General features: G+C 46.2%; 2 protein-coding genes across 2 annotated transcripts; one reads left to right on the forward strand and one right to left on the reverse strand.

Moving 5' to 3' along the window:
* Positions 1 to 4,285: 4,285 nt before the first annotated feature.
* Positions 4,286 to 49,968, forward strand: beat-IIa (beaten path IIa). Its single transcript, XM_002137255.3, has 7 exons — positions 4,286 to 4,617; positions 22,833 to 23,598; positions 36,028 to 36,242; positions 37,355 to 37,490; positions 40,688 to 40,821; positions 48,445 to 48,733; positions 48,865 to 49,968. The coding sequence occupies exons 2-7, from the start codon at positions 23,418 to 23,420 to the stop codon at positions 49,221 to 49,223; spliced, it is 1,314 nt and encodes a 437-aa protein (XP_002137291.1). The 5' UTR covers positions 4,286 to 4,617; positions 22,833 to 23,417; the 3' UTR covers positions 49,224 to 49,968.
* On the reverse strand, positions 44,001 to 46,576 carry LOC6897108 (anaphase-promoting complex subunit 4-like). The gene is made up of 2 exons (XM_002137256.3): positions 46,500 to 46,576; positions 44,001 to 46,431 (listed from the first exon to the last, which is right to left on the reverse strand). Exon 2 carries the CDS (start codon positions 46,404 to 46,406, stop codon positions 44,076 to 44,078), a length of 2,331 nt encoding a protein of 776 aa, XP_002137292.2. The 5' UTR covers positions 46,407 to 46,431; positions 46,500 to 46,576; the 3' UTR covers positions 44,001 to 44,075.
* Positions 49,969 to 72,089: the final 22,121 nt, after the last annotated feature.

Raw genomic sequence — 72,089 nt, forward strand, 5'->3', positions numbered from 1 at the left:
CAGCCCCAGCCCCAGCAGCAGACCCCTGACCGACCGTACCGAAGGCATCAAAATGGACGCTAATTAGCGTGCAAAGTTAAATAAAAATCAGCGAAAATTCAGCTTTCAATGCAGCATGGCATATGGTAAGATAATTAATTAATACTCACTCGCCTGATTGGTGAAAAACGATAGTCGGGGCCGAGGCAATTAGCCAAGTTCTGGGCCCAGGCCAAAAGCAAACAATGAGGAGAACCCTTTGCAGCTGCCTTGCCTCTGTCTCTGGCTCTTGGCTTGCCGGAGCTGCTGCCCCACACAACAAATGATGGGAGTGGGAGTGGGTTTAGTATACCCTTGAGAAGGGCATTATAATTCTGATCTACAGCTGGAATTGTAAGGAAAAATGAGATTTAGCTATTGAAGAATACTTTATGGAGAGTAAGGTCAAGTATTTTCCATACTTTTCTTAGTAGTAGAAAGTTTAGAGATGCCATTCTCGGAACACGCCATCGAAATCAAGTCTATAAATTGAATCCATCAAATGATCTTCCCCTCATTCATACTTCTTCTTATATCGCATCTACCAAAGGAGTTATCTGCTTGCAAGGGTATCAAAAGCCTCGTTCTCATAATCCATCCTTATTTTTCGTACTTACGAGTATTTTATGTTGTTGTTTTTGCTTTGTGTGCAAAACGTTTTTGCTTTGGCTTTTTATTTGCCCTGCGTGGTACTTGCTACTTGCTGCCTTTGCACTATGCTCTCGTGCGGCCTGCTACTGAGCTTGTTTCTTGAAAAATAATGGCTGCACATTAAGGGCGCGTCTTCACAGAGATAGAGAGAGGAGAGCCACTCATTCGCACACTCGCACACTGACATGCTCAGACGACGAGGCAAGTAAAATGTCAACAAATGACAACAGAAATATGATGCAAATGGCTCATGTAAGTGGTTCTTGCCGCTAACATTTATAAAACAGGACAACTTACAATGCACGAACAGCAACAACATCGAGCACGGGTGGCACGGGGAAAAGGAGTTCGAGCAGACGCCCATGTCTGTCCATTGCAAACAGAAGGAGTCTGAGCTTCTATTTTACTTGGCAATTTTTCATTTCCCATTTCAGTCCGCCCTTCACTTATAATTCCATGTGCTTAGAAGCAGCGTGGGGTGGCATTTGCTTAATGCAGAATTAGCTTTCATTTAAGCATCGCGCATACGCCGCATTGGTCCCGCATCAGAGTCAGAGTCAGAGTCAGGGACGCGGACGCGGATGAGGCACAGGCACAGGCGCTGGCACAGGCAGCAGGGGACAGCAGAGCGTTCCATTGAAATGCCTTTGGAGACTCTCGACTGCAATTAAAAGCGCATTTAATATAAATTGTTTGAGTGCAATCGCATGCCAAGGACGATCCGAGTACAAAGCCCTGAAATGTTGTTCATACCTTTCCTGGCGGCTTCAGTGGATGGTTTGAATGCCTCTCTGTCGCATTGCCTCAATGCCCTGACAAATTGCTGGCGAATCTCTGCGGGCTGGCTTCAATTAAGTCTTAAAGGCTAAGGTCGGACAGCAAATGCGTATATGTACGTATTCCTGGACGACGGCTAATCAGCGTTATGTGCGTTAAGTCAACAGCAGCATCAACATTATCATCATTATTTGTACAAAATGAAGGCGGCCAAAGCCGCACATGCTCCCTTCCTCACACACACACGCACATACTCGTATACGATTTGGCAATTTGTGGCAAACAGCGGTCAACAAAAAGCTGACTGACTGACAGACTGACGAACTGAGAGCCCGACCATCCTGACCAGCCTGACAGTCAGTCAGTTAGTTGGCCTGGCTCTTACTGGCCCGTCCTGGCCTGTGCCTGTCATGGCCTGGCTGCTCATCCACTCGACCACATTGATATTCCACGCTCGATGCCCGCTGCTGTTGCCATTGGTCATTGAAGCTCGACCGCCGCTGTCCTCCCACCCGCCCGCTCTTCTCCCGGCCACTAACGATAGATGTCCTTAAGCCAACACACACACACACACACACACACTCACTCATACACTCTTATAGCTATAAAAAAATATTTATCTATATAGCGAAATATAGCCTGACTCCCTTCTATCAGGGCAACTTTGTCCAAAAAATGTTGCCAGCACCGAGCGGAGCAGAGCACTGCTTTGTTAACTTTTTCAGTTTAATGAAATCAATTCACAAGTCACGTTGTTGCTGGACAATAAATACATCAGAGTCCATTTAATAAAATCATGATGTGCACTTTGGGATGATACCCATATACAGAGCCGACAGACACACTTGCACACACTCCTCATGCGATACATACTCGTATATCATCTATGGGTGGCCGTTCTCGTATCGATTCTTATATTGCAAATAACTTTTCGTCTCTCATTGGAATGCCGCATATGGCCTGGCCATACGCCACACGCCATACTCCACACTCCTTCAATCATCAATTCTCTACTCAACTTCTCTGTGTGGTCCATATCTATCCCTTGGAGCGCTCAATTGCTCGATAAGTGCGCGGCTGTGCTAAAACTTAAATCAAAATCCACATCAAAAGCCACTGCAGCGGGGACCGAACTCCGGACTCCGGACTCCAGATTCCGGACTGGCAATTTGTTGCGGCTTTCGGCTTACGTTTTCGGTTCATTATATTGATCTGTGACTTGGCCCGTTTAGGGCTGCCGCTTGGTTTGTGTCTTTCGCACACTCATTCCTGTGTGGGGGCCCGGAAATTTTGTTTTGATAAACATTGCGGTCCCGGAACAGAAGTGCGAACGGGTGTGTTGTTGACGGCCCATAAAACAATTTCATAAAGTCATCAATTACAAATAGATTACTGGAGTATGTGATAGGTTGAGAGATTAAAACTCAGCATTGTTTAATTCTTACGTGTAAGGTCTTTTCTCAAATTTCCATTAGGAAACTATCAAATTAGTGACATTAACACTGATCTCTATTCTCCCAGGTGATTTTGTGGATATATCTTGTAATTCAATCAGAACACTTATATGGAAATTTTTACATGGCTATGCACCACACAGTGGGAAGAGTTTTTGACCGTATACCGTATACAGGACTACGAGTATATAAAGGACTATAATATGGACCCAGGGCTATAAGTATATAATCTTCTGGATGATGAGCTGAGTCGATATAAGTAGTATATGAGTGTTTATTTTTATTTATTTATAGTCTTTCATTTTTAAAGCTTGATATATTATGAGATAGGAACGAAAGATGTGAGAGAAGCTGTTTCCATTTGAAGATAGCCCCAACAAACGTTGATATAAACCAAATCTAACCTTTACTATCAGATTTAGATTTACTTTTAGATTTATAGTAATGTATAGAAATGTTATGGATGAAAACCATTGTCTAACTCAAAGCCGAGACATGGTAACACAAAGAGCATATATCACGAATATCAACAACCTCTCTATTAAAGTTATCGGGACTTTTTATTATATTGTCCTGTTATATTCCTCGACTGTCGTCATTCTACGAGAGCCTCAAAAGAGGTTCGTCTGTATTGCAGAACTTCCTTCAATGCGATCATTGCCTGTCTCAATTTGTTCATCAGGCTGCCATGCAATACCTAAAAGATATATTAAGCAAAAAAAAAAAAAATGTAATTGAATAGCGTGCACTCATAAAAATCAAAATAAAACAAAAATAAATTCAAGAAGCATCAATCTATTACAATAAAACCCTTTAAAATGGTTTAATAGGTAATTCATCTCAAAGACGAATCAGTTTCGCATCCTTGCAATCCATTCATTAAATTCCACCTAAACTTTATTTACAAAATTTGCTTAGTTTCGAGTGGCGTAGTTGCACTTATCACAATTACGTTGGAGTGAACTGTTCCCACTTGCAGTACCAGTATTCTTCAAAACATGTTTACTGCTTCTGCGCACTGGCGTGTGAAACAGCTGTTTAACTTAAATAGTACCCATTATTATCCATTACTTCTGCGATTCGCAACAGGAACATATACTACTCTCTTGCACTGAGATCTCTTTTCAACTGAATTTCTAAAACTGTTCTACCCTCAGCTGTTTCCGCTGTGCTCTTTTGTGGCCACGCTCTCTTAGCCCTGACCATAGCCAACTTTGGATAGCTTGCCACCCACGCGGCGAATTGGTGAGACCACCTCTCTCTCTCTCGAATTACGAGTGGAAACGAGAGCTGGAGCAGGCGAATCGGGACGAGGCAAGGCGAGAGCCAGACCCGAATAGGACTCCGACGATGGCTTGGGTGCGTGCACAGCCTCCGTGCATATCTGATGGCCAGCGAGCGAATCCGTCAGATGCGTGGCGAACGTTGAATTTAACGGTCGGTTTGGCAGTGAAAGTGGAAAGAAAGCGGTGCACCGCATTGAGCTAACGAATCGTTTTGTGCGCAAAATTGAAAACAGAAAAAAACAAAAAAAAAAGTTAATACAAAACAAATTAAAGTGAAATAATCCTAAAGATATAAACAACTTTACCAGGAATATAAATACAAAGAAAATTGTGCAAGCTGTGACACTCCAATTAACTAAATGTAATCCGCAGTTAAACTATAAGCATACATTAAGTTCGAGTTGGATTCTTGGGAGTCTTCAAGTTTTCTGGTAAATTATTCAAGCAAGTTTCCATTTTGCTCCTTTTTGTTTGTCTTTTTGGGTGTTTTGGCTGCCTCCTATCCTGTATCCTGTATTCTGTATCCTGTACCGCCATAAAGTTATACAAATTGTAGCCATTCCCGATGCTTTTTTGTTGCTTTAAAACTTTCGGTTCACGCAGCGTTCGCATTAAATTTCTTATTTTGTTGTGGGCTGCCGCTTTTTATTTCCTTTTCTCCTATTCGCGTGGCACATGCGGCGTATACGCAATGTATCCACTTCCATTGTGTGTTCTGTGTGTATAACCTACATTTCTGTCAGTTTCTCTGACAGACAAAAAGTACTCAGTACTGGGACTGGGACTGGGTCTGGCTCTGGTTTTGAGCCTCTGCCTGAGCCTGGAAGCGAAACTGAAACTGGAGACTGACTTTGGTGCTGACGCTGCCAGCTGCTGTCACATCTGCGGCGAGTTAATTTTATGGATTTGAGTTGCTTGTTTACTTGGCTTAAATGCTGAAAGATCCACAAGTTAGCTGCAAAGTCCAGGGGGGCGGCCCACAGCAGACAGCAGGCAGCTTGTTGTTTGGCCATTTTTATTAATTTTTGTTGTATTATTATGGCCAAATAGTTGGACTGGCCAACTTGGTCCGTATACATACGTATTACGTATACATAACGTTTGTCTTCATCAACTTGGGCTAACTTTTACCAAGTGATTGTTGATTTTGTTTGATTTGTTGTAGCGTTTGCCGTTGCCGTTGCTGTTATTTGATTTTAGTACTTTGGCAAAGTCAACATTCGTTAGCAAAAATTTCGCTCACGTTCCATTCGACCGAGTTCTCGATTTCATGAGCTTTGGATGCTGTTTGCTGGTCCTGGTTGCTTTTATTTGCTCCTCCGTTCCGCCGCTTAGCCAGCGCACTGTCCCCCGTCCTTGCCCCAGTCACAAGGACAGTCTCTGTCCCAATCCCAGTCGCAGTTCCTGTCCCCGAATCTCTTAATGTTTGCTTTTCTCGCCTCTTGCACCATGCATACTGTCCATGTATAGATACATATAAATATATGTACGAGTATACAAATCTATATATATTTAGCTGTTTGGTCGTGCCAGTGCAGAGGAGTTCGGTGGGTGGGAAGGCTAAGCTTGGCTGTCCTTAAGATTATTTATGCGGTGATTAGCTGCGCTGAATTATTGCTGAAATTATCAAGTGTGCTATAAAATTTCACTGCCATTTATTTGCACAACTTTTAGCGGGGCTCACGTACTAACCGAGCACCCCAGTAAAGTCCGCACTCACCGAGGCTCCCCTGGACCCATTCGACATCCACCCCCTCCGCTTGATGGCGTCTCATGTGTATCGTTGTCTCGGTTTCGGTGTCGGTTTCGGGTGCGTGCGGTACGACTACCCGAGTACGAGTGAGTGTAACAAATTGCCAGAGTTTGATTTTTAAGTGTGAAATATGGTACAAGGAAATTGGATTAATTACACTGGGGTTCGCTTAGATTGGGCTTGATTTACTCTTAAAGCCAACTGCCATCTGACGTGAAAGCTCTTCATTCGTTGAATTTGCTAGATTTAATCATTCAATTCTGTAAGATTAAATTGCTATGGCAATTACTAATATTCCGAGAGCTTACGGGGACTAATAATAATAATCGATAATAATGTTATAAGCTGATACATTTCTGATTGTTGGTCAAGATCTTTTTCCACTGCGCATATCTTACCGAGAATATTATTGTCCGCTGTTTCTTTTTCCAAGAATGTGCCAAGAGACAAATTATTTTCTTACCAATCTTATTACCTGGAATCTGTCTTAGCTCTGTGCTTTCATTCCTGCTTTAATGTTTTGCTGTTGCTTAATATTGTTTCCATTTGAATGCATTACTCTTTCAAAAACAAGTTTAATTGCTGTGCATTATAATTAGGTGAAAGGTCCTTTGCAGTCGTGTATTTCTGGATGTTTAAAACATTTATTGTATCTTATTCAGCTTCTAGGAAATTTTCGAAAGATGTTTATTTACTGAGCTCGATTATTAATTAAGCTGCTTTAGTAAGTTTACTCTAGCCACAATGGACAGAGTATCCTTAGTCTGTAATGGCAAACAGGGATTATCATTGGAGTTGCAAAGTGTGGGAAATAAGATTTTCCATCATCTGCTTGCCCCTCAGAGACAGTCTTGCCCCGGGGCTCTTCTTGAGCTCACTCCCAACTAATTGCCTAAGCCCTAACCGCAGAGTGAACCTGAGTTCAGGGGAGCAAAGTTCTGTTTCTGTTTCTCTGCAGATTAATTACATTTAAATAAACACGAATAGCAGCAAACATGACCAATGCCACAACAGTTACATGAACAATTCCACAATGCAGACAACAACAACAACAGGCAGACAGCTCAATTCAATTGAACTCAATTCCACTTTGGTCTCGGCGGCTATTTTACTATAAGCTGATTACAGCAGTGGGGAAAATATTCAGAGTTCCAGAGGAAGCCTCAACCGAATAGAGTTATAATTTTCAATGAGTTTGCTTTGCCACACACACACACACAAAAACAAAATCATTAACTTTGTTGCAAAACCAGCAAATTCTGTTTTCCACTTTGCCGTTTGCTGTGAAAGGAAATGTTGTACATTTGATGTGGGTAGAACACCGAACCCCATCCAGACCAGACTGGGAAGGATGGTGGGGAAATTCGTATTATATCTTTAGTAAATGAAAGTCAAAGCCGGATTTAATGCTGGGATTAGTGATAACACCAATGAAGATGGCACAGTGGACAGGCAGAGAGGCAGAAGGACAAGACAGACAGCGAGGCCGAGTCCAGACCGTTTGCATATGGGAAATGCCTAATGATTTATGACTGGGTTGGAGTTGGAGTCGGCCAAGTTCTGTCCACTCGGAATTGGTGGTGAAAAGCGTGAAAAACTGTCTGCCACATGGAAAATCACAGGATCTTGGTGTGAGCAAGAGGGAGAGGTGGGTAATGTGTGCGGCAAAAGTAAATTCAATTTTACGTTTCACAACTCAGCATGATTTCTATCAAAGCTGGGGACTCCTCTGTATCCTACCTCTGGCCCACATTGTGTACCGCAAACTGATTGCTTTTGGTGGTCCCTCGTCTGTCCCAGTCCTTGGCACCGCCCCTGTCCCTGTCTGCCTTTGGGTGTGTGTGTGTGCGGGTCTGTAGAGCACCCTAAAAGCAGGCTACATACAAAAAATCACTAAAAACTTGCAAAAGCATCAAAGCGCACTTTCTGAGCTCTGAGCCAAAGTTGGGCTTGTTCGAGCTATTAAGGTTGTTGGTGTTGTTGCTGTTGTTGTTCTTCGTTTTGTTGAAAGTTAAAAACTTTTCAAGTGAGTTTTGCGGCTTGGTTTAGGGCATCATCGGACTATTGGCAAAATTGCTTTCAGATACTTGGCCAAGTCTCGGCTCGACTCCTCGAATTTATGCAGTTTTAATGAGAGTCGCTTGTGGAAATGTTGCTACTAATACAGGAAATTAATAAGTTAAGTAGCCATTAGGTGCTTGAGTGCAAAGTTCAATCGTTGAACTTTCACGAATTTTGCCAGCAGATCGAGCATACGCCCCTTAGACAGACGCACACGAGTGTCTCAGGGAATCCCCCCTGAGGGAGCTCTCTCTCTGATTTTTTGGCTGCTCCTTCTGCTGCCTGGTGCCTAAGCCGCGTTTTATTTTCGCTCGGAGCGAGTGCAGTCATCTGTGAAAATATTGGCAAGACTCAAACAGCGCCAGCATTTGACATAAATCCTTATTATCCTTTTGTGCACAAATTGACATTGCACTTGTAAGGCGATTGCTGAATCAGTCCCAATCCCGCCGCCCTCACAGCTGCCCTGCCCCTCAGCTGGCTTTCAACTTTCAACATTTGTCTGTGGCTTTGTTTTCCAGACATCCAGCAATTGTTGGCTGCTCTGGAGTAGCTGTAGCTGGAGACACTGCAGCAGCATTAGCAGGAGCCGACAAATGCAGGAGGACCTGCCAGGTCTGTCCCTGTCCTTGGCACGTCTTGCCACTTAATTGACACAGACACGGCTTATGTGGCCTCCGCCATAAAGTACACGAAATTAAAATTCATAATGTTGACTTTAATGGAGCTAATGCTGAAATATCAAAGCTGCTGGCTTAGGTGCCAGCTCGCACATCTCATAGATTAGCCTGGCTGCCATGTACTCACTGGCATGCCGGGCCAAGTCATGCCGAACCGGGCCCAAAAAGCGTCTTCTTCCTGTCAGCCAGCCAGCCAGCCAGCCTGCTGCCTTGAATTTTATTATGCGACACGCAGCCTCCTTGGCCACCTATCTGGTGGGGGAGATGGAGAGGGAGAGACGCACAACTTTGACGTTATTAAATTATGCGGAGATTTGCGCACTTTTTTTCTTAGATTTTTTTGGAAGGGAAAGCCTCTTGACATTTTTAATGATGAGCCGGAGAGTCCTCCGGGTACTGCTTCGCTCCCCTAGGCAGACTCCCCCTTCCGCCACGGACTCTGACTAGGCCAAAATTAAATTATTTTATTGCCGGAAATTCATTAAATCATGCTTTTATGCAATTTCTCGACTACATTTTTGGCATACTCAAGTGGGAATCTGTCAATTCCTCGCCCTGTTGGCCTTGACGGACACAAAGACAGCCTGTCGGAATTTTTCGTCGAGCTGCCGCCCACAGGCCTGCCTTTGATTAGTACGTGCCGTTGTTAACATTTCTATTATGCCTATAATAATATTTATTTCATTGTTTACTCGGCCACAGCCACTGCCAGGGCTTGGGCTCGGGCAAAATCGATTGAATTCTGATCTATTTCCAGACACATGCTCTCTAAGCACAAAAGTCCCTGACAACGCGACGGGGTCCCGAAACAATGCAAATCTGACATTGCCAGAGGAGCGAAATTTTATTTATGTTTTCACTGGGGAAAAAGCGGGAATCTGAGCCGAAAGCCAAGGCTCGAAAAAAAAGCAGCTCAGAAAGACGGAAAACCCAAACAATCATCAAAACAGAATCATAAAAACAGTTAGCGACGATCATAAATTTGGCAGAAAGGCATAAAAACTGTGTCACGTGGCATAAAAATGGCTCTTCCTTCTGCATTCTGCAACCGAACCAACCTCTCCAAACCATTTACATGCATACGAATAGGAATAGGAACAGCAATACATATAGCTAGATATATGGCCTCGACATTTGTTGCCCGAGTAATCCCTGCAAATCAGCAGTTTTCCCCGTTGCTGGGACACATACATTTCGTCTAATAAATCTCGCAACAATAAAAGGAAATTTACATTTTTATAGGAACAGCAGCCGAAAGAAATTCAGCCGTTAGTCAATACAATCAATAGAGGGTCATAGGACGGACACCAGACGCGGCCACAATTTAATATTGGATTTCATCGTGGGCTTACCTTGTGTACTATTTGTACGGGTAATGCCCATGAAATTGCACGAAAGGCTTGGCCTGCTAATACAATATTCATATAATATCGTCTGGAAAATACATCATTAAAATGCTAATGGAATTTATTTGTCTATTAAATAGGGAGCATATCGTTAGGGTGAGATTTTATTTATAGAGAAATATGTACATAGATAGAGTCGCAGAGGGACCCCAGCGAAATAAATCATAAAAGTTTTCGAAAAAAATACCAAAAATAATATTGAGCGGACCACACCACTCCCACACACTTACACTAATTCCTGTAATTTGCTACACACCCACACACACAGACACGCACCGACATAACCACTCCCTCCATATTACATGAATAAAACAAAATATAACAAAAATTGCGTTAATTTTTTAGCATGTTGCATGACCAACAATTTTTCTATTTCCACAAAGCTCTACGGCTCCCCGGTGATTCGTGCAACAACAGCGCCAGAGACAGAAATAGAAACAGAGGCAGGGGCAACAATTTTAAGTACTTGACATGAACATTTTCAACAAACCTCAAACCTACGGCAACAACAACAACAAAAACAACAAAAACAACCACAGCAATGGCCATCTGTAAAATTAAACTTGTGGCGCAACGCACGCGAAAATTTGTGCTCCACTGGCCAACAAAAGGGAGCCACCCATGCCACCCAAGCCACCCAACCACCCGTCCCAGCCCTTGATGCTGCAGTGTGGCTGCCTGCTGATGTTTATCATAACCGCCTACAAGAGCCACAATGACAAGAACCACAGCAAGGGAAGCACCACCAGCAGCAACAATATGGTTTGGCCATCGCCGCATCCAGCCAAATAATTTGCTGGCAGGCGTAGCTAATGACCAACTCGTGTAAGTGCGCTGGATAGATGGATGGATGGTTGGCTGTGACTAGGGGGGGGGGGGGGACTAGGATGAAAAATCAGGACAGCCCGGCTCAGTGTACCACCACAACCGAAAAAAGAACAACAGACAAAAAAAAAAAACAACAGCAACAATCACAAGTTTGGTTACAAGCAAAATGATGGGCATGAATTCATCATGGGAGTGCTTGTGGAGCCATCAGCTTGGACTGGTGGGACTCTGTCCCAGAAATTCCCGGCTGCCCGCCCTTTCCATTAGGTCTTTGTCGAGGGGGAAATTTAAAATAAAGTAACGAAACATAGTCTTCATACACTCGCAAAAAACATACGTATGTTAGATAATATTTGCTGCAGAACAGATCCTTCAAGATGAAAGATCATAATCCAGACTAGAGGGCAAGAGCTCTGCGCAACCCCCGGCTCGCTCCGATATGAGTTAAATATCGGGGCACGACGGACGACCCAAGACTTGTTTTATAGGTCACTGACTGGAGCAAATCGTCAAGACGCATTGTTTCTCCGAGTGTAGCTGTAGGAAGATGCAGAGAGGGTGAGTCAGGGACTCGCTGTGAGATTGAGTGAGGCAGAGGAGAGGCGACATCGTTCGCTAATTTTATGCTCTTTTGTGATTTTTGTGCTGGACACCCCCTGTGGGCATGTTTAGTGTCCTTTCACTTTCCCAGTAAATGCAAACTTTGCGCGCTTTTGTCATTAGCGTTGATAGCTGTAACGTGAACAGGAAGCCAGCAAAGGGACCAGGAAAGGGGAGTGGGTGAAGCAGTGGCAACAGAGACTGAGACAAACAGGCACTCTGGAGGAGAGAGTGCCACAGGGAGACCTGAAAGCTCCTTGCCGGCTGCCTTTTTGGCCGCGTTTCATGTGTTGTTGGCGCCAGTTTCCCCCCTATTCTTCTTGTCGTTGTCATTGGGTTTGTGGTCCCCAACAGTTTGGTTACTTTTAATGAGCGGGGCGTGGCTCGTGGCATGAAACATTTCGCTGTGGCGGTGGGCGGAGGGCGGTGGGGGTGGGAGTGCTCTCATTAAGTTGCGGTCGTACAGTTTTATTCCGCTCCGCTCGCACTCATTTTTCGCCTAATGAAAGTGAATTATTAAATGAGAGCCTGCTGAATGTAGAATCCCAGAGCCAGCTACTCGTCATAAGTATCTGGCAGCCACTTCCAAGCACTCGAAACTTACTTTGGCACAAAAATAATCCGAATACCACCTTCTTATGTTCAGATCTGACAGCGTGACAGCGGCAGCCTCATACAAAAAAAAGGGTTCCATTGACCCCTGACTCGCTCCCAGCCAAAGCCCGAACTTTTGGTCCCAACATCAAAGGCATTCCTCCAGGACAAAAGTGGGTAACCCACTTAAAAAAAGCTGAAACAAAATTAAATTGGGCCTTGCCCTCTGCGGCGTTGCTTATTAAAGTGCCGGCGTCTAGCCGCACAGGCAGACACATGTGTGGCATGCTTCTGCATATCAAATTTGTATGTAAATGACAAGTTTTTCAAGAAGTTCCCTAACAATCTATGAATTTGGGGGCGTTCCTGGGATTTTACCCCCGTTTACCCTTTCCACTTTGCCAAGCAACTACAATTTTTTGTACAATATCCAATTTGCAGTCGGAACACCGTGACAGCTATATTAAAAAATGTTTTTACATTTATTAAATCTTGGTTTGGTTGTTTCTATGGGAGCTACTTTTTTTGAAGTCAATATCTATGGACTATATGGAATATCTATGGAATATGGACTAGATAATTATAGAGAGAATCAGGCAGATAGGCAGCCATAGGCAGTCTCCGTACTATATATAAAGCTTTTGGGTCGTCGTCGTCGTCCGATACTCGTATCGTCGCGAGCGAGTGAGCTGGGGGTAGGCGCACAGTTGTTCTTGTCCGTCGATAGGACCCTTTTCAAGAGTATACTTTAACAAGTATACAAAAATTTGCTTAATTACGCAAACAGAAAGTGACAAGTGCCTGGCACACGACATTCTGCACAGAAGGAGCTCAGTGTATTGCAGTATATATGTACGGGAAAATCATGAATTTTTGACTCGCTTTTAAATTATGTCCAAGATAAAAGCAACAGCTTAGCCCCTTGCTCCTAACGCCGGGCAACAGGGAGCGGCTGTTGCAGGGATTTTGGAAAATTAAATATGTTATAAATAAATCAACTGGCGAAGGCATAAATAAATAATTGAAGATGTCAACTGGCGATGTCTGTAGAGCCGGCTCTTAATCTTGGTGTGGTTAGGTTTCCTTTGGTATTGTTTAATTTCATTTCGGCTTTTTTCTGTTGTGCTGTGCAACAAACAACTGTGCAAACATTTGCAGCAGCCACAAGGCGTCGTTGTGCTTTGCGAAGCAAAACAAATTACTTTTAGTTATTGCTTTAAATAGTTTGTGCAGCAATTTATGCAAATGTTTGAACAATCGTTGAGGCAGATTGGTTCTACTCGTATACGTATACGAATACGTATGCGTTCCGTGTTCGGCTTTGTCTCCCTCTAGCTGCAGCCCGGCGTTCTGTGGTGGAGTTTTCTTTAATTAGTGCACCAAACAGTGGCACAGACGGGAACTGTGGCGTGGCGTGGAGTGGGCGCTGTCTCTGTGTGTGTGCGGTTGTGTAGGTGTAATGGTATTTCCAGCATAATTGCAACGGCAGGCGTCTCATTTGAAAGTTTTGGAAGCGTCAGCCGCAGCCGCAGCAAAAGCAAAAGCAAACCTAGCAACATCAGCAGCAACAGTAACTAAACACACACACACACACTCACACACACGCATAATAAATGAATATATACGAGTGTGTGCCTGCCATGTTAGAGGCACTCTCCCACACACATAGATACTCGTTGGTGGAATAACTTGGCGGCTTGCTTTCGCAAATTTGCAAATATTTCACTTGCAGTGCCTCAAGTTATGCTACACTAATTTGCAAGTCGTTGTTTTTGTAGCTGCTACTAATTAGTGTCTAATGCAGCAGCTTCGCCAGCGGAAACCGCAGCGCCAGCGAAAGTGCTGTAATAATAAACCAAGTTCTGTCCCCTAGAGCTCTTGAATCGATTGAGCTATTGCCATAGAAAGTTCCCTGATTCCTGATCAAAACGCTACAACGGTGGGCGGGCCCATAAAAATCACATCAAAGCCGAGGCGAGACATAAAAAAGAACTCTTGCTAAACGGCCATGCATACTCGTAAAACTTGACAATTTGTTGGTCAAAACTTCTCACTCCCAGCCCCGGACGAGGCCGAGAGGCGGAGAGAGACGAAAGCTGGTCAAGTACGAGTATTTTGCAAAACAATACGCCATTTAACTGCTTCAATTTGAGTTTGGTTGTAAAACTTTTTCGCTACTCTCGAGATTCTTCTCCCTTTTTGTACCCCACCCAATATATACCCCACGTATATATGTAGCATACTCGTTGTAGAAGTATTTGGGTGTGTGCGTGCGTAACCTTTGCAACAGCGAAACAAAGGAGGGAAAAAAATGGTTGCCAAGTTTATTAAAAGTTGCGGCAAGCTGCAGACACAGTGCGAACTCTGGCCCGCAGGACGAAGACGCTGAGAGCCAAGGAAGTGAGCGCTGACAGCCAGCAACTGACAAATGCCAACGCTAACTCACTCAACTCCACGCAAAATGAAATAAAAATAAGAAGAAAAAAAATGCTCAGAATGGCAAGAAGAAAGATTTCAAGTTTCCTCTTTACCATTTTCCTTTGTTTTTCTTCTTGTTGTACCCTTGTGAGTGTGTGTGTGTGCGTGTTTCTTTTTCGCTGATTTTTTCTTTTGCATCTTGCCTTTTGGCAGCATCTTTGAGCGGTTTTTTATTATTATTATCTTTGACCTGGACCTGCCCTCCGGTCCTCCGTTCCTCGCCTTTTCCATGTTTCTCAATTTTTATTTATGGAGAAAGTTTTTGGCGCTTTCTTATGCATTTTCTGCGTGCGCTTCGCTTATGTGTGTGTGTGTGTTTGTGTGTTTGTGTGTTTCTGGGTCAGTGGGTAGTACTATATTGTAATATGGCACCCTAATGGTACTTTGACCATTAAAGTGGGGGGTACTGATGCACTTTAAGATGATACGAGATCCATTATTTGCGGGCTTTTTACCGATGGTCGAATTTTGTATTTTCGTTCTTTGAGAATTGCAATATTGAAATGTTTCCATCTTCTGATCTATTCTGTGTATTATTTTAAATATTATTTATTATAGTTTAATCTGCTTACATTCATCATTAAGACGATATTTTCTATCAAAAGCTGCTGCTATTACTCTGGTTGGTCAGCTCTTTCTCAGGGCTACAGGATATCCTTGCAATATCTATCAAACATCTCTCTGAAGATTGCACAGCAAACAATGTGCAGTGGCAAAATGTTTGGCCAACAGAAGTCTCAGAATCAACTGTCAGCCTCACAGTCCACCGGGCTCTAGCTCGGGCTCGAACAACTATTAGGGCTTCTATTTCTCAGGGCTTCTCCCTTGGATGCCTTCGCACCACTTGAGCCTTGAGAGCTGACGGTGACGATGATTCGATGCTGCTATCGATTTAGGTTGATACTTGTCTGGGCTTTGGCAAAACGGTTCTGATTGAACACAACAATTTTGAAATTGCTAAACACACATGAACACAAAAACAGAGCCAGTGCTCTGCAGAGCCAGACAGACACTAGTGGGAGTGGTGCACAACTACACGTTCGTATTACGTGCTGGTGACATTACTGCTGACAACGAGCCAGTTTCAAATTTAAACAGTTCCTTGTGTTCCCTGTGTTCCCTGTGTTCTGTGCGCCCAGCATGTCCTGGCGCCGAGTCAATCAATTGGCAGAAATTCGCATCTGTTCGGATGTTTGCCCCTGTTTGACTGTGCCTGTCTGTGCCCGTCTGTGTCTGTGTCTGTGTGTTCGGGGATGTCTCGCATTTCCGGCACATTGCCGTTAAATGATTTTTAGCAAAAATCGTGCGGACATGACACACTCAAGTGGCTACCGATGCCACCACTCCTCCCAACACCCCACTCCACACCAGTCCAGTCCACCGCCCAATCCGTTTCCCACTCTCCGTCATCCTTTGCATCTTCAGAGAGCACGTGATTGCTCAGCTCTTGGCATCTGCCTATCGATGGATGTACTGGGCCGTGTCAAGTAGCGGAGTACGACAGAGGAGGAGGAATCTCAAGTAATTTCCATTAAGTAAGTGTTTTGGCACTTAAACTTCGAATGCATTGGCATTGGCTGTGATTGCATTAGGCGACAAGTGGGTGCCGGAGAGGACATTTCGCAGGGCAGGACATTCTTAAAGCCGCTTAAGCGTCTTTGTCGCAATTTCCGGGATGCTTAAAGACGACTCCATGCTCCTTGGTGGGGCCACCTACTGTTTCTGGCTTCTGTTGTTTGCCAACATCGTTCTACCTGAGCTAAAAATTATACAAACAACAGCTGGCTGGGGTGGACGGACACTGTCCTGAGATACTGCTGCAAAGTAGGGCCGGCGAGGCTAGGCAGCGGCAGCTGGCCGCTCTCATCGCCATCATCATCATGGTCGTTATATCAATGTATGGCTTTGGATGGGTGGATGGGGCCGGCACGAAGTCTTCGTTTTGAAAATGCCATTTCCGACCATTTCCCGGAAACGTAACATCCGCCCCACCCAGAGGGGGGCTGCGAAGGCAAGGTGCCATGGAGAGGGGCAAGATGATGCTAATGGCGCCATTGTTGTTGTGTGTTTGTGTGTGCTGAAGATGGAGAAAGACCCATAAAGTCATAAGATTGGCGGCTTGACGCTCATTAGGCATTGGACCAGGGACTCAGGTCTCAAGGTCTCAGGTTTGGCTACTTAGAGGAGTCCCTCCTCGTGGTCCAAGAACCCAAAACCAAACAACGTATAAGCGAAAATGAAGCAGCATCCCAGTTTAGATTATTTCCAACTGGAACTGGGATGATTTCAGTTGGGGCCAAACAGAAGCAGGTTCCAAGAAATCCAAGGAAGTTGATTGAAGTACTGAGCCTGGCATTCACTCGTATTCGGTTTTCTAGGAATATGGTCTCCGTGGAAATCGAGTAGGAATATGCAAACGTTAATATTTACCTGGTAATTGAGTATACGCGCAGTCAGCTGTGACTGTGCATCTTTTATTTGGTTATCGATTCGAGTTCATTTGCATTACCTTCTTGACTGCTTTCTAAGGAAGTTGTTATACCAACTTAAACAATTGCCTTTAAGCCGGCAACGTACACTCTGATTGCTGATGCTGCCCTGCTTGAAGTGGCTTTCTTTTTGCGCTCTGCCTTCTGCCACAACCAGAGCTGCCTGAGGCTGCCTATTGGGTCAAGCCCGGTCCTGGGACAACAATTGTTTTATGCCTCTGTTGTGCCAACCAAGCGGCAGGCAGGCTATGAACTGCCTTAGCCTTCACAGTGTCAGGCACTGTTGGTTGGTTGTACACTAAAAAATCAAGTTCATTTTTGTGCAGTCTGCCGTGAGGCTGTAGACGAAGCCGAGAAGGTGGCTTTGTGCTTTTCTTTGCTCGGCTTGAATAAAGAGCACCTCTCGGCCACTTGGAGACTGGTCCGAGCTCCGAGCTCCGAGCTGTGACAACAGCAACAGCCGCAGTGACAGGCCAATAAAGTGTATAACATGTAAAAGGTAGGGAACAAGATTTTGGGTGGTGCCAAATAGGGTCTAATAGCTTCAACTTCTGTTTGATATACCTTGCAGTGGGGCTGCGGCAGCTTCGGCCACAATAGGTACTCATTTGTAGTGAAATGTTGGTCAACAAGACGTGACCTTGCTCTGCTTTTCTTTGCTTTTTCTTGCCTGCTGGGTCTGTGTGTATGTGTGAGAAAATTGCTTTTATGTTTCTTGAAGCTCGGCGTTCAGGCTTTCTTCTGGCTGATGCTGCCTCCTGCCCCATGTGTCATTATGTGGCATACACATTGTTGCAGCAACAGCAGCACTGCCGGCTGTGTCTTACACTTCCGTCATGGCAGCTGCAGACACGCCCACCCTCTCACCAGTCCCACCTCCTGCCTCCCTCTTTGGGCAACCTTTTTGGGGTCAGTTCAGTTTGGTCTTCGCACGCAGCTCCTTGGCTGATGTTGAGTTCTTGTCTTGTCATTGTTTGTTTAATTTTGTATGCCGGATATCCCGGCGTGTTTTTCCCATTGTCCTGCTGTCAACGAAATGCTAACAGCAACAACAATAACTATAAGAGTGGGTGTGGCCACAGCAATAGTCACAGGCACAGCCACAGCCACAGCTTCCTCTTCTTGCCCACTCCGCCAGCGTACCTACGCGTATCTCTCTTTCATCAATGTTTATGCCGCTGACAACAAAAGAAATTAAATTGCCAACACTGAAATTCAATTGTATCTCGCTGCCACTCTCTCTCTTTCTCCCTCTTTCTTTCTTCCTTTTGCCACACTCAAAATTCTTGAAGCTGCCGGCAGACGCCGGTCCGTTCTGGGGCGTGGCATGACGACATCTTGAATGGTTATTGCCGCTGACTTATTGGGGCATGGCATTGATTTTTTCCCTTTGTTGCCCTGCCCGCCTTTGTGGGGCACAGTTGTAGGAAGTAAACATTTTCGGTGCTTTCAATTTATTAAAAGGCGCGTCAGGCAGCCATAAAAAGGTCAATGATTATTATGTTTTCCATGCAAAATACCAGGAGTGCTCCCACTCCCAGCCACCCAGCAGACAGTGGCCAAAAATAGAGACAGCTTCATGCTACATGGAGTACGGAGTACGGAACCATCATCCACGGGACATGGCAATTTGTTTGGATTGGCATTGAGGCGGCTCTGAAGTGGCTGTGTCGTCTCGTCTCGTCTCGTTTTTGATGGCATTTTTGTGGTGCTTCGTTCAGGTTCAAAGCGACCCCGTGCCCGTTGCTATAGACTGCACTGATTGGCCCTAATAGTTAGCATCGAGAAGCAGAAATTTAAACTTCTGTCCGGCTCTGTTGGGCCTTGGTCTGTTGGCAGTTTAATTCACATTCCGAATTGGTTGCCGTTTGCCTCTCGTTCGCCTTTCCTGCCATAAATCAACATTTAACACAGCCTGAATATCCGCTCTTGTTTGCCCACCATTTTCCATTTCCATTTTTCCATTTTTGCATTTTCCTTTTTGCTCCATGTTTCGCCAAAAGCCTACTTTGTAGCGCTTAAACTGCAATTAAAAACATTAAATGTGCGCATAATTAAAAACGTTGCCCTCTTTATGACACATTAACATATTTGCATATAGTATTTTTAAAACTATAACCGCCGCCATTATATCCCCTTCTTATCCGATCTCCTTTTTGATGTATTTAATAATGCCCGACAATAGCAGGCGATTAACCAGGGAGCCCGCACCCCTGCTACCCTGCGCCCCTGGCACGGCAGCAAGCATTTGCTCTTTTGGGGCCCATGTCCAAAAGGCCAACGGCCAACATGATGACCATGTTACATTTGCATTCCAAAGGCTACGGCTGGGCAACCCCTCCCAGGGTTTCGTTGTCCAACTGCCATCTAATTCGGATTTCGAATTGTGCATTGTTGCAGCAGGCGGCTGGGGCTGGGGCTGGGGCTGGGTTTAGATACGGGTATGATATCCGAGAGATGCATTCATTAGACGCATTCGCTTTCGCATTCGGTGCATTCGATTACAGCATGCGTATAATTGTCCAACCCCAATCAAAGCGAAATCGTGCCCCAGCCAGCGGCCAAATCGATTAACATGCCAAGGCATTGTCTGAGATACATTCGCACGGGGACGCTTCGTCGTTACACATTATGGCCATTATCCCTGCCGCAAATGCCTGACCCATTGGCCTGGCAGGCAACTAATCATCCCAGGGTTATACTTGGGGCACATTCTGGTACGCGTATCCATAATCATTGATTGGAAAAAGCGTCGAAAGGTTTCATTTACATGGCAATGTCTACGAGTTTGTACATTAAGCGAAAAAACCTTAATCCAACCGTTTCTTCCTCCCAAAATTTCAAATAAGAGTTGTTATTTATTTCAAAATGGATCTAGAGAAAGCAGTCTATATCTATTTCTGGTTCTTAAAACGTTTGTTTTCCCAGTGTAGTCGTGGCGGGGCACAAATTAAATTGCATTAGAAATGTCTTTAATTGACACCAAGGTAACGCATAAATTTCAATTGGGGCTCCTCCATGTGTGACAAAGATACAGAAGCACCCAGAGAAAGAGAGAGAAAGATAGCTGGATGGAAAGAGTGGGACTGCCTACGAGAAGCCGGAAATTGTGAGTGTTCTATGGAGGGGGGTGACACGAGGGAAGTGCAGATACGGCCGCACTCGGCATGTGCGAGAGAATTATTATCTTGTACTTGGCCATGTCAAAGAAAATTTGCATTTTTCGGTCTGACAAAGGGGGACAAACAGCAGCCGGGGCAACCAAGGCGTCGGAGAAGCAGGAGAGAGGTGTGGCAGTAGCCGACATGGCTCTCTGCGGTGCAATGTCAACGTGTTCGTCGTGCTCGGCGCTACCAATACCAAATTGTCTGCCACAATAGACTGACAAGGTGCTAGATTGCAAGCCCGTCCTTATGGGCATGGGTGTCCTTCTGGAGGCTCTGTGTGTTCTAAAATAGAGCAACAATGTGCATTGACAATGAGATGAGAGCTGCCAGCAAATGTGACACAGATACAAACTTTTAAATGCACAGGGAATAGCAATTGCAGGCCAATGAGTTAGTGTGGCATTTAGGCTGTAACCAGGGCTATGCAGAGTGTAATAATTTCTATTATATCTGTCTAATTAATACATATTACACCGCCTAATCCCAATACACTCCTTTCTCGGGAAACTCATTAGTTGAGCGGTCTAAGCGCTAGTCCCTGAGGATAATTTAGCGTTTAGCCCAGGAATATGGCCTTGAATCAACCGTAAACGCAGAATTTCATTCATTTATAGCTCTCAGGCGCAACAACATAACAACATGCCACACCCATTCCATTCCACTCCACTCCCGTGTTACCTCAGCCGCCAATCCTCACATATAATTGTGCGGTTTCTCAGCCATTTTTATGTGTTTTAATTTTCATTGGAGCACTAAAAACATGTCAGCGTCGTCAATGTCAGTCAGACCCCATCTGGTCTCCCTCTTCAAGGGGGAAGTAAGCAATCCGGAGCAACACGGAGAGGTGGGGAGCACCAACAAGAGTCTGAAGAGGCTAATAAACACTTATATAAAATTCTCGAATCGCACGTGTTGCGTTTGTCAAGGGGTTGCTGCTGTGGCTGCTTCTGCTTCTCCTGCTGCTGCTGCCACGACATGGAGACATACAATACAATAAAACTGCTAAGTGCATGGGCATGTTGTGCCATATAGCTCCATCTAGCTTCTGTATGCATTAATCGAGGTGTGCTGCATGCTGGCCATAAAATCCAAGTGGAGAAGTGTGTGGAGGATCAGGGAAAAGGGCAGTGGCAGTGGCAGTGGCAGTGGCAGTGGCATCGATAAGCTGCCAGAAACAGTGCAACGCGTGTGCCACATAAAAATGGCATTTTGACATGGCCACCGAGTGGTCCCGTAAAGAGGGTGAGGGCCAGCGAAGCTAATGAGCATTATGAATGCTTTCCCTGATGTCATTGCACTTGAGTTGATCTACTTACTCGGTACTGGGAGGGCTAAAGGGTATATTGTATTCGTTTATTGTATGTAACATACATAAAACTGAGGCTAGCCTTCAGAAGTCGAGGATATAATATGACTATGAGAGTTTAGTTTGAAGGAACTCCATTTGGATCGTTTGCTATTTATACTATCAACTACTACAGTGGACTATATCGTCTATATCCTGTGCCTCATGCAGTCCACTTAATGGACAGCGGCCTTCAGACCTCACACCCTGCTCCTGCCCAGCCGGGAATCCTTACAAAACGCTGCAATGAAAGGCAAGAAAATGGGCTGTGTGTTGCTTGAACGCCTGCCAATCCAGGGGTAGCAAAAAGTAATTGAAACTTAAATAAACAGAATGCTGGAGCAGCGACCGCAGGGCCGAGTGCAAACAGTTGCAAAAAACAGAAACAGAAACAGTAACGGAACGGGTTAAGTGGCCGCATCCTCAACTCCGGCTTCACAGCCGGCCGGGAGTTGCATGCAGCATGAATGAGGCCACATACACACGGAGCAGAGCAGAGCGGAGCGGAGCGGAGATCGACATGCTCATTCAGGCTCAAGTGCCTGCCACTTGTGCACAGCCTCATTAGCACAAACAAAAAATTTGCACTCACAAAGAGCCCGTTTTGTTCTTGTCATTATTATTATGCTCGTATTTTTTTGTGCTTGTATTTCTGCTACTCCTTTTTTTTTGCAACTGTTTTTGATGATTTGATATTGTTTATCATATTTGCTTTGGTTTTGTATAGGATAGGGCTGCACTTCCTGTCGACAGCAGCAGGCTGGCAACATTGTCCATAGGGCGGTCGTTGGCAGCATGTTGCCAGGCTTCCCAAACATGTTGCTTCCAGAACATTTTCCAGCGCGCTAATTTTGGAAATTCGTTCTCGTTCCCGGTCCCGTTCTCGTGTCTTGTTTTCGGGGTGGGTGTGTTCTTGCGGCTGTCCTCCACTGTCGAGCCTTGATGAGTTTTCATTCGTTTGTCAACTTTTCGTAGGCACGGATTGTTCTCCGCTGTAGGGTCCCGTCTTTGTCTTTGTCTCTTCTCTCCGGTTCGGTTCGGTTCGTTTCGGTCCGTGTTTAGATGGCTTCGGGATTGCTGCCGGGGTCTTGTTTACACGCCAAATAACGCGTCTTTGCGGTAGCGTTCGCGACCGTGACAGCTGTGGATCATTTTGAGATTTGAGATTTGAGAGGGCCATGCATTTTGAGAGCTGTTTAATTATACAACAACTAAACATTGTTTATTATTCATTCCGCCTTGCAGCTCACATCCGGCAACAGCAGCTGGACCCACACACACAGTACTATCCAGCCATTTATGAGAGTGCGAACTGAAAGAAATTACTATAGCCAAATGGATTTCGTCTAAACGAATCGCAAAAAAATAAAGCAAGACCGATAATTAAAAGGCGGAAATCGAAATGAATAAACAATCGATTGATTGTCGGCAAAATGTGCAAATCCGTGGAGTGCAAATCAAAAGCAAACTCGAGTGAAAGTGAAAAATTGAGGCCCCAAGAAATTATTAATTACCGCAGTGCTTGTTAGCGGAACATTGCCCAAGAGGCAGACATTTTGTTTATGAGCCAATTTGCCAGCCCCACCCAAGCCCCGTCAAACTGAAGCGAGGAGAGACATCTACAATTTGCATATTCCACAGTATCCCACTCCCCAGTCGAACCCCACAGCCACTACCCCTTATATCCGTACATACACACGTACAGAACAGACAGCGCGGCGTGTGAAGCTGAAGTGTTTATTAAATAGTCTTCCCGCAAATGTTGGGCGTCTTCTGAGCGAAAGACAGTGCCTGCCCCCTTCACCCCCAGCTCACGAGGTACTCCCCATCATGCTGGAGTTGCAACTGCGCAAAGATTTGTCAGCGGACTCGGCCGATATCCACAAAATGAGACACCAGAAGGCATTGGATACGGCCCACAGACAGCACCGCCGGAGACGCGAGCCAGACTACGGGGCCTTCCAGACGCGTCTCTGCCTTGTGCTGCTCGCCGTCTTGCTGCTGAGCATGGGTAAGTCGAATCGCTGTTTAGTCTTAAGTTTAAAATAGTGTTTACCCAGACACATCAAAGTCGAATATTGGAAAGCCATCTTCAGTGAGAATAACATTGTTTCTTGCTATATTTTTCCAGCCATCAAAGTTTTTTAAATATTTCCCGCTCATAGCTGAAACAAATTTCAAATCATCAAGCACGATCTTAGACCCTTGACTGCCGACACACATTTTAAGAGTTTCATTTGTACAATTTAATGAAGTATATTTGTCTGGCTTCCTCCCCCCACTCCCGACCTGTCATCCCTTTTCAAGTAGTATCTGGGCATCTGGGCATGGGAGGCAGAGGAGGCAATGTCAACCACAATCACATTGCCTGGCCCTATTCCACCAACACTCTAGCCCTTAACTCAATTGACTGCTCCACTTTTCGCCAAAGTCCGCTGGCAGAGTCAAAGCCACCATCACTACTGTGGCTGCTCAATTAAATGCCTGGAGTGTGTCCGCCAGATTCCCAGCCAGCGGAAAACTTTCAGCAGCTCGAAACTCCAGCGCCAACTCCAATAAAAATCGAACAGCAGCCGGCCCGGAGGGGTGTGAGTGATACTCACACACCCTTTGAGATAGATACAGACAATCGATACTTGAAATACTTGGTGGGGGCGGCACAGAAAATGACAGTCGAAACAACACTTTGGCATAATAAAATACAAATAAAAGGGGCACAAGAGCAGCCACACAGATCCGACGCCAATTGATTGACGAAGTGGCAAAGATCTACTTGAGAGCGATGGCGGAACGGAGTGGCGAGAGGAGCAATAAAAAGGATTGACAGCCTGAGGCGGTCGGTCGGCGGTATCTAGGCGGTGGAGAGGTGTCAGGCGCACGGACAGACAGGGGACAGCCACTCGAATGCCTGTCAATGACAATCAGCAACGGAATCAGATTCCGTACACTCACTTCTAAATGCCTGTCGCCCGATGGCGACAAGAGGAGCCGTAGCCGGGAGTCGCATTCGAGGCTGGAGCTGTAGCCGTAGCGCTAATGCTGATGCTGAACGCTTGTAAAAAGTTTTTAATGACGCTCCCTCCTGCCGTTTCGTTACCCGCTCTGATTCGAACAGAACCATTCCATTCCATTCCGTATCCACATTTGCCAAAGCAAATCTGTGTCAGGCTGTTGCTTCATTACTCCAGCTCCCGTGTCGACGTGGCCGCTAATGAACAGCTTAAGCAGCAACCCGTCCAAATGTGCATCGCATTTCAATGGGAGCCGAGCCCCAGCCCCAGCACCAGCCCCAGCCTCGCCATTGAAGTGCATTTTTCGGCTATCGCGGAGCTGGGGAATTGAATGGGGGAGAGATTTGTGTGCCGTGATCCGTGACTTGTTCGGAAATGTTGTTGCATTGGGTCTTTGGCACTCAGGGTATTGTGAAGATTTGCAGAGCGCCCCAGAGCACTGGGGTGTCGAGGAGGAGGAGGGGAGTGCATCGCCACTGCTTTATTAGATGGAGGTGCGGGCCCGGGCTCCTCTAATGGATGGGGGTTAATGGGTTAGGGTTAGGGCTACCAGCAAAGTGGTGTATTTGTAAAAGTGAATTAGAACTTCAAATGGGCATCAATTGTGGTGATGTATGGCTGAGTGGGGCAATAACTATTCCCCAAGGAACTCTATAGAGTAGGCCCGTAAATCACGCTACAAGAGTGATTCGGATTAGTTATAGATTTCTTTTGATTCGATTATAGATTTATTAGTTCACTGACTGCATAACAACTTTTATTCGTCAATTACGAACTGCACTGAATCTGCATAGTCCCTGGCCATATTTCCATAAAATCCGGTGGACAATGCCACGATCTATTTATAATCAATTTCGCCATATAGGGAAATGCAATTCAACCATAATTTTGAAATGCATTCGAATACATCAACTAAAAACGCGTTTTGCTCTGCCCAAATCAATTTCATGGATTCCTCCACCCAGAATGAGTGGAATATAAATGGCAGTACGGAAAGGTTCCAGCGAGAGCGGCGACTGGTAGATACCCACTAATTCGATTTATTTGTACCATCATACCAATATTCCCTACTGCCATTGTTTCAACAGCTGCCTGTGGAATTTTGTGAATTATTTAATTGGCAAATCCATTGATTTCCCTGCTACAACATGTTTTTAGAACACGAATAAGTACATATCCTCAGCGATAAAATGGGTACTAAACAGCGATACAAGTTTCTCGTTTTATCATTGAAATATTAATTGCAAAATAATATTGACAAGCGGCAAACAAATTACAAATAAAATATGTAAATTTTCTTGCGGTTCTCCGCTGTGTAAATTCGGCCTGTGGCACATGCAGTGGCATTTCAAAACCAATGCGGCACGGGCCGGTGCGCAGGCGATGCAACATTTTTCGATTGCCAAACAAATTATGCCAGTCATGCAAAAACTGCATAAAGGTAAATAGTTCGAAGCTTGTGACAGGGGGGAGCGTCGGAAATAGTCGTACAGATGGTGCTCTGGTTTGGGTCTTGGGGCAAGTTTAGCCACCGCGTTTTGTGTTTGTATATTATTAATGCAATTTGTAATTATTTGTTGCCTGCACACAGATACAGCACACGCGTACACCCAGATCTGTATCTCTGTTTGTTTGTTTTCTCGAATTTGTGTTTGTTTATTTGTTTGCCTTTGCCTTTGCCATAAAACGCAATTATCGCGCACAAAGAACAAAGCATAGTGCAAGCGAGACGCAGCCAGGGGTCACAGTCTCCACACTCTCTGCCACACTACGTACTGCAACCGGAATCTGCCCCCACTTCGACTGCTTCACTACCAGAATCCCCACTTGGGGAGTTTCGGAAAAGCTGCAAAAGTTGTCGCCGGCATCAGAGCCGGCATCATTTTCGTAATTCGCATTTCGCATTTTCGCATTTGCGTTCCCATAATTAACTTATTTTGTACATTAGCAACAGATTTTGTTTATTAACGCATGTGCGCTCGCTCTCTCAGTAATGCGATCCCGCCCCATTCTGCCCCATCCACGCCCAACCCAGGAGCGGCTTTAATGTGTGCGGGGCAAGGGACAATGGGGCGCATACTTATCTTTTGGCATTGCGAAGCGAGTTTATTTGTTTTGTGCCTGTGGTTGCCTGACTGGGTGGCTGGTTGGTGGCTTGGGTGGTGTTTTGTGCGGCTGCTGTCGCATAATTTATTTATCATTAGCAAAATTTGGCAAGCATTGGTATGCTCCTCTTCCCGCCGACTGCCACAAGAAGTTACCGCCGCTGCTGAAAGTGTCTGTGTATTTGGCTAAATAGTTGAAATAATTAGGCTCATTAGAACTTTTGTAGGTTTCTGGCCGGGCTACAGCTCGAGTGCTCCCATTGAGTGTTGCCTTGATTGACAAGTGCAAATTGGTATTAATGCCGGAGTACTTGGAGCTGGTAAAGTATTCCGCAAGAAGCGGAGGGAGAACAAAGGAGATATTAAGTCTTTAAATTGATGTAATCTGGTAATCATTGGAAAAGTTTGCCAGTTTCATAGACGGAGCCATTTTTTTCCATACGAAGTATAAATAATTCGAATTCTCTATAATCTAAAATAGTTTATTGGCATACAATTATGCTTCTAGTGGATAAATTAAATTCTAATTAAAAACTAGTCTCGTACAAAAGCATAATTAGGAAAAACTGATTAATCCGAGTGTTATTTTTTGCCCGTTTCCAATCAATTGGATCGTCAAGCTACTCTGCCATAATTTTTGCGAACTCAACCAAATATTTGGCGGCTGGTAACGAAATTTTCTGATATTTAAACTCCATCTGGCAATGGTTCACGTTTAATTAAGCAACGTTGCCAAAAAATATCTAGGACAAATCACAGCGACAAAATCGCAACCATCGGACGAAAAATTTCGTTGCTTTTGTTTCAGTTTTGTTTGTTGTTTGTTTTGTTGTTTTTTCGTGTTGGTTTTTGTTGGCTGCCAGGACCAGGACCCCTGCCACTCCTCCAAATAACAGGAACTTGTTGTTTTGCAGAGTCCGAGTGGAAACTGTGTGCGAAGTGCAACAGCCGCAACAAAAACGACATAAACTTTTAACAATTGCAAAACCAAATAAACAAAACGGAGCGGAGGGGTGGGGAGGGCCGAACAAAAAGAAAACACTGAAAACGGCTGCGGGCTATAAATCTGCAATGACTGTGGGGTTCCTGGTGTACGCTATGGGGGTAGGTGGAGCAACAGCAACAGCAGGAGCAAGGGCGTTTGCATAAACCCATTTACACATATAAAGGCATACAGCCGCACACAGATACACTTGCAGATACAGCCACACACACGCACAGGGATGTGCAGACAGAGCAGAGCGCCTGCTGCGTAAATAACTAATAAGGCTCGAGGATAAATTTCAAGTGCAATTTGGTGAGTATCGTAACCAAATACAATGCTACGAGCACAACATGCAGCAAACAATAAGGAATTATTTTGCGAACGCAAGTCCTGGATACCCTTTCCAAAACAATATTGCTTTGATATCGGTAGATACTCTCCTTCGGTCCAACTGAAGAGTATTTTAAAGGATTATATGTACACGAAAATCACAACACCCTGTGCCAGGGTATACAGTCGCCCGATGAACTGGGAAACAGGATCAGGACAGAGACAGAGGAAAAACTAGCACAAAAGTTAAGCGTGGCAAATATACGAGTATCTCTGCGTTTTGTGTGCGGCACGTTTCTATGACTTAATTAAAATTATGAATGTTTTTGCCGCTGCTGCAACATGCCAGAGATGTGTGGCATGACCAAAAACCAGCCAGGCCGGGCCAGGGGAAGGCCAGGGGGCGAACGGGCGACAGTCAGGATGTCCATGGCAAATGCGCTTTTTGCCATCGAGAAGAATAAACAAACATATAGTAGCATCAATTTATGCATAAATCACATGGCACAAAAACCATGCCAAATTGTAAACATAAAACGAAATGGATATTCCTGCCACCACCCCCGCATTCGCCAATCCCCAGCAGCCCGCAGAGGCACCTCTTGGCCCATTGGCACCACATTTGTGCGGGGTCTGTCGCTGTGCCTGTGCCAGTGCCTGTGTCGAGAAATGCAGTTACCAAAAATGAAATTTCCGAATGTCATTGTCGCTTATCGTCCGCTGTCCCGCTTTGCTCTGGCCCACCCTCTCCATTGGCCGTATTTTCATTTAAAACAGGGCTCAGATTAATTTTCTAATCAAACACAATTTTGGGGATTGGTCGAGTCCAGTGCTGTCCTGCCAGACCAAATTCCATTCGAGTGCAGTTGCAAATTGATCTGCGATAGGAAAATATCCACCATCGGCTGCTAATTAGTTAGCTTTTAAGTTACACACCTATCGGGTCCACTCGCAGATCATCTGGCCGCAAGAGCGAACTAAAAAAAAAATGCAATACCTTTGGCCGCCGGTCATGGCAGGTGATTGCTTTGCTGGTTGCCATATCCCAGAAACGATTGCCAGCGACTTGTTGAAGGACTGTTGGACAAACTGTTGGATCCCAAAATTGATACCACCAGAGTGATGAAAAAACGCACAATATAAAAACTCCGAGATATGGAAGAAAAAACTCCCACAAAAGAGAAGAAAACAATCGAACTTGCGTGAGTTCGAGTTACCAAAAATAAAAATGGAAACTTTTTTTTATGGAACGAATCGGCAGTACCTTATAATTGTTTATTTTACTTGAAAGGACAGAAAATACAAACAAATAAAAGGAATAAATCGTACTTAGATTTCTCAGGAGAGGAAGAATAGTGTAACATAAACTAAACTAGAATCTGAGCATAATAAAGGGGGGATCCTCGAACCTTTAGCTCAGCATAGGGTATCAAAATATTGCTTCTGCTCGTGGTAAAGAGACTCCCAGTTGAGTCTATGAATGGTATCTAAGCTGGCCACGGCCTGCAGCGGACGTCGGGCAATGGGCAATGGGCAAATGGCAACGGCAACGGATAGCACAAACGGTCAAAAGTTCCATTAGTGTCAGGCCATGAATGCTATTTACAAGCAGTTCGCGATGCGGCATGCGAGATAAGCGCTTCACCGCCGCGTCCCGCCCCGACTGGTGGGGCCAAATGGAAAAACTGAATGAAGTCGAAAAAAAAGCGAAGAAATGAAAAAGAAAGAAGCACAGTCGGCGTGCACACAGAACGCAGCCATGGCAGGGGAGGGGGGAACATAGAGAACTAAAAATCCATTCGGCATCGATGCTGGTGCCGAGATAACAAAATGTTTGCTGCCCTGCCTCAATTGAGTCGTCGTTTTCGTTCACATTGCGTATACGCCAAGTGAGCAGAGCAGAGCAGACTCGGGCAGTGGAAAAGATGAGAAAAAAAACATACACACACGCTGAGTAAATACATGCAGGCAAATTTGTATCTGTGTGTGTGCGTGGGGGCAGAGTTGAGAGCAAATGAAAATTGGCAAATAGCAAAAGGCGGAATAACTAACTAAGCAACCAAGCCAGAGCCGAGCCAGAACCTGAGCCAGAACCAGACTTATATGCACTGCAATGTCACCAGCATAAAATAAAAATACTCTTGCTAATACGAACACACACAGATACACAGATCCACTGATACACAGATACACACATGCATGCTTATATTTTTAGCAGTGACTGTTTGCCTTGGCGCTGCTCACCCCGGATGCTCGTCTGCACCATACTCGTATTTGCACTGTTATCCTTTTTGTTTTATTTGCTTAGCGCTTCTGTGCAAAGAAAGAAATAACGAAAGACTATCATGAGACTAAGGACTGCCAGCGAGCAGGAGCACGGCTACAATCCTGGTGTCCTGGAGCAGGCAGAGGCGGCGTTTTGGCACACCATCACCATCATCATCATCCACTCGCAGGGCACTCGAGCACTCCAACACTCCAGCATTCTAGCACTCCGGCACACCAGCCCTCGGCAACCAACACTCGGATTAATGTTTGTTATTATTTTTTCATTTATCGCATATATTCTTATTGTTTGTCCTGTCCGTTGTCTGTTTGTCCAAAGGAGACAAGGGCAAGGGCTGAGGGCTCCACTTGTTATACTCTGTTCTTGCTCCTTCGGGTAGTCTCTCGGGTTTGTCGGGATTTTGTTTTTATAAACCAGTGCCGAGTGGCGCAGGCGTTGGCCTAGGACTGTCCCGTGCAGCCTGTCCCCAATTCCAGCCAAAAAAATATTAATTAAATATATATGTACATTGTTCTGGTAATTAAACCTTTGAACGCTTACATCGTGTATTATCTAACGATTAGTAGAACACGTAATTTAAATTATTTCACTTTTTTAATTTGCAATTTTTTTAAAAATTATTTGATTGGTCATTTGATTAACTTACACATAATTAATTTATAATTGAATTTAACCATCATGCAATTAGCAAATGAAAATTGTGAAAATCCGAATCAAAACCGAATTTAATAATCCCCGCCCGCCCCTTCGGGCCGTCCAGCCAAACAGCCAAATGAGCGCCGCCATAACACACAACAAATTACTCTTCGCGTTTCCATAATCAGCATTTTTCATTTCCTTTGGTGAGGTGTGTGCGGCTCAGTCCACGCCCCGGACCGATGGAATTTTAACTAAATTATGTTGGCGTGCTCTTTGGGCTCTTTGTTTATGCTGATGCGCTCTGGACACGACACGAACGGGTTATGCTTGCGGTGGGGCGTGGTGTGGTGTGGGCTAGGGTTGGGCCCACAGCGTGGGGTGTTGAGCTGTGACAAAGGAAAGAAGAGCTACCCCTAGCTTCGGATGGCTCTACCTTTGAATACCCTTTAAGCAGAACAATTTCAGAAATTACACAGTTTTTAATGAAGTTCTCGACTTTGTATTCCTAAAAAGCATTGTGAAAAGATTTACAATCTCCATATCCTAGTGGTAACGATAGACCGGCAACAAAATGAAGTGCATGATCCAAGGGGGAAACATTTCGGCTTTTTGATAACACCCGCTTCAAGGGTGCAAATAGCAGAAAAACAAATTTTGGTGGGTATCCATATCCACTTCCAGTGAAGCATAACTTCCAGAAGAGCCGCCAGTAACTGTAGACCGTAACTGGCAGTTTGTGTTTCATTAAAAACGTTTCGTTTTTTCTTTTCTGCTCCCAGACCCTTCCTTATTGCACTTTTTGCTGGACTTTTTTCCACACATATACAGGAAGGCATGAATGTATGCTTTTTTCGGTCCGGTCCGGTCCGGTCCTTTTCTGGCCGGCCCTGGTATTAGTTTAGTGTTGGGCGTGTGCGGGCTTTTGATTTATGGTTTTGAATTGTGCGAGCTGCGTTTTTTATGTTAATTAAATTGCTTTGGCTTTCGAATGAACCGAACCTCTCGGAAGTTGGGCTGGGCCGTGGCTACGGCTATGGATGGGGCTGTTGAAGTGCATGTTAGCCGATGCTTGACTAAGTGCACTTGGGCACTGCAACTTTGCCAGATTCAGCCCCAGCCCCAATCAAACCGACCCCAAACCAGTCTTGTACTCCGGGGCCGGGGTCTGAGCAAATGAACTGCTGCAGCGTTGATTGTCACTGTTGGAGCCTGCTGACGGTTCTTAAATGCTGTTGACCCAGCAGGCAGACTGGCTGGGGCTGGTTATTAGAAATTCCATTATATATATGTATGTACGGCCTGCTTATGTGGGCTCTGTCAACACAAGCGGGCATCCCGGGCCCAGACAGGTGGGCCGTCATATGCGTTTCCCATTGCTTCATTTAGCCTGTAAGATTCCAGAGCCACTCCCTACTCATTTGCCACCGTGCTGTTTCTGTTTCAGTTTCTGTTTATGGTGAATGATAAATCTTTCAATGGGCTGCCTGGCAGCCAGGCAATGAGGGTGACGACGATGGCACAGAGAGGTACAGAGAGGCACAGGCACAGGCAAAGGCACGGGCGCAGGCTCAAGGAGCTCCTGGTAAACATGCCAAGGAGAGCAGAATCAGCAGCAGCGGCGGCAACCTTAGCAATTTCCATTTCAAGTTGCAACAAAAGCCTATTAAATACCGAAACAATACTCACCCACACGTGCACACAAGCACATTCATACTCCCACACGCACGTCCATGAATGCACACAGATACGAGCACGAGTATTACATGCCTGGTGCCCCGACATTTGTTTGCTTTCGGCTTGCCATACCCCCACCCAGAGAGAGACAGAGGGAGAGGGGGGCGGCATGGGAACATAAGCGACTCTACAAATTATTGGGCTGTGATAAATATGCCCACTCAGTTTTGGCGCTTGTTTGCTTTTGCTTTTGCTTTGTTGCCTGCTGCCTGTTGCTGGAGCCACGTTTTTGGGATTTCGGGGACCACTCCAAGGAGAAAACATTTGAATACAAAATTCCAACTTCCCCGATTGGAATACAGTTTAAAGCGAGTACTAGAGTACCATTCGGTCAATTGGAGAAGTTCCACAATCCCAAAACCCCCAAACTGCCTCAGCGGCAAAGCACAAGCAAATTTTTGGTAACTTTTTCGAACTATCCAATGGACAGCCAACAAAAAATCGACCTCTCCCTGGGGGAGGGCAGAAAAAAATGGCATCTAACTTTTCAATTTAGTATCACTTGCGGTTTCGGCGAACGACGAGCGATGTTTCCTCCGACCGAACAATTCCCGCAATGACGCACTCTGGCCAGAGATTGGAAAACAATAAACAAGGCGGCTGCCGGGGGGCTGGGTGTTGGGTGTTGGGTTGGGGATGGTTGCAGCTGCTGCTCTAAAAAGAAAGTGCGGTGAAAGGAGCGTGAAAAGTGTTTACTCTCCTGCTTCGGCCCCCCTCCTGGACAATGAGAGCGGTGCCCTGGGAGCACGACAGGAACATAGAAGCAAACAAGGAAGGAAGAAAGGAACGCTTGTCTAGGTATTCGAAACTTGAAATACCCTTACAGATCAATGCATCTACTTATATTATGTAGTAATATGTGCTTCCTGTATGCATATATCTCTACAAACATACCTACGGATGCATCAAATAATTATGTACTCTCTGTGAACTTTGTTATCCTAGAAAAGGACTAGTAAAGCTCGTTATACCCTCTTTAAGGGCGCGTTTATAGTAGCAGGGGGCATTCGAGCTGCATTGATATTTAGTATGGGAGGAGGGCGAAGGAAAAACACTACTTCCTTTCCAACTAGCCGAGCAGTGGAGCTCAGGCTCCCTTCTGTTTCATCTCTCTCTCTCTCTCTTTGTTGCCTGCCATGTAAACAAATCGCAGAAGGATAAGGACAAGGCACTTGTAAGCTGGCACTTAGCAAAATCGAACAAATATGTGACTTTTGCACAAACTTTTTACCTTTTCAACTACATCTTTGCCTTGCGAGCAGACTATAGTTCCGTTCCCTCGTGCCAGTGTGTGTGCCAGTGTGTGTGTGTGGATTTATAGACATTGTTTGGTTCTTATTGGAAGTTGTGCACCCGGCTGTGTGCTATGATTTCTTGCTGCACTCCAACCTAAACACTAACAAGCAAAGTTTTGCCAGCAATAAGCAAGTATTTGCGGTTGCATTTCGCTGCTACAACCCTTACCAGGCCCTGCTGTTGCCCTTGCCACACCTTCCACACCTGTCCCGGCTGCTCTGGGGATGCTCCGAGCTCGGGCTCGGGCTCGGGCTACATGCTGTGTGCAGTTTCAACTACACTTTCCAATTTTCAATTGGCAAACAAGCGGAATTTTCGATTTCAGTGTGCAAATATTTATGCGGGGATAGCAGGGCCGGACTTTAAGGTGCTGCTTAAGTCGAGCACTGGCATGGCCCAGGACCCAGGCAAGGACACTTTCGGCCAATTATGCTGGCAGGCCCCGCTGGTCATTAAGGTCAATGTGCAAAAATTCATTCTACAGCCTGCAAATGAAGTAAATGTGAAAGGTCAACTCGAGTGGCAGTGGCAATGGCTGTGGCACTCATGGCATCATGGAAATCATACCAATTGCCCTCAGATTCCCTCAGTAACAGAGATATCACCCGATATACGAGTCTGCGAACAACTCCCGAAGGTAATGAATTACGCACAGACGGCATGTAAAAAGATGAAAACAATTTCATTTTATGCCCCTCGCGAGAGATTTGCAAGGCTGCCGAATTCTTGCCTCATAAGTATTCCACAATCTCCATTCTACAGTTTACATGGGGACATCCATCCTTTCTCCATTGCCTCAGATGGGGGGGCCGGCAAAGCCGCAAATTATGTGCCATTACTCTTAAGGGCACAGCCGCATGAAATGTGACCCAAATAAGATATAAAAAATTTTTGAGTGCCTTGTTAGGCTATGTTGGAAGCGCTGCAAATGCTTGTAAAACAGCGACACCACACCAGTGAGTGGGGGATACGGAGGGAGGGGACAGCTTCCGCTGCGGTGCCTTGAATAATGCCACGCATTTGTTGACAAACGACTCCGAAATGGGCGGCCGTAAAGTTGCCGGAAATTGGCGTTGATTGTTTGGTAATTAATAAAACTTGGCGAGCAAACAAGAAAATTGCAAAAGTAATTGAAGGTCCTTCTTGCGGCGAATGGAGATGTAGAATTTTGGTATTTTTCAAGAAATTTTCGGTTAGCTTTAAGCTTGATTTACTTTTGCAGTGCCAAGAGGTGGTGTTTATTATTATCCGTATTTTCAGATTTAAATTATTTATTCAGTTATCAATCTGCCCTACCAGAGTTATATAGTGCCATGTTTCAATATTTAAAATATTATTTTTATGCGTATGAGCACGGACAAGGGCGCCTATGAAATACCACCATAATACCACCAAGCTTCCCATGGTTGAAAAAATATTTATAAATCATTTAAGCACCAAATATGACAATCATTTGACGAGAAAAAAACAGCGTGATACAAAAATGTGTATTTCTGCAGAGGTCGAAGCTTTGAATACTCTTGATATATCATATGTATGTATTTAGAAATAATATTTTAAAAGTGTAGAGATTAAAAGTAGAGATTCCCATCTTTATTATGAATGTAAAATGTTTGAAATGATCCCACCTTTGAGGAATGTATACCGAAAATGCTAGACAAAAATGGTGGAAACTCTGGAAACTCGAAAACAGAATTTATTGTGTTTATCGCATCAAAAATGAGAGTGGCCAAGGGTATTCGCAATAAATTTGACCAGCTGAATTGAGTTTTCACCGAATTTGCATGGAATTTGAGGCATGTCGGGCGCAGGCGAACGGAGTACCACAGACACAACAAATACAACAAATAAATGTAATAACTGAAATGCAAGCAATTGCGGTGCAGTTAAGCGGTGGCTTATGTGTTATCAGTGCCGCTACCGAGCCCGGGTCTCGTGCAATATTTCAATAATTTATTTAACAAAAAAAAAAAAAAAACTAAATTGGAATTCCCCAGCTTTGCATTCACACGTAATTCCATCAACATTTTCCGCTTTTGTTTCCCCTTTGCAGAGCTCGTGGAGTGCGCGCTGCGCAATGTCAATTTAATCATTGAACCACCGGCGGTACGACGGGGCCAGCACGTGGTGCTGCGCTGCATGTACGACCTGGACGGGGCACCGCTCTATTCGGCGAAGTTCTATCGCGGTCAATTGGAGTTTTACCGCTACACGCCCGGTGAATTTCCCAATACGAAAGTGTTTCCATTTCCTGGCATTCATGTCGATGTAAGTATGGCAAAAAGACAAAAGATACATTTCAAAGAGAGACGTGAGCGAATGAGTGGGTGATTGAGTGAGTGAATGGGTTGGGAAAGTCGAATTTTCAAAAGAATAAACCATTAAAGCATTTCGCAATCGATGGCTGCACTTTTTTCTGGCCACTGAGTCAGTCAATGGCTTCCACTTTGAAAGGACCAGACAGAGCCGAACAAACCCGATACGGCACCGTACGGCACCACTCCTGCCATTCCCTCTACTTTGAAGTCCTTAATTGCGCGCACACTGCATTTATTTATATTGTATATTTTAAACTTTTCGCTCATGCATATTCAGTTTGGCAGTTTTATTGTTATTGGCGGTTATTCAAAAAACGCCAAGGCATACCAGGGGACACCTGACTGCAGTACCGGCCGTCCGGCGGTCTGGCCGTGAGGATTCCGACGGTCCTGGGCGCTATCAACGCGCAGCTATCTGCGGCACAATTTTCATTTAAATTTTTGAATGCTGCGTCGGAGTTTTGTCGCCCACCTGCAAAAACTGCAGCCACGAGAAGGCTGTGAATGAGACGGGACTGGCACAGGGACTGGGGCTGATGTCGGAGAATTGAGTCTCGGCCTCGGGTAATTCTACTTTGGCTAGATTATTGAAAAAGTTTATCCAGCCTGGGAGCTGGGAGCTGGGAGGCGATGCAGGTCCTTGCAATTTCGTAGCTTCGATAAAGTTGCTCTGAATCTGGCTAAATATTTCACCAGGCTATTGAGTTTGTTCCAGCAAGTTTATCTTTAGTTTTTTTGTACTTTTGTACTTTTTTGGGTTTTTTGTTTTGTTTTTTTTTTTTTTGTGCTCCTGCCGTGGAAAACTTTTACCTAGCCAGCAGACAGTTTTTCTTGTCGTTTATTCCTGTCCTGCGAACTGTGTATATGTATTTGTTTATTTTTTAAGCTGTTTTAATAAATTTAAGTGCATTTCTTTGTGGGGTTCGATGTCAGATTGCGGACAGCTGAGAGATGGCAGGTGTAGAGACGATTTATTGTTATTTTGGGTTTTGTGCGAGGAAACGGGGAAGGAATAACTTTAAATAAACTAAATTTTTCTTACTATCTGCTCTTGATCAACAGGTTACCAGCTCGAATGCCACCCAGGTGCTCATACGCAATGTTGGATTCGGCCTCTCTGGAAACTTTTCATGCGAAGTCACCGCCGACGCCCCACTTTTCTCGACAGCCACGGCAGTGGACACCATGCAAGTTGTCGGTAAGTCTCATACAGTTCGTTTCGCTTTCATCTCAGTGCCTCCCATGCCCACGCCCACGCCCATTCCCCTCCCCACCCCATCTCCACTCTATGTCTAAGCTGATTCTTCCAAATTGGCCTAAAGTGCGCTTAAAAGCTTCCATGCTAGCCATGCTAGAGAGTGAGTGTATCAGCTATCCGGCCACCTTTGACAGTCTCCTTCCTTTGATCGCTAAGAGCGTTACGTCAACTTGGTGCTGTTTTGGGAGAGGGTCAGACCAGACCGTAGAAAACTTTCTGGCTCTTTGGCAATTCGTTTGTGGGGGGCCAAGGTCACGGCAGCTGCTCCGGCTGCTCCGGCTGCTGGTCGGGAAACTTTTCCGCTGAAAATTGCGTCATTAACAGGCCATTTCGACTTTGCCAGATAAGCAGGTTGTATGGAGTGGAATGTGGGGGTAGGTGGATGGTGGTGGTGTTGTCTGGGGTCATTTGGGAGTCTTACCTGTGCTCCACGCATTTCACGGCTTTATGCGTTTTAAATGAGCGTTCCACGGCGCGCCCTGAATTACGGATTTAATCAGCGTGGCAGGGTCATGAAAAGCAATGAGCGCCAGTCCGTTTCGGCTTAACAATTATTTAGTTGATGCGCAGCTAGCAGCTGCCATTAATGGCAGGGAGGCGCCAGCACAAGAGCACAACAATTGGCCATCCACTTGTGCTGTGGGTTAGTGGGTCGTTGCAGCATATGGGGCGTATGCGTAATGCGACCCGAATCGACAGGAATGCTGGCTGGCATCAGGCAGTACGCAGAAGCCAGGAGGCGGCAGCTCATCTGTGCAATCAACAAACAGTCGGAGCAGCGGCATCAGCGCTTGTCAGAGTTAATCTTTATATCCGCTTGGCCTTAAGCATTCGAGAAATTCGCTCCGACAGCTAAATTCTGCTTTAGTGGCTGATTTTTATGCCACTTGCTGAGCGATTTATTTCTCCTCCATACATCCACCGATCCACCCCAGCCAGCCAGCCAGCGAGCCAGCCAGCCATCCACCCCAGCCAGCAACCCCTTCGACACAGTCTTGCTGTGTGCGTGCGTATGATTGAGAGCTCGTCTGGGTTACGGCCTGGATGACTGCCTGACTGGCTGGCTCTCTGGCTGGTTGTTGCCCAGCATTAAACATTTAGATGTCTGCCGCGTCCGCGTCCTGGTCGACTTTATTAGATTGCCATTGCCTCCTGCCCTTGCGGGCTTGGTTGGCGCTTCTTGAATTCCTTCCCGCCTGCGTGCCCGTCTGCTTTATATTTAACGCCGCATTTAGCCCATTTAATTGGCCGCTTTTGCCTAACTAGCATCAAGGGATTAGGGCTTTTGATCATGCATTTGCTTTAAATTCATGAGGTCTTCGGTTCGGGCAAATGCCCCGCAGTGTTTCAAGGACGCGTCGCAACGCGCCAAGCCACGCAACGCCCTTTTGTTGGCTGCCTCTTAAGTTATTAAAGTTTCATTAAATGCTGTGGTATTTAATTGGCTGCTCTACTGTTTTGTTGTACGGCTAGTCTCGGTCTCGGGGCTCTAGAGTAGGACATACATCAATGCGAGATAAGCCAGCCGGGGACTGACACACTGACAGGAGCTAGCCTCAAGTCTTGGGCGCTCTGTTGGCCCGTGTGTGTGTGTAAGCCTCTGCGGCTTTGCCCTAATGTCGTCGACACTAAAACCCCAATAACTTGCTGGCTAAACAATAAATTACTACAGCCCCCAGCCACCAGCCACCAGCAAAACAGTCCGAGGCCAAAGCCGAGGCTGAACAGCAACAGAAACCATATTGCGTACATGTCTTGAATCCAGCAAATGGTACCAGTATGTATGCTTTAAGATAAAACCAGAGCCACTGAACACGACGGACAGATCAGAGAACTTATTTGCCTAAACTTTCGCTTTAATTTCATTGATTTGCGGCATAATTTTTGTGCTGGCTTCGCTGTGAGTCTTATGTTTTATGCATCACTATTGTGGCCGCCGCTTAGCCGTGCGCACCCATTCACTTATGCAGCGGCAGCGCTGTCCTTGGTGCAAATAACTCTGAGGTTTAATCGTGTGTTAATGAGCTCAAGTGGCAATCAGATTGCGGGCCAAGAAGCCACCAGAAAGGCTGAGACTGCGTCTGGCTCTGGCTCTGGCTTTGGCTGTGGCGCAGAGTCTGCGAGGCACATAAAATAAACACTTTGTCCTTGCGCCGAGCTGTGCCGCGCCCTGTCGGTCTCGATACGCGTCGCGGCAAGGACAACAGCGAAAATGCCTGTTACTTGAACACCAAGACAGGCAGGGGCGAAAGAAAAGGAGAGTGAAAGGATGGGAAGGGAAGGGAAAGAAAGGGCAATGGATGGCCTGGCGCAAAAGTTATGCTAATTCTGGCTTTCATTAAGTCACAATGGCGGGCTCCTTCTGCCTTCTGCACAAGTCAAAAGTTTATAGTTGGCAAACATTTGGGCAGCCTTAACTTTAATAACTTAATGACATGAGTCAAACGAAAAGGGCGGGGCGAAACGGGCTAGGAGGAGGAGCGGTTCTAGCTAAAACCAAGTGCAAAGTAGGCTGGTCAGCTGCTAAATTAAACTCGAAACTTGCGGCACAAACTGACCCTCATTAGACGGAATTTGACGGCAAAGGCAAAGGCAGAGGTAGAGGCAGAGGCAAGAGGCACTGGGCATTTTGCATTGGGCGATGCCTGGCAAAAAGGTCAAAATCTGCACAAAGCCAAGGCAGCAAAAAGTCGGTGAGGGGTGCTGTAAGAGGGTCAGGATTAGAAAGCGAGACACACACAGGGAGAAAGTTGCCTTGAGCCATGCCCGGCCAGGGAGCAGGGAAGAGCAAAGTTGCCGCCGCCTTTGTCATGGAAATTACTTTCTTCATTAGTTACTTTGTTGCTCTCGGTCTTGTGGTGGCCGGGGCCCCGCCCCGGTTGACTTAATTAAAAAGTTAAGCGTGGCCAGCTCTGCAGCTCCGCAGATCCTCCGAACTCCTGCCGCTGGTGCGGTGCTGGCGGTGCGGTTGTGATTGAAGAGCTCAGGGGGACACGGGTTTCCTGTCTCCACTTATGCGCCTATTAATGTGTTTTGAGAAGTGCCCAAACCGGCCCAAGTCAGACCAACTAATTGAATTGTCCTAGAAAGTCAACAAGCTGAAGCTAAACCTTTTCCAACCTTTCCGTATTTCGCAGAGCTGCCCGAGAAGCGTCCCCAACTGTCCACGGAGCACACGCGCTACGAGCCCGGCGACGTTCTGCGAGCAAACTGCAGCACTCCACCCTCGCGCCCGCGGGCCGAGCTCACGTTCACAATCAACAACATGGTGGTAAGTACTCTTCTCTACTCTACTCTCCTGTACTCCATTCTACTGTACTTCTACTTTATTACGGAATTATTCCAGTGAAATATTACAGTCAAGTAGCCTGTAGCCTGAAGTCTGTAACTGGGTCCCGATCCGGGTCTGGGCTTGGGCTAGGCTTCGGTCCGAGTCCACTTCAATTTATTTTATGTTTTGCGGAAAGAAAAACAAATCTGACAGCGGGTCAGCGGCTATTTGTGTTCAAAGCTGCTCCGAATCCTTTGAAGTCCTTGTCTATTCTGCTGAGAAATGAATATGAAAATGGGCTGGGACATGGGACTTTAATCAAAAGGGTTCGTTCCCTTCCTATTTTTCTGTTTTTGTGTGTCTTGTTTTCTGCCACCATTTGCCTTAGGGGCTCGTCCATCCGTCAACGTGGCGTATGCGCAATTTCACAGCCTGCCACAGCGCGCGAAAGAGAGAGTGAGAATTGTCATGTGTATTAACAATGCATAGTCTGTGTGGCCGAGGACGAGGCCAAGGCTGAGCCGCATCTGTGGCCGCCTCCTTTGTCACTTAGTTACTGTGAAATACAGATTTCTATGCGGTCGCAAACATAACCAGATCCTTTGTCGCACCACTACTGGGGCTGCGAATGGGAATGGATGCCCGGCCAGCAAAAGCGGGATCCGGAGCAGCAGCAGCAGCAGCCGCAGGAGCAGGAGCAGGAGTCGCAGCTGTGAGCCGTCTTTTTCCAAGACCCTCTCTCATTGCTGTCATGCCGTGTGGATTTTCACTTTTGGTTGCTGTCGTTGTCGTTGCTGCCATTGTGCCATCCCTGCCTCCGTCTTCCTGCCAGAGCTGTCGGAATAACGGTTTTCTTTTTCCCATTGCAATTTTATGAATATGCATGCCACATGCGACTCGTTGTACTGTCTCTCTCACTCCCTGCCCTTCCTGCTCTCCCTGTTCTTTGGGACACCTCTACTCCCTCTGCTATACCACCCTTCCGATGTCACGAGCACTTGAATTGGTCAAGGCAAAGTTCCCCATTTCGCCCCATGCCTTCGCCACTGCAAGGTACAAGGTGGAAGAGTCAGTGCCACGTGCCTGAACAGGTTTGCAGAAGCACTGCATTGACTCCAATTTGATTTCCGGGCTGCTTGCCATGCTTAAGATGTATCTTGGATTGGGATTGGGAAAATATTCGTATTAGCTTGTGGTTGGGTTTGAGATCAGGATACGGATTCCGGATTTCGGATTGCATGCGGGATGAAACTAAAGTCTGGATTGCATCGGATTTAGCTTCCATTGTAATGAAAGCGCAAAACTTTGAGAAATATGATCTTTGCCACCCATGAGCTCACCGACTAAAAAACCTCAACGGTACCTGACAGCTCGATAGGTGCAGAGAGCATATTGTTCAGGAAAACAAAAGAATATCCTGGCTGCCTTACAATTTACTGGCTTCCGATGATTTTATGAACCAGAATCCCTGGTCTGGGCCCTGGTTGAAGAAAAGCTCTCCATTATGCTAGTGCCTGACTTGCCGTCGACTCTTTAAAGTAGAGAGTGGCGAGGGTTGTCAATGCCGTTGAAAAATGGCTGCCTTGCCACATTCCAGCAGCGCACTGGCAGCGCCCGCATTAAACATGATAAATGAATTCAAATCATTTGCACCGCAATAACTCGATGCTCGAGCGAGCACTGCAAGGAGCAAGGAGCAAGGACAAGGCTGCGACGTCGGCTTCGGCACCGGCTCCGGCTCCGGCTGCGACTCCGACTCTGTGAAAAGGGAATATTCAAACGGGTTGTTGGCTGGAAATGAAATGATAGCTTATCGGCAATGCTCCTCCGGCTGCCACATGGAGCAAGGACATCGGGAAATTTCGGCACTGGCAAATGGAGTAGCAACGGCAATGGCAAGACAACAAACAGTAAGCAAACGTGGCAGACATTGACTAAAATTGAGTAGAAAACGATACCGCAGGAGGAAGATATATTACAATTGCCGATCACAGGAAACAAATGAATATTTCATGCTGTGCAAATCAACACGGAGGGGAGCCAACGGTGGAGGCGGATGCGGATGTCGGCTGCACACGTAGATACGGAGACACACACACACACCCACACTCTCCGGCACTTCCGACATTTCGAGCATGGTCTGTGCCACAGAAAAGTTTACGTTAAAAGGTGCGCCAGCAAGGAGCCAAAGTCTTCGGCACAGCCAGGACCAAGACCAAGACCTGGGCCCCCACAGAACTTTATGTTGACAAAAGTTTTTGCGGTGAAATGCCACAGCAGTAATTTGCAAGAGGTCCCCGACCCAACCACACTCCCGTCCCTGAAACCAAGCCAAGCAAGCACATGCCAGCATCACACACCGACATCCATATCCACATCCACATCCACATCGCCCGTGTCCCGTGTGACATATGTGCCTTCGGTTTAGGCTGCTGTGGCTCTATTTTGGGTCTGGCTGCTTCCGTCCGATCCGGATCCGGATCCGGCCCGACCCGGCCGGGCATTAATCATTTGGCATGTAAATTGCCAATTAATAACTGCTGCATGTCATTTGGCGTTGGCTTAAAAATGCTACGCAGCATTTGCCGGCCGGGGGTTGAACGAACCGAATCTTCGAGAGGCATTTGCCAACTTCTAGGCGCATTCGCATTCGCATTAATGAAGACAAATAGCACTTGAGCCCTGCCAAATTTAGCGGAAAATTGAAAAAAGCTGCTCAGCCCAGGAGCAGACCCTAACGGAGCATTATTTGGCAGCTCTTTTGTGCCATACTTTTTATTTTTGTTGTATTCTTGGCAACAGTAACAGTAACCGAGCGCAGTAACGTATCGGCCCGAAAGATATTGCAGTGCTATCCACAATTTATTTGTTATTGATACGCTGGCAATGCACTGCACACACACACACACACACTTTGTTCGATGGAGTACTCGTATAAAATATATTTATTGGTTTTTAGCATTGTCTGGCTTCGTCTGAATGAGTGCCTGGTGCAGGGAATTTATGCTTGCAGTCAAACCATCTCTGTTTAGTGTTACTGAGTTTTTATGGACAATACCAGACAATACCCAACCCATCTTCCAGATATGTGTCCGTTTCAGTTCCAGTTTACACTTTCTTGATTTAATATATATCTTCAGGGCTCCAAGAATGCCCGAACTATCTTCAGAAACAAGCGGTTTTTGTCTTCCCCTTAAAAGGGGTACATTTTATATATATTTATTACTGTTATTACAAAAAAAAGGAGGAAGGATTCAAAGCCGAGCTGAATCGAGCTGTTCAGCGTCACTAATGGATGCGATCTGATCCCGGCTGATCTGAAGAAACGATCCTTGGGACGCGTCCGTGTCGTCCGCCTCCTCGACCTCTGTTTCGAAGATAGTCAGCTTGCGCTTGGAGTCAGAGAGAACTGTGACCACTCTGCGGCCGCTGGAGACAGCGAGCATCGTACACACTCCATCCAAAAGCTTGAAGGCGGTCTCATCGGAGATGTCGTGAATGCTGCGCGATTCCGCCACATCCGGGAGATTTACGAGCGCCGCCAGATGGTGATGGCTGCACTGATTCTCCAACTCGCTTAGCGATAACTGAATGAGGCAGCTGTGCGGACGCACAGCTTTCGGGTAGGACATTTTCTGGGTCAGCACAGATAGGATGGATTCGTTGTAGAACTTCAGGTCCACGAGGCGCAGGTTGTTGTATTCCTCGTCAAGTAGTGGGGTGAAGGGGCCGGGCTTCAAGTGGACGCGGGTGCAGCGAAAAACACAATCGTCGGCCCAACCAAACTGCAGGATCATAGCCTCCTCACAGCTTATAGTGACGGCGAACATATCACATTTAGCTGAATCGTTGGCATGGTAGCTGAATGCAAGAAAGTCCTGATCCTCCTCTGGCTCCACAGTACGAAACTCTCTACAGATAATGGACGAGCTGAGCTTGAAGCTGGCGCTGATGCTCTCCGTGGGCCTGTAGAGGATACCATCGATGGCATTGAACATCTTTTCGCGCTGCTGCACCAGCGACAGCTTCTTGTCGTGCGGCACGAACACATTGGACGCGCCCATGTAGCTGCTCTCGCGTTCAATCTCGTCCCACAGGTGATTGGGGTCCACCGGGTGGGGCTGCGTCAGGAAGGCATTCTTCAGGTACTGACCCACTCGGTCCATATTAAACAGGCTACGTGTGGATCTGGGTGAGGGCAAAGAAAAGGCTTCACCGAGTTTAGGCTCCGCCTCATCATCGCTGCTGTCATCTGAATCCGGCTCCATCGAGCAAAGGAGTTCAGCCAGAGCAGCGTTCTCCTTCTTGCTAAGGACCATTTCCTCGGGTATCTCCTGGTGCGACAGCCGCAATATGGTAAAAAGCAGCCAGTTGTGGAACAGCTTTGAATCGTTTGCCAGGGTATCGATTCTCTCTCGTAGCTCGAACACCTTCAGATAAAAGGATCCGCACGCACGCATCGCCTCGACGGCCATCTCCGGCGAGAGGAGAGACTCATAGAAATGGGGCATGCGAGCCAAGCCGGTTATCGCGTTCAGAAAGTAGAACATACTAATGGCCGCTTCGTTGAGAGGCTTGAATACCAGGGCATGCAAGTCCCTGAAGCCGCGCTCCGCAGATTTGGCTATTTTCTTGAGCTCTCTCTCTGACATTGTAAGAAATTCCTCCACCTCCAACGTAGAAAAGCCAAAGATGTGCAGCTCCAACAAATCTGCGGATGTACTTCCATATGCTTGCGCGTTGGCATAATTTGTCAGTCTATTCTCCATCACCAGCTGGACAGCCTCCCAAGTCTCCTTTAGGCATTGTTCGGTTCTGTTTATGTAGTTTTTCGTCTCGAGTATGTGAGCACAGAGCCTGGTCACCCCCAGTATGGACGGCTTGAAATCCTGCAGCAGCTGGTTTCGGAAGTGGAGCATCTTCAGCTGCTGACCGTCGCGCAGCAGGGCGTAAACGGCATTGAAGCCGCCGCTTAGTTGCACATCGAACACCTCGAACTGTTCGGGGTGCAGCACGTACTGGGTGAGATCGATGCTGCCCGTCTGCACGGCAGCAAAGAGCAGCAGATGCACTTTTCCGCTGCATAGGACTACGATCAGGAAGCGCGGAGAACCTTCGGGATAAGGCTTTTGCTCTAGCGTTATCAGGGATGGGTCGATTGCGGGCAGCGGCCATGGCTTGGGTAGAAATAGCTTGTGCTTGTCCTTAGCGTTGAAAGTGTGGCCTCCCAAGGTTTCCGGGCAGTCAATAGTCCTGGTAAAGTATACCTTCCTGACGTCGTCGTCATCGTAGATTATGCTCGAGATCACGGTCTCGTTCTCGACATCCAGTATAGCAACCTTTCCATTGCTGTAGCCCACGGCCAGGACTGAGTCGTCCAATTGCCAGCTGAGCGAGCGAACTTTGACTCCTTCAACGGGCGTGGGGAAGGTTGCGACCTTCTGCCAGTTCAGCCGCTGCGCTACCACCTCTCCCTTCTCCGTAGCGTAGGCAAAGAGATCCATTTTATTGTTCCACTCAATGAGCTCCACAATGCAGCCCATGTGGCGTCCACCGAAAAGCTTCATTCTGCTTGCTGGCGTCATTGTTTTCTTTTGTTATCCAATAAACCTATAAAATTGAATCAAAAACTAATTTTCCAAATGTATTTATTCACACTTCGCCTTCACACTACTCACAGCAGACTAGATATTGTAACAGAGCTTGACAAATTTAATTCACTTCGACACCATTTTCAATCCATAAACACAGGGTTGATTTTTCTGTATAAAACATCGATATTTTATTTGAAGTATCGGCTATAATTGGAAATTGTGTTAAAAATGCATACATCTAAAAATAAGAGTACCAAACACAGAAAGACCATTTTGTCTCATAAAAATCTGCCAAAAAGCTGTAACACCAAGCGGAAAAACAATATAATAATATATCGATAGCTAGGGCCACAAATCTACATTTACACCCGATACTCGCGATATCGATTCAGACTTTGCTCAATTTGCTGGGAAGAGAGAGATAGCATGATAGACCAAACGCAAAATTAGTGTTCGTAGCCGGCTCTAAACGAGTCTCCGGCTATCAGTCGATGTTTGATGATGTTTTCCAACACACACAGCCAATTTCTGAAAATTGCAACAATCGCATTGAAACTCTGCCACAGTCCAACTATTACTGCATTCTTTTTACGCTCTAAACGTATTGACTGTCGTTTATTTATAATTGCTACTAAGCCTTTGTACTAAGCAATGCAATGTACGGGAAATACGAGAATTTTCGAAATTCTTTCCCAATATCCGAGCCTCTTTGCAAGACTTGGGGACAAATTTTCTGTGGGCCGACACTAAACTGCACAGAACTATTAAAAATATATAATTTCTCTTGTATGCACAACACAGGAAAGGGAAAATATGTGAAAAGGAAAAGCTGCAAGTAAAATACGGGAATACAAAAAGAAGTTTTGCTGCTTAAACATCTGCTTTTTGGCATGCAATGCACATGCGTAGGGGAACAAAAAAATATTTATCAAAGAGCAAATCCTTTCACATACACATTTATGCACAAAGCGGGACACAGAGATATAAAGGCGGAGACGTAGATGCAGGGAAAGAGAAAAAGAGACTTGGAGATGGCGAGCGGTAGATTCTCTTATGGCAACAATTTTACAGTGAATTGCACTAAATAACTGCCATTAAGCATAAAAGCTGTTCTCGCATGAAGGAGCTGCTGGCAGCATTTAAGCCAAATGCAAGTTTAAGCGTCTTAGAGCTGGCGAAAATAAAGTGGACTTACGCAGCGAGGACATGAGCTTGGGCATGGGCATGGGCATGGATCCGGATAGGGATACGGATACGGATACAGAGCAATACAGATGCAAGTCAAATGAAAGGCAGAAATGGCGCATAAGACAGGACTGAAGGCGGAGTGGAGGAGGAGGAGGAGGATGAGGCAGAGTGCCCGGCTGGCAGGCAAGGCCTGCAGAAAACTGGCAAAACTTTCGTCAAATGCGTCGTCTGGCGCAGTTTCGGCTCTGGTCCATGTCCATGTCTGTGTCCTTGTTTCTAGCAGCAAGCATGTCCTGCTGCTGACGCCGCAGCCACTAATGTGTGCAATTGTGTGAGGCTTCCTGCTCGGCCAGGGATCCTCCACTTTTTTCCGCTCTCTCTCGGCCGCTTTGTGTGTTTGTGTTTGGCTCAGACGCCGCTGCTTTTTGCTGCATTACATTAACACAGATAAAGTTCCTTGATACATAATTTCCATGCATACACAAGTGTCGCCCAGCACATGTGGCAACTGCCCTGTCCCCCGTCTCCGTGCGGCTCGGCTCTTCGGCAAACTGTGCCAACTTGCAAATGGCGACAAGATGCTGGCTGGCAAAAGTTTTTTCTTTCTCTTTCTCTGTCCAAGGAGTACAAACAAAACTATTACCAGCGTGAGGGCTAAGCGTTGCCAAATGTTGAAACTCCCCCTCCCCACCCACAGAGTCCCCTCTGTCTGGGAATTTTAAATTATGCAAATGCATTTGCGAGCGTAAAACAAACAGACACAGGAGCCGTCGAAAAATGTTAATCCCTGCGCCTTGCCTACTCTCAATCTTTCGTTAACCCTATATTTTTCCCATTCCAGATAACCAATGTGGAGACCCAGTACATACGAACCATCGATAATCTGATTGCCTCCCGCATCTCCGTGAAGCTCCAGCTGCAGGGCGTGCACTTCTCCAGCGTCAATCCGGCCATCTACAATGGCGTGTACGGGTTGAACTCTGTCTACGGCCACGGCGGGCCCGTCTACGCACCCAATCCCAATCCGGGCGGCTTGCTGCTGCGCTGCTCGGCACAAATCGGCGACCTGTATCAGGAGTACAAGGAAATTGAATTGGGAACTCCGCAAAAGGATCCGATACCGGCACGAGGTGAGTCCATCTGACCGTCCGGTCGCCTAAGCCAATTATGCAATAACGTTACTGATCCATCTGCCTTCCGTTTCCGCTCTCCCTCTCCCTTTCTGTTTCTCTTTCTTTGTTTGGCTCCTTCCGGACTGTAGTTACGCTCTCATCCGACACGAGCCTGACGAGCTTTTTCAGTTCGTATTTCTCGACATCGTCCTCCTCGCCCTCGCCCCGACCTAGCGCCAGCGTCTGCGTGGCGCCCCTCGTAATGTGCGCCCTGGCAGCTCTGATTATTAGCTCCCTGCTGGGCCATGGGCTAATTGTCGGTGGCCAGAACGAGCACCCGGCTCCCGACACCCGCGAAGAAGCTGCAGCTGCAACGGCACCAGCAGCGGCCACCACATTGATGACACATTCCAAGGAGCAGCCGCGTCCCCTTCTGTCCAGCTGCGGCGCCTCCAAGGCGCACAGGCAGCGACTGGCCGGGCCAGTAGTACGGACGGGCAAGGCCTAAGCGAGTCCTGTCCATGGGCATGGGCATGGGCATGTGTTACCGGTTACCAGTTAGTTAAATCCTTAAGTACGAGTAATTCAAGATATTTTTTATGCAAGCCTGAGTTGCGTTTGTCGTTCGGTTCGATGATCTTCATTTGATGACTGCTTTTCATTCTCATTTCATTGCCCCGCACTTTGAGATGTGGTGTCTACTAGCGAGCTAAAAGAGAACAAAACAAAACAAACCCGAAACCAAAAACCAAAAACAAACTAGAGTTAAGCGAAAATTTATAAACTAGCCTAGTCTTAAAACCCAAACGGCAAGATAAACCAGAGCAGAGTCTATAGCCCATAGAGGAAAGAGCTCGGTGAACTCCACGGCCTGGCCTGGCACTCCTGTTCTGTGGTCCACAGAACATACACAATCCGTACATAAATGTTTACACGAAACCCATGGAAAATCCAAAGATAATTTAAAGAAAATTGAGAACCCAATGAAGAATACGAAAATATGCAGAGTACGTAAAATTACTGAATCTACTTTAAATGTGAAAAATACAACAGAAACAGAAATACATACATACATGTACGAACGAACGAGAAAAAATGGAATACCAAAAAACAAAGAACAAAGAATCAAAGAGATAAGAAAATGTGTGTAAAATATATTTATAGTAAAACCAAATTAAAATAATATTAATTTAATTTAAAGTAAATAAATCAAAGCCTTGTATGGGCATATTGTAAATGGTGGTGAAATTAAATAAAAGTGTGTGTTAATTTTAAACGCAGCCCGTCTAGTTCTATTCCTTTCGGAAGGAAGCCTGGAATTTGCTGAAATTTTCATTTTGTACTTTCCAGTGTGATGATGTGACCGGTGACCCCATGCATTTTCCGACTCAACAAATTTCCACTGTTGATTTTTGGCGTTAAGCAATCCTACTGAACATTCTTGCAACAAAGGCCGAGCCCTGCCTCTGCCTCTGCCTCCTGCCCTCTCCAGGCTGGCTTTTGGTTATTGTCTGCATTTAGTTTGCCTGCCAAAGTGTGAAAAACTTGCCGTTACGCAGCGGAAGAGCTGAAAGAAATGTAAAAGAAAGAATCTAGTACAATGCACTGCATACCCCCTTTTCCGTTGCTGCCCTTTCCGTTCTTTCCGCCCGTTCCGTTCCGTTCCGTTCCTTTCGCAGCCATTTTTTGTTGGTTGGCGTTGCTGTTGCCGTTCCCGTTGCCGTTTCCGTTCTGCATGCGCATTTTGTATTATATTTTTTGGTCCCGTACTCGTACTCGCACTCGCACTCGCACTCGCACTCCTCTAGAATCTCTAGAACGAGTTGTAGGAAAATTATTGAAGCGCGCTTTGTTATTTCTTTTCAATAGCGGCCGAGAGCTGCTCCTTGAACGTCTTCCAGCAGAAACTTTCGACGAGCCAAAGGGGTCTCCGATTCCGCTCCGACTCTGTTGTCACAAATAATTGCAAATATACTATAGGGATCCTTTTTCGCTTGTGCCGTTGCCACAATGTATTTGAGAGCGCACACTCCAACATATACGAGTATAAGTATAAAAGTGTGTTTTTAGAGATGCATGGCAATACCCACAACAACGGCAATGCCAATGGAAACGACAACACCAACAGCAACAGCAACAGCAACATTTGAATTGTGCGTGATTTTGCATAGAAAATATTTCTGCAAATAAATGCGAAAATAAATATATAAATATCTTCGCATTCCGTTTCGTTTGCCAAGCGTCTGGAAAGTTGCTCTCTGTGTGTATTTAAATTAAATTGCGAACAAACAAGCACCAAAAATAATTTCAACCACTCTGCAGAGGATAGCAACAAAATATATCAGAATACAAGAGCTCGGCTCTGCGGTTGGTTTCTCTGATTGTTGCAAATGCGAAAAATCCTTGTCTGCCTCACCCTGCCACAACGCAAGGATCACGGACAAAGCAACATAATACTAGTTGTTTTTTTACTCCATTTTTCCCTTCTAATTCAATGCAATTAAAAATTTGCAGTACTTTCAACAATGAAAATGTCGAAGCTATCGGAGGAGGAGAGTTCAACTCAGTTCGTAATTTGAAACGAAACCTGTTCGCCAACACATTCGTCAATTAGCAGAGATAGTAGTCGTCCTCCCACAATGAGATCCTTCAATTACTCGATCCACATTGCCTACGCACCGCAACAACATCGGTGCTCACATGGCTCTGATACGGAATGGGCTTGCGGGAGGGCCAATTAGATATCTTTTTTTTGTTTCCTTTACCGGGACATGGCCTAGTACAAGTTCTCGTATTCTGAACAGGGCGTGCAGCGAAATGATGCAGGGCCTGCTAATTGAAGTCAACTAATTTGCATTGCAGATGCGAGTAGGAACACGGAAAAGGCAGGCACATGTCGCAATGTTTGGGGGCCCGTGTCCGTGCCGAATCTCGGATATTGGACCGCAGCTTATTTACGTGCAATTAGCCGGTTGGGCAGGGAACGTGTTGTTCCTGCCCAGGGACATATCCTTTTTCCTGCGATGTGATGCGATGTGGTGTACAGTCCGGTAGTGCAGAGTAAAGTCCCCAAATTGAGTTTGACAGACCGCAGAGCACAATTAAAATCAATTAGCTACGCGCATCGAATTACAAATTGATTTATTTATGATGTTTTCATCCCCTGAACGCTCAGCGCTCCCCGTTCCTCCAATCACAATCGGTGGTGCGGTGCGGTGGTGGGGCGGACGAGTGTTTTGCAGATTGGCTCTGCTTTTGCTCCTGCTTCGAGCAGTGTGTCTGTTGGTTTTTCTCACGATATCCTTCTGACCTGCGTGTCGCAGGATGTCGGATGTCAAGTGTGCATTTCCAATAGCCAACTAACGTTGTGGTCGTCGTCGTCGTCGTCGTCCTACTCCTTAGTGCACCAAGTCTAACCGTATCGCTATCGCCATTGCCATCGTATCGTCATCGCCATCGCCCCTGGCCGTGGCCATGGCTAGAGCCAGACATTGTGCTGGCGAGGAGCGTAAATTGATTCCATTGATTCCCTATCAAATTTATAGTGAGCGGTCGCCGGAGGTGCCAGCACTTGACTCACGCTTTGGTGTCGCCAATGGGGCAGCATTTTGCAGGTTGCAGCAATGCTGCTGATTTTCCCCATTCATTCTCCATTGCTTAGTTATTAAACATAATTTCAGGATTCTTATGGGGTTCCCAATGAATTTGAGAAATCCTGAGCTGATGCCTGACCCCCTCCACAATGCACTATTTACCGATGCTTAATGGGGAAATTTGTGCTGACGAAATTGCATCGAATGTGCTGGCACGTCTGACGAGCAGCCGGAGCGTTATTAACGAAAATGTACATTAATTGTGCATGAGTGCATTGATTAATCGGGCAGGGACTCAGTGTGATCCGGCTGGCGACCGCATTAAAGCTGCCACCAAACAAATTTGCAATCACTTAAAGCAGATCAGAACTGAACAGAACTGAACGCAAATGAGGCAGCCTGAGTGCATAATAAATACTGACAATGCCATGCAGTGCAGATAAGCGATTCGGTCGGTTGCTGCATATGCATCTGGCCCCAATCCGTACATCCTTCTCTCGCTCTCATAGAGCCAGGATCTGCCGATGCCGGAGCAATCCATCCAGACCCAGCTGCAGGCCCTGGGGAGATTTGACACGCCTCGAACTCATTTAAATTGACACAGAGCAACTGCTTGGACTGCTCTGCTGGTCCGTTTTTATCACAAATATTCTCGTTTCTGTAAAGTGCACAATGCAAATAAATAAGTGCGAGGCGTGGGTCAATTGCCGGCCAACTGTGCTACAACACAATGAGCCGGCCCCAGCAGCTGTCTCCTCCAGCAGAAGATGTGACACTTTTCGCATAACTGGCAATTGCTCTGGGCGGTATATGGATGTGGAATGGGGAAACCTCAATTGCGAGATGGACACTGCAGGCCGACCAGGCCGACCAAGCTGACCAGGACCAGCGGCATACAGTGGCCAACGGACATTCGACCTGGGACACTGAATGGGCATGGGACCTGGGCATGCAGACTTATTAAGAAAAGTGTTGCTGCCTCATGAATAAACAGTGAAATGAGATGTTGCCCTCGGCTGCGAAAAGTTGGAGGTGGTCGAAATAAAAGCCAGTTGTCAGTTGCCAATTCCTTGAGTGCACTTCCGAACGGTCGAGTCGGGAATGGTGTGGCGGAAGTGAGGCAGCTGACAAAATGAAGCTGGCATCAATCTTTTCAGAATTACCAGTACCTCTATGGGCAGACAGACAGAGGACACATCGATCCAGCCTCAGCCACATATTCTCTGACTTCCTGTTAAACTAAATTCCAGCTTTCAGAACTTTTCCTCTACTTATCATACAAAAGGTGGGCTAAATCCCGAACTCTGGCCGGACAGGAAGGAAAAAAGGGGTTCATTAAATTAACATTTAACATTTTTGGGCCAGAAGTAAAGTTGTGCCTCTAAGCCAGGACCTGCCTCGCTTATGCAAAATGTTGCCTTATTGAATTTACACTAAGGAACTTTTGTCATGTCCTGGACAAATGCTTCAAATGAGCACCCGCTGGCCGGGGTGACATAATTTCAAACTGCACCAAACTTTGACTTAAGTTCGGACGGTCTGGGGCTGTGGCTGGGGCTAGGGATTGGGGCTGGGCTGGGGCTGGTCAATGATCTTTATGCGCCAGAGAGCACACACGAGTCTCAGTCGGAGACTCCCTTCCATTCAGAGCCACTCGTATACTCTTATATGTAGTATATCCTTGGACACGCGCACGCCTTCTTGTAATAAACTTCAAAAAATAATTTCGGAAACGTCTACGACAACTAAAACTTGACACTTTGCAAAGAAAGTTTCTGTGGCCTGAGTGTTGTGCCCTCAACTTCTCCCACCACTACACGGGTGAGAGGCGACGAACGATGCCAGGAACTGAGGACGGTGTGGGAGTGGGTGTGGGCAGTGACAGCTTAATTTAATTTGCGCACAAATTTTCAAACTTGTGAGTTATCGAAATTTTCACATAGTTGCTGGCCAGCCATAATGAATTATGCAGCAGAAAGCCCAAAATAACTATTGGAAAGTTTCCATATAATTTAATTTTGTCAGATAAATGGACATGTTCAGTCATCGCCGATTCGTTGGCCCAGACAGACGGTCTAGGATTTGACTACTTTAAAATCCAATTACCAGCAAATGTCCCGCATGCCATTTCCAATCACCGTAAGGTAGCGAGTTCTGAAGTCCTCACACTCGCACACCCATCAAATCGGATCGAATTAAGGAGTGGGGACACAGACAGGACAGACACTGAAGACTCCCCACGAATGGCTAGAGGAATGGGCAGCAGCAGAAGAGGAAAACTTTTAATCCATATTAAATGAACTTTCTGCACAATTTTCATCAAATTTATTTTGTATTTATTTACACTTCTGTTTGGTTTTTCATTCGCCTCCACGCATCTGACACTGTAAGAACAATGAGGATGAAACTTTTGTCATAAAATTTGGTTTTATGTGCCTGTATCTGTATCATGTGCAGGACAGAGCCCGAGGTTGTGGCAGTGGCAGTGGCAGTGGCACTGACAGCTTCCTTGTATGCCAACTAAAACAGAGCCAGCAAATGTCTCACGTTCTTCATTATTTTTATTGAATAGCTCCGAAATTCTTTAGGGTTTTTTTTATTAGTTTTGAGTTTGAGTTTGCGAAGCTCTTTTCTTTTCGAGAGTGCCTGGCTCAAGGGATCGTTTTTCCATTTGGAAGAGTACAAATTTAATAACTTATTTTCCTTTGACTGCAGACTCGACTTTGCAACTATTTGGACTAATTTAATTTTAATGATTTTTGTGCTTGGCCCACAAAACAAACAAATTACGAGTACGGGCAACAACTTTTGAACAAAGTTTTAGCTTAATTCGGTACATGCAAAAGCGTACGAATAGCACACAAAATACTTGAAAAATGCAACGAACTGGAGTCGTTGAACCTGCCCGAAAGCCAACAAGTTGGCTCTGTTGGTGCTAGCAGCAACTGCTGATGTTGCAGTTGTTGCAGTTGCCTTTGATGCTCGTCGCAGTTGCCAAAGTCCAAGTTAAAGTTAATTGTATGAAACTTAAGTGGACACTTAACGCAATTTCCGGCTGAAAGTAGGGCCAGAAGAAACAAACAACTTTTAACTTGAGCATTTTGTTGCAAACTTTTGGGCCCTCTCAGCAGCCTTGAGACATGCCACATTGCCAGGCATGCGAGTATGTGATTGTGTTTGCCGGCCACCGCAGGCACAATACAGTAAATTTGAATTTACATTTTGCACTTGAAGCGTTAAATAAAATAAATAGCTCAAGCCGAATGTTTAAATGCTATGGGCACTGGATATAGTATCTCGGAAATGCAAGTGCAAGCCTGCAGCCTGCAGCCTGCACCCCCACACATCTGCACGCACAGATACACATGCACAAAGATACTCGGATACATATACAAGCACATGTTACAAGCAGCTGCATTGTCCAGTTGTTTATGGCTGCGGCTCTTTGGGGAGGCGGAGGAGGCGGAGCAGCGCCAGGAGATATACGTAGGAGTAGAGCAGAGAGCGCAGAGCATAGGCCCATTGACAAGGTTTTGTATGGCTTGCTTTGGCTTTTGTTTTATGGCCTATGTGCCTGCCGGGCAATAAATTTATAGAATATTTAATATGCATATTTGCAAATAAATGATTTATGCCTGGGGTAGGTGTGTGACTGAGTGCGGTGCCGAGCCGAGCCGGGTGTTTGGCTTAAGTGCGTCTACATATGTTTATTTGCCCACATTTGCTGCTCGTTTCTGTTGCTGTTTCTGTTTCAGTTTAGTTGGGAATTCTGTGATGTGATGTTTGCGCACATGAAGAGCAGGCCCAGATTTATGAGGTAGCAGCAGGAGCAGCCACAGCCATAACAAAACCATCATCAGCCACATGTTGCTACCCAGGCTTAAACGAGATCGCATTTGGCTCCCGGCTCCCCGGCCATGCCACGACCGAATATGAAATGCGCTGAGGCTTGGGGCCGGAGACAGCCGCGAATCTCTGCTTCTTTAGACCGAGAGCAGGGCACAAGTAGATGCACAAGCAAGTTGCACAAAGTTTACACAAAGTAATTTGTATGCACTGCAATTGAAATTCTTTTGTACTACAAAATGAATTCTTTTTGTTTGCGTTTTGGCCCTGGTCGACTCGACTCGAGCCGGGCCGGGCTGAGCTGGGGCCATGGCATGGCCATCGGGGGAGGAGAGTCGCGCTGCACAAAAACCTCTGCAAACTAGTTGAAAAATTTGCTTTTGAGCAGAACTTCAAACTAATGAAGTGGAAGTCGACTTGCCCCAACTGGCAATGGCAGTGGCAGTGGCAGTGGCACTGGGACTTCGTCTGTGTGTCTATCCATCCATCTGACGACCAGTCTCTCCGTTTGACTGTCTGCTTCAGTCGGAAACTAAAACGAATACAAATTAAATAAAATAGAAATTTCAGTTTTGCCCTTTTTGCTAATTTGCATACAAATTTTCTATTTTTTGTTTGCCAAAATGGGGTAAGTCGTACTCGTGTCCTTTGGGTTCCAGCACTAACCATACATAATGTAGATGTGTCAGTTCGTACGCCGAACATGTCGCAAACGAACTTTCTGAATTGGAGCCCAGGGTCTTCGGCTTCATTACAGAGAATGCATCCGAGTTTGATTTATCCAAAATGAATTTGATTTCGGCAAAGGAGAATCAGTTGTCCTGTACAGCACGCAGTATCTATTGCTATGGTGGTTCACTCACTTTTACTTATTTGTGTTCGACATATCTCTTCATTTTCATCGGACATCTAGCTGGCCAGCTCCTTCAACTCCAATTTGTATAATTAAAATGCAAATTACTGTACTGTGAAAAATCGTGCACTGCTCAGCATTTGTTGAGGGCGCGTCGCAAATTAAATTTATGAAAATCATCAGCAAGCCACAGTCCTCGGCGCTCGCGATCTCCTTTCCTTTCCTGGTCACAGCCACAGCTCATTAAAGTTTAGTACACTGCCGCCACAACAGGAGAGGGTCACAGTCACGGGGGCAGTCACGGGGTGGCTGACAATGGCCGACGCGACGCGAGGCGAGGCGACGATGGCTTCCCGGTGATGGTGATGGCACGGTGACATTTGGCTCTGCGGAGCCGAGCGCGGAGTTGGGTCTGTAGCTGGGGCTGGTTCCGGGTGTGGCGGGAACTGGCGCTCCGTTTTTCGCGTGTTTTTATTTAATTTAGCATATTATGCTCTGCTTCATGTTTTGTTAGTTACCACCGGCAATGACTCCAGAACAGAACAGAACGGAACGGATCAGAACAGAACAGAGCAGGGGGCCCTGCTCCCCGGGCCTGGCCCTGGCGCTGCACACTTCACTTATTTTTGGCGTGGCTCAACCGAAAGCTTTTAACATAATTAGTTTCAACTTTTCTGACCACGTTTCGTTTTTGTCCGTTGTTTTGTCCGGTTAGTGTTGCGTTGCACACTCAATTGTTGTGATATGTTTTGCTTGCCCCAAGCACAGCGGGGCCTGCAGCATTGGGCGTGGTTATTAAACAGCAACAATTTCCATAAACTAGTAACAATTTCAATTAAATTGAGAGGTGTACACACTGCCAACGAAAGTCCCAAGCGGAAGCGGAAGTTAAAGGGGAAGTGGAAGTGAAAGTGGAAGTCGGGGCTCCACTCACAGAATACGCAAGCAGCCAGCGGCAGAGCGGATAATCATCAAATAACACATTAGCTTTTGCAGCTTTGGCAAATGTTGATGAAAAGTTGTTGGTGTTTCCTTTTTTTCCTCCGTTTCTGGGTTGCAAATGATTCTAAATTACCTCGAATCAAAGGCAAAGAGAGCGAGAGAGAGAGAGAGAGTGAGAGACCTTTGCTGTGCTGCTTTTAATGTTGGCAAATATCGTAAATTTGGCCCATAAATTAAATGGCAAACAAATATACGTATCAAAGGGTTGATACTCGTATCAATGTGTGCTCGGGTCATCATCATCGTCAACTTACGACCCGAATGCGTGACCCGGGTCGCTTTATCGCTTTTCAATCCTTTCCCGGGGGCCAGGCACATCAAGATTTTATTAGTTGGCACGTGTTAACACAGCCTCAGACCCCATATAGTGCCTCGGACTTGGGCCAGACATTGATTTGGGCAGCTTGCTGCCTTGCCTGCGAATGTCATTATATTAAGAAAGTTAGACGCATGGCAGGAGGCTGCCACATGAGCCCGAGAAGCGAAGTTTTCTTCTTTGTCTAACTACCAGGGCGACTGCCTTGCTGCAACCACAAGTCGGGAGGGCAGGGGAGAAGGCAATGTGGGAATGCAATCTTGGCAAATATTAATATCAGCCAGCCGCCTCTATCCCTCCATCCAGCCGACAAACAATAAACACTTTGACTTGGCCTTTTCTCTCACTCTCACTCACTCACCTTGCCGTGTGACACCCACGCTGCCAAAGTTTGTTGCAGTGGCTGTGGCAGTGACAGTGGCAGTGACAGTTGCACCTTGGCTTGCTGGTCGGGGTCCTTGATGCTGGCGTATGCTAATAAAGCCTGGCTCGTGCGGTTTCATTTCGGTTTCCATGGCAGCTTCAAATGAGCAAACAAATGCAAATCTGTTGCAACTTTGCCGTGGCATTTGCATAAGCAAATGAATAGTGCTGCAAATTTAAAACTCGCATGCGGCTTTAACCATTTCCCCCAACTATTCTATTTATTTTTCCGTTTTCCGTTTTCCTTTTCGGGGCAGCAACAAATGCCACAAGCACTTAGCCTTAGCCTCGGCAAGCACAACAGCACAGCAGCACATCCCACGACTGCCGGACCGACAGGCAGCCTCACTCAAGTTGACAAGCGCCAAGCCCAGCCCAACCCAGCCCAGCCGTGCCCTGCCCTCGCTCTCAGCATCAGCATCTCCATCTGCAACCATCGCTTGCCCTGATAGTTGCTCGTTGACTAAGTGACCTTTGTGAGCGCTAGAATGCACCAACCTGGTCCAACTTTGGCCGGCTCGCCCTCGCCTGCATGCAACTGGCAGGCGGATGGAATGGTGGCGGAATGGAGGGCAGAGGCACAGTACAGGCAGAGGTAGGAGTGCGGGCAGACACTCGGGCTGGATGGTACCTTGGTTGGCATGGCCAAACATTGTGGCACACTGCCCGAGATTCTTCCCTGGGCTGCCGTTGCCGTTGCCGTTACTGCTGCTGTGGCTGCCACAGCCACGGCCATTGCTTGTGCGGAGGCTGCAGCCGGAGAGAGCGTTGCGTTGGAGATCTCGTGTCGCCTGTCACCTTTAAATAATGTCCCACGACGCCTTTCAACACAAATCGCATGTGAAAAGTGCTTCACACATGAAGTGTTTTTGGAATTTTTTACTACGTTTTTTTCTGTTTTTCTTTTTTTTTGGATTATGATCGCATACAGAAACCACTCGTCAGCCGTACGCTTCCTTGCCCGGGCAGGCTGCACAAGAGTCGTGTTGTGTTGTGCCAAGTTATGAACTTTACTGCGATGACAGTGGATTGTGTGCCCGTGCCCGTGCCCCTGCCTGAGGAGAGGACATAGCACTGACACACCCATGAACGCCCCTGCCCCTGTTGCATGCAGGCGTGAAATTTGGAATTACACTCTTAGAGGAGCGGGATAATTTGCAGACTAGCTTGGGGTTAGAGTGTTCCTAACCCTCTCCATAACGAGTAATTCGGAATCCTGGGATTCCTTCAGCAATTCGATTTACATGTAATAATTTATCTTGGCCCGTTGCCTTTGTGTTGGCATTTCGATTTGCATGTCCTTTGAGATTTTAGTTGCTGTTTTTTCTTCCTTCGATTTTCCTTCATCATTTTGGTTTTCGTTTTCATTTTCCTTGTCCCAGCCATGTTGTCAGCATGCTCATCATCAGCTGCAGCTCGAGTTCCATTCATAAATATTTGTGGTGCCAGAGGGTCAGAGAAAGAGGCAGAGCACCAGAGAGGCAGAGATGAATGGATGGAGAGATTGGAATAGGGCGAGAGATGGAGAGAGAGGCCACAAGCTTCTGTGGGAGTGACATGTGTCCTGGGAACAACAAGCTGACATTTTGTAATAAATATTTGATGACTTTGATATGCAAAATCGCAAGCCGCTCAAAAATTGGTTTGGCTTTAACTTATCTGGGATTCGCATGGGTCCCCAAGCGCCGCAAGCCCCCCTGTCCCTTGGCCCCTATCCTTTCTCTTGTTGCATTCTTTTTCGGGAGGCAGTTTACACTTCTCGCCTGCCCCGACCCTACCCCTGCCATGTTGCATGTTGCCAATTCATTTGGCCACAAGTGCAGGCAGCTAGTCAGGCAGGCATGCATGTAATGTCCTTGCTAATCCCATGCAGACCACAGTCTGGCAGTGCTGGCATGCCCTGTGCTGCGATTTTCTCCATGTCCTGTTCCTGTGTCTGAAAATATTTGGCAACTGTTTTGCCATTTTGTGTGGATAGTTTTATTGCTGCCACGGAAAATGTCGACTGTTTGGGACACCACACCACACGATGCAAAATTTCATTCGATGGGATGCTGGATGTTGCCATTGTTGCGCCTTAGCACCTCTCCAAATGTTTCTGTTAATTTGTTCCGAGTCGTCACACATGCCCCTTACCCCATGCGTGGCTCGACCGTGTCGAAGGAAGATAAAGATGGGCCTCTCTCAAAGCTTTGAGAGTGAAAAGTCACTGGGAAAAGCATTCCTGGCCCTCAAAGTAGTGCTGTTTCACGGAATATCCTCCAAAGAGTGTCTGTGTGTGTGTGCGTGTGTGTAAGTGCTTTCGGCGCTCTTGATGCTCCACTAGCTCTGGCTTCCGCTGCACTATCCTCTAGGCCCCCTCCCATCGCATCCCGTCCCATCCCACTTCATCAGCATCTTTGTGTCCTTTGCCCTTTGCTCTGTGCCTCTTGCTCTTGTGCATTTTTTCTGCTCAGCTTCACTGCTGCCAGGTGTTGAATGTTGAATTATAAATGCAGATTTGTATACTCGAGCAGGAAATAGCTGCAGGTTGTTAGTATTTATGCGCCTTCTTTCCTTCGTCGTTCTTTGACGTGTTGCACCTCAAATTTCTGCTCGTCAGACTGCACTTGAAATATGAGCTTAGTAAATGCGCTGCTGACGGCCGATTAGAGTTTGTTAAGGGGTAAACTTTGACCTGGCCCTAGGCCATCAGCCATAGTCCATAGTCCGCTAATGTTAAGCAATCTCCGTTAGCTATTGACACAATTTTTAAGGACAAAGCAGAGCACTCGGCTGGTTCATTGGCATCTGAGACTGATGATAGTGATGATGATGCAGCGGCTGATAGAGCACGACACGGCCGAGCTGCTTCCGCCTTGGAACATGCCGCCGAGAGAACCGCACTCTGCCCATTAAATTGTGTTGAATCAGTTGCATGCCACCTGCCTCTGCCCGCCCAACCGAGTGCACAATACAACTGCCACTCGCTGAGTAACAGCCCTCGTTCCTGGATAAATGAAATTTGTTCGATTCGTGCTTTGCATTTCAATGCAGCAACAGCGCTGAGAGCTTCAGATTTCAAGCCATCCTTCCACTCATCCCCTACCCGTGCGAATCCCCATTCAGAACCTGGCTCATTTACTGCCTTATAATATGCATTGATTTGCATAAAAAGCAGAACTCGTTATACGCACATTTTGCGCCATTTTCAACGTTGGCCGAGCTTGGGAGATTGAAGAGGGCAAGGGCGAAGGCTTCTATCTCTCTCTCTCTCTCTCTCTGTCCTTATGGCAAGCACTTTCATTATTGAAATACTCTCAAATTATTGAATATTTGCATAATACGATAAGGAAACTGGAAACGGGAACTGGAATTTCGAAGGCGCGAGACAACAAAAGCAACTAAACTCTGTACAACTTCTTTCATTAGTCAGAGGAGCACTTCTTCCAGAGCTTTTCATTCATTGGGGCATGACCCAATTCCCCAGACATTTGAAATTTCGTAGAAAACTCACCTTTTTCGGTTTTCTATTGTAAAAAGAAACCCTGCTGCAGCTTAACACATACGTAATCCGTACACATACCCACCATATGAAATTTAAATTACTTTTCCATATTGTTGTTTTGAGGTCCCGCTCTGCCAATTGTAAGACCAGCTGGCAGTTAATGAATGTATCCCACACTACGATGCGTAATTATTGCGACAAGAGTTTATTAAACGCTCGTACTGGCTATCTTGTAACGGCCTTTAGGCAACGGCCTATAGCCGACTGCCATCCAGATTGAGGCCTATTTATGTGCAAGTCACGTATCGGGTACTTAATAAATGTGCCTGGCAAATGTGTGAAACAGCATAAATACTGCTCTTTACATAAATTACTCTCTCACTGCCTCTATTGTTTGCTGGATTCATTTAAGCCGTTAACTGTTAACTGTTGACTGTTAGCCGTCGGCAGTAAATCCCCTTGGCAGACACATTGATCGTTTCGAAATGTAATTTTTTTCTGCAGGGGATTAGGTGCTGTAAAACGTTCTATTGTAATCGATCTAACCATTAAAATTATACCCACTTCCGCCTTGTACCAGCGCGCTGTCGAAAAGATTTGATTGACAATGTTGTCGACTTGGCATTTGGATGTTTTGTCATGCGATGGCTTTATATTTATCACACTCTACGAGCATCTCTGGGGAATGCCGCCCATGCCACCTCCATGCCCAAGCGGTAAAATAAATTGATTTATTTTTAATATTTCAATTTGGTTTGCCCTTGCCCTAGACATTCAATGTCTCAATGTCTCAGGGGCCGCGAAGATGTATGAAAAAGCATTTAATTTTATTTGACTTTTGTTGGCCTGGGCAGAAGGAACTTTAGCTTAAGTGGCCCTGCCACTTATTTATAGCCTAAATGAGCACTTGGCCTGCAGTAATTGTTGGCAATGGCTGCGGCTACGTCTGCGGCTGCCGCTGCCCGTGCCGCTGCGGCTGCGGCTCCTTGGAACTGGTCCTCGCGTAGCTGGCCCTCATCTAAGCGCAATTTATGCTCCATTATAATATCCCGGCGATTCCACCTAAGCAAAAATAACATGAAATATGGCCGAGCATGCTGAAAAATGAAGGAAGGAAAAGGAACCAGAAGGAAAGAAGAATGAAGAACTATGTAATATTGCGCATACGCCGGGCTGGCGGCTGGCGGCTGTCGGATGGCGGCGCGGCATTGCACGGCTGCGATTTGTTTGCCTGCCCTGGCGGTGTGTCGTTAATTTAAAATTATGTTTACGATGCCCGACCCCGTTGTTGATAATAAAATAAATGAGTTTAATACGGGCAAAGGCAGGGAGAGGGCAATGGGCGGCAGAATAAATCACATTTTTATTGAAATTGCTGCTTTTGCATTTAACCGAGCAGCGCAATCGGGTATGGGGATGGGGCTGGAGGCTGATGGAGATGGAGGGGATCCGCCTCGGACAGGTTGCACCCTCTGGCCAAATGAAGATTTTTAATTGAATAGCGCTGCAGCTGCTGTCAATTCGACTGTGAATGGGTCCTGTATCTGTCCACTGTCCTTCGGTCAGACGACACAACCGAACCCAACCCCCGCAATGGACCATTACCATCCCATTGGAATGCATATTTAAGTGGCTTTTAAAAGCCATCGCGGGGCTCCACTGAGGAGCAGGAATCGTCTCAGCTTCCACTGACCCCGTAATTGATTGTCAGACGCCGCAGCAATTAAAATGTCAGCCCAGTCCACTGGCAGACGGACAGACAGTGGAACAGTCGGTTCTGTTCCATTCAGTTATTCTGTTTTTTTTTTGTTTTTTTCTTTGTTTGTGCGGTGCGGTGTGGTGCAGTGGTGGGATGGGGACATGGATATGGATGTGGTGGGGTGTCGCTATGCTGTGCGATCAAACCAGAGAGTTTTGGGTTAAATTGAAAATTAACTGTGCATATTTCATGCCAAAACAATTTGCGTTTATTTGGCGCGGCAAAAAACGCGCACACTCACAGACACACGGGGATACCAGATACAGATACAGATACTCACTAACACAGATGTCCCGACTACCCACTGCGATGGTCGCTTAGCGTTTGTGACCACAGTCGCGGCTAGGATGAGAGGGAAAGGGAGGTGTCGGTGCTGGTGCTGGTGCTGGTGCTGGTGCTGAGGTTGGCCTGATGGTCACTTGAAACAAGTGGGCAACAACAAGAGCAACCGGGCCGGGCCGCGCCGGTCCGGGCCGCGCCAGGAGAACAGGCAGCAATGGCAATAGCAAAGTAAATGCTATTACCATTTAAATTTCTCTAGCTAACCAGGCGCAAAAAAGGACACTTGACTGTACGTTAGAAGCCACCTTTTAGAGGCCATCATTTACCATAGTGCGCAGTCCAATGTCCACCAGTGAGACTCGCCAAATGAACAGCAATTGAGTAAACTTCCTACAAATGGAGGCTTAACTTTGCTTTGTGCTAGAAGTCACCTATTGAATTGGTTCATTTCCGTAAGAGTACGGGGAATTCTGAAATGTTATAGGTTCTCCGAATTTTCGATGTGAATGATCTGAATCTGTTTCGCTCGTCCCGCCTCGAAAGTGGCGCATTATGCCAGCTAAACGAACATTGTCAGTGACGGCAGTACGCCGTTTCAACTCGCTTATTTTTGTTTCTGCTGGAATTGTTCAAAAGTTAGTTTTAAGTAGCATCGGACAAAGCGTAAAGCCAGACGAAGGGGTTTCTGTGGGACTGGTACTGGGTCCGCATCAGGGATTTGGAGCTATGGCTTTTGGGGAAGGGGTGGTGGTGGGGGTGGGGCGAACATTGTTATTTTTGCAGCAGTTGTTGCGCTGGGCTGCTCATTTACTTTGTGCCTTTTGTGCGGAGCTTGGCATGTAAATTGAATTGAAAGTGGATATTATTACATTTGTGTCCTTTTACTTTTGTTTCGCTCTCCGTTCTGTTTTCCCGCTTTTGTATTGAGTTTTAGCTCGAGTTCTGTTCTGTTTTGTTTGGTTTGGCGGTTTAAAGCATCCAGCAACCCGTTACGCCGAAATGCACTTGGGATCTCGACAAGTTGCCGGACCGCCGGGATGCCCGACTGCCGGACTGCCGGAATGCTGCTGCTGCTCCGGATAGTTTCCAGTTTCACTGGCGGCACTGGCTGCCTGCAGCAAAGTGTTGGATCATTCATCAAAGCCATCAGCAAGCCGCGCTGCCCCCCAACCGGCGAATGCCATCAAACATAATAATCAAACATCAGCAACATAACAAACGACCAAGGCGACCCAAAATGTGGCTGCTGTCCCTGCCATCCCATCCAGCCAATCTTACGCTTTGGGTCTTCTTGTTCTGAGTCTCGGTCTGGGTCTCGTTCTGGGTCTGGTTCTGGTTCTGGGTCTTGGGCTGCCATATTTCTCAGCAGGACCATTGACCTGCCCACTCTCACTACCACACCCACTCAAGCTTTTCCTCCGACACCGACACCGACACCGCCGAAGAAAATGTTTTCACTCAAAAGCAAATGCAATAAAAAAGGCAATTTATCAGCATAAAATATTATATGGCATGCCATTGAGTGGGTTCATTTTTTCCCTTTCCCGACTCTCCCGAATGACGGTGGCCCATTTGCGCCATTCTTCACAAAACCCGTACTGAAAAATAAAGCCGCAGAAGTGGATTGCATACGAGTATAAGCGATGCGGTTATTATTCTTTCTTCGGATTTCAGATTCCTGTTTATCGGCTGGGGCGGCTGAGTGCCTGGCAATTGTTGCTGTCACTCAAATTAGCGCCATTTACAAAGGCATTTGCATGCTTTTAGCCATGCCACCCAGCCACCACTTGGGATGTGGTGGGATGCCACCACCAGCCCCCCACCATGACGAACCCGTTCGGCTGTGTCGTGATTTACAAGTATTTGCCAATGCCTGAAGGCACTTGAGCGTCTGTTGTTTGCTGGAATTCTTTTCCCTTCTGGCATTTTCATTCTCATTCTATCTCTGTCTCTGTCCCTCTCTCTCTCTCTCTCTTCCCCTCTCCCTCCCACTCTCTCTGTCTATCTTGTGTGCTTGGATATCTTCTCCCAGTTTGTGGCATGCAACCTCTCGTTGACATCATTTGCCAGTCAGTGGCCGCTTGTTGAGCTTTACGCATAAAAAGCTGCTCACTCGTTAGGCCTCACTTGTTTGACTGTTGTGCTCTGCTTTGCCCTGGCCTGCACCACTGCACGCTCCCATTACCCCAAACCATATCCACATGTTGTTCAGCTCTGTCCTGGGCCTGTTCTCTTCTGGCTTTGTTGCCTCTGGTTCTGCTGCTTATGTGAAAGTCAAGGGTTATCATTATGCGTTCTAAAAGTGCGCCTGCCTGCTAGGCAACTTAAAATCTGACCCACAACAACGGGGCAGCAGATGCTCCAGTGGCGCACTTTCTGGTTTCTGTCATTTTCCAAGCAGTTGCAGCCAAATTGCGCCTGGGCCAACGCCCAAGAGACACTGAAGCTGAAGGGGCTGGTGGGGGCCAAGTCAAGATGCCAAGGCCGGCCTGTCCCCACACATACTCGTATACATACGCTCGTACATACACTCGTCGGCGTACTCTCCCAACACTAAATCCATACCCATACAAAGGCAATCCAGAAGGGCAGCTAGTGACAACACAATATGGCACAGCGAATTGTTGTTGCTGTGTGCAGGCATTGAGATAAGATCACCACAAAACAGGACACTTTTGGTTTGGCTCTCGGCCAAGAGCCAGGCATCCACAGCTGACAAGTTGAGGACAGGGCTCTGGGAGAAGAGAGTAGGCAGCAGGCGGAGAAGAGCGCTGAGGCACCCATCTTCTTAAAGTTAATTTCCAACTCTCGAAGCTGGCTTACATAATCAATTAGCTATTCAATTTGGCCAAAAGTTGTGCAAGGACTCCATCCGAATGCTGCTGATAATTCGAAGCTCTCTTGTCACTGCAACTTTTGCGTGTGTCCGAAATCGTGTAATAAACTTTTCAGCATTCAGCCAGGCCCAGGCCACACACACACACACTGCAGCCCTTAGGGTTTCCATTGGCAAGGGCATGGGGGTGGGGGGAAACTCTGTGAAAGCGCCCCCGAAAATTCTTACATCTTTTTGGCCTTTTTTCCAACCCATCCGCTTGTGGTGCGGCTTCTTCGTTTCTTTTCAAAAAGTAGCTAATTTAATAAGAAATTCTTGGAAAACTACACGAAAAAGGCTTAAGTTCTACATGAGTAAAGTTATAGAAAAGTTTAAGTTGCCAAATCTAATTTGCTGAGAAATGCTCCGAAACAACAAATACAGCAGCACCCGGGACCCGGACCCGGACCCTGGCCGGACTGCTGCTCGGAGGAGGAGTCAGTCCCATTTGCCTGGATTTACTTGCCTCATACTCGCACTCGCACTCGCACTCTTACTCGCACGATGGTTGCCTTTTGGTTTTGCCGCCAGCGGATTTTGCAGCCAGTCAAAGCCGAATGTGGCAGATGGCTCTGATGGCAGAGGTGTGGAGTGTGCACGAAGGGTAATACAAATTTTGTGTATGTGAAATTCTATTAAAACAAATAATGCAAGAAAGTTAGTGAGCATTTATGGGTTTGTTTGCGGAGCTCCATGACCTGGCATAATCAAGTTTTTAACGGACTGAAAGGGCTACGGCCCGGGGCTAAGCCCGACACAAACTAATGACAAGTTTTGCGTGTAGCGTGTCATTTGGAAAATTACATTTGCTTCCAAGTTTTGTAGTGAAAATTGGAAAATTACTTTACCGCACTCCGTCTCTCTCTCTCTCTCTGTTTGTCTCTCTATCTCTGTCTGTCTCGATAATGCGCAGAAATCCTTTCCCATCGGCACCCACACTGCGGTAGACAGACCCATCCACACCACTTCCGCTCCGCTGTCATGTCACACCAAGTCGTGATTTATTTGCGCTCGAATGTCAATAAATTTAATACGCGAATATAATACATTTTACAGGCAATCAATCACACCGACTTAAGCGCCACTCCCACACAAAATACACGCCAAAAGAAATCCACAAATAAGCTTATATAATCTTAAAGGAATGCGACTCCAGAAATGTCTGAAATATTCTGTGGCAACCCTGAATCGAACGCAGATTGGGCGAGACATTCAAAATATTTGGATTACTTAAATGAATCGAATACTTGTTTCAGTAAATTTTCCAATGTTAATTGATTGCTAAACGGAAACTTTAGGCAACTTCGCGGAAACCAGCGGAAAACACTAGCTACCGATGGGAAAACTTCGAGGGCCGTTGGCTGCTTCCGTTTACCAGAAACTGGCAGCACACTTGTTTGCATATTGCATTGGAATTTTGATTTGATACCGCTCCATAGTTGGCCACGCAGAAATGCGGTTCACAATTTCAATTCCACTCCTTTGAGCCAACCATGGTCAACACTTATGTATGTAAGTGCCCGATGAAAAGTGCATTCACATTGTGGGTGTTTGCATGTGAATGCCAAATTCAATTTGGCCAACACACATGAACCCGCAAGCCGCAGGCGTTGACGGCTCGGTACGGCACGGCTCGGACTGGCCCGGCCCGGCCGGGACTGGACTGGACTGGACCGGTGTTCCCAAGCTCAAGGCCCACTCAATGATTTCCAACTAATTGCCAGGTGAAGAGAGGCGAAATAAATCAGAACGAAAATATTTCCATTTCGGGGTTCGCCGGCGCTACCGACAGACCCGCTGTGTGGAATCGCGTCTCGAGGCAACCGAGCGAACAGCATCGAAACAGAAACTACCTCTCGGGACCGGGAAAACATTGCAATTTTTACTGTTTTAGCGAGAATTCCGCTTTGCACTGGTATGCAGCGGGATGGTTGGGGCAGACAATCTGCCCGACAGCCGGATAGACATAATTAAGTCCAGTCCTCTGTTCTATCTACCGCTCTTTTCCCTTTTCCCTTTTCCCAGCTCTCTGTTCCCTGTTCAGTCCACTGCAGTCCTGTTCTGTTCTGTTCTTTTGGGTTAGGAAAAGGGAGAGAGATGCTCAAAATCAAGTAAAATGCTCGGGCGTGCGAAAAAAATTGCTGAAATTGAGTTTGAAAATAAATTAAATTATCACGCCGTTCCACGAAAGTAGTTGGCATTGCCGTGAACTGGGGGATCGGATCGGTGTTGTCCAAATGAATCAATTTCAACTTAAGCGCCAATTCAAAAAGCCAGCAACTTTCGACACGCAAATCTAGCTGTCTGTCCTGTCCGACTGCCCCTGCCTGCCTGCTGCTCCTTTGGCTGCCAGTTTAACTATCTATCGAACTGTCTGGCAATTTCGCATATTGCTTTGCCCTCTGCTCTGTTCCCCAGACGGACATTTGGGAATGGCCAGCACCGACACCAACACCGACACTGGCACCGACACCGGCCCCGGCGACGGCGACGGAAAAACAAAAAGAAATCAACGGAAACTATCTGGCGAAATACTTGCAAATTCTATTCGACTTTTAAATTATTCTGTCAGGCGGGGCCCCGGGGACATCTGACAGAAAGTTTTCCCCAGGACACGAATGCAATTAATGATTACCGCAATGCCAACTGGCAAATGCAAATTACTCATTATGCCTACCAATTTCCATTAGCCTCATTGGCCCACACACACCACACACACAACCCGAAGTGCCACCCGTACTGCGACTGGCCGCAATTAATGTCCGAAACCAATAAAATTTGATGAGCATTTTACTGGCCACGCACTTGTGCACACTCATATTTATTGGCCTGTAGTTAATGCACCTACACTCGTAAGTGCCGCTGCCAAATTAATCGTTTGACAAACAGCGACAGACAGACAGAGAGAAAGTGACAGAGAGAGAGAGAGAAAGTGAGAGAGAGAAAAACAGTAGACATAAGACACCAGTGAGCAGGCTCTGGCTCTGGCTCTTCCTTATTTATTGTGAGAAAGGCAATGACAGCAACGTGACTGGCAGAATGAAATGCTGGAAAAATGATAACGAAAATATGGCCCTGACACCAAGCTCTCACAGCTGGAAAGAGGAGCCCAGAAAGCAGCGAGGTGTGCAAATACAAGTGTGCATGTACAGTGGAATGAACTTCTCAAAGTGCTACAAGAGTCGCCAGGATACGATTTATTAGTGTTGAAAACTACAACGAGAAAACTATGAAAAAATGCATTCGAAGTAGGAATTATAAGTAGTTTTCTACAAGTATCGAGATTAATTTGACAACAAGAAAGATACAAATTATCTTTTCATTCCTCTAAATGGGTTTGTTGAAAACATAATCTACCTATACCTAAACCCTATCGAGTTAAATAATTATTCCCATACATTAGCTGTAGGGTTAAGTCCATCAAATATCTTTTTGAGTATAATCTCTAAAAAGCGATTAGTTCCACTATCCCCAAGCGGGACGCACAATTTCCATGATCCAAAACAAAAGTGAAATGCAGAATACATCCGCTCATTTGGCGCTTACTGTGTGATATTTGTTACTAGTACAATTTCGTTTTCATTCTATTTTGCTGGTTTTGCTTACTCACCAAACCATTCATTCTTCCACCGCCCATCCCTTCCAATAGTAGCCTTGGACCGGGCCTACTGCTATTGTAGTAGCCTTGTCCACTTTGTGGAGCATTGTGCGGATGTCTTCACACAGTTCGTGCGAAATAAATTTCCTTGAATTGCAACTCATGTTCCTGCGCCTGCTTACTTGTTCTGGGCCAACCTTGAACGCTTCGTTAACTGCATTTAAGGTTGCCTGCCAGCTCTCGTTTCTTCCCCTTCCCCCTCCCCTCGAAATTCATGTATATATCTGTGTGTACGTGTGAGTGCGCATTTCAAAGCGGGGAAATCAACGCTGCAAATGGCAATAAAACTTTGTGTGCTGTGCTATGCCGTTGCCAAAGCTAAATATGAAATGACTCATACGTGTAGCGTAAATAGTTAAAATTCATTAAAACTTTTGCAATTACTACCCGGCTACAATCTGCTTTGCAGTCGTAAAATCGTTAATTATTTTCGCATCGTCGTGTCCCTAAGCCTGGAGCCCTCATTCCTTAGCCCGCCCTCGACAAATGGCAAGTTCAAAGCTAAAATCACATCACGCTCTCACACTGCAACTTTATATGACCGAATTCTCAGCAATCAGTGCAACATCAATATGCGCAATTAGTGCCTGCCGATTGGCCTTGTCAAGAGATATTCGATTATCATAATTATCGGCAATACGAGTAAGCCCATTATGACAGGACCCTCACCCAGCTCTCTCACCTGCCAGTGCGAATTCGCTTATAAATATGCAATGCAATTTATGCCCGTCCCAGTCTCAGTCTCCACCCTTATGCCAGAGCTCCAGCACCAGCTCCACTAAACTCAGACTCAATTTGTTGTCATTAGATTAATGAAATTTGCTGTCTGCCCCCTGTTCGTGTCGTGTCTTGTCTTGTCTTGCACTAATCTTAAAATTTGTCAATGTCATCGATGTGTCATTGTGTGGCCAGTTTGATGGCTACGTGAGCAGAGTTGCACAGAGCAATGTCCACCGTCCCCAGTTCGGATTAAATTCCGGGGGAAAATCAGTGGGCTAGCATCTGGTGGCAGTGGCTGAGCAGGAGTCGTAAATTGGTCTGGGCAATTATGTTTACCTACATCTAATTAGCTTAATTGAAACGGGACAAAGCAGAATCAGAGTCAATCCTGGACTCAAGGCATGTCCACAAGCGGTGCGTGCAACGATTGGCTTGAATTCCTGGCCATGACCCTAGCCCTGGTCTTGTCCCATCATTGCGTATGCCACTCATGCAAGGCGTCCGAGCTGGCCAATATCGATCATCAACTCGGTACCAGTTGCCAGTCGTAGCAGCTCTCT

Source organism: Drosophila pseudoobscura, chromosome 2, assembly GCF_009870125.1.
Source record: "Drosophila pseudoobscura strain MV-25-SWS-2005 chromosome 2, UCI_Dpse_MV25, whole genome shotgun sequence".
Lineage (NCBI taxonomy): Eukaryota > Metazoa > Arthropoda > Insecta > Diptera > Drosophilidae > Drosophila > Drosophila pseudoobscura.

Bases quoted from the DNA above. Each gene is read 5' to 3' on its own strand.
- beat-IIa (XM_002137255.3), top strand. From the start codon at position 23,418: ATGCTGGAGTTGCAACTGCGCAAAGATTTGTCAGCGGACTCGGCCGAT. The intron at 37,491-40,687 runs GTAAGTCTCATA...CGTATTTCGCAG, and splicing joins GGACACCATGCAAGTTGTCG to AGCTGCCCGAGAAGCGTCCC. The intron at 48,734-48,864 runs GTGAGTCCATCT...TCCGGACTGTAG, and splicing joins GGATCCGATACCGGCACGAG to TTACGCTCTCATCCGACACG.
- LOC6897108 (XM_002137256.3), bottom strand. From the start codon at position 46,406: ATGACGCCAGCAAGCAGAATGAAGCTTTTCGGTGGACGCCACATGGGC.